General features: G+C 41.0%; 1 protein-coding gene and 1 non-coding gene across 2 annotated transcripts; both read left to right on the forward strand.

The window, feature by feature from the left end:
* The first annotated feature begins 654 nt into the window (after positions 1–654).
* Positions 655–31673, forward strand: GRPR (gastrin releasing peptide receptor). Its single transcript, XM_053581073.1, has 3 exons — positions 655–1423; positions 29334–29685; positions 31240–31673. The coding sequence occupies exons 1-3, from the start codon at positions 1011–1013 to the stop codon at positions 31627–31629; spliced, it is 1155 nt and encodes a 384-aa protein (XP_053437048.1). The 5' UTR covers positions 655–1010; the 3' UTR covers positions 31630–31673.
* A 23882-nt stretch (positions 31674–55555) lies between these two features.
* LOC128578882 (U6atac minor spliceosomal RNA) lies at positions 55556–55681 on the forward strand. The gene has a single exon (XR_008377976.1). It is a non-coding gene; the product is annotated as a U6atac minor spliceosomal RNA (small nuclear RNA).
* Positions 55682–72089: the final 16408 nt, after the last annotated feature.

Below are 72089 nucleotides of genomic sequence, written 5' to 3' on the forward strand. Positions count from 1 at the left end.
CAAATGTACAGGAAAGAGCATGTGCGTTTGGTGCTTCTGGTTTTCCAGACGTCAGTTGCTGGAGGTTTAAGGTGTGGGTACTTCGTGTGCATTTCTCAGGAGCAGTTCCCATTTAAAGAGGCAGTGGCAAGGCTGAACCAGACAGCTCACGCGCAGACACACTGGGCATCTGTTGCCATTGAATTCCAAGACACACCTCATTTTATAGCAACCTTTATGTGGCACTCTGATCTATTAGAAAAGCTGAGAAAATGGGATAAGAGTTCCATCTGAATGCGTGGAGACAGAATCAGAAAGATTTCCGGTGCCTTTGCAGAGTGCTAGCAACATCTATTAAATAGCCATCCTCCTTGCTGCGTGCTTACACGAGAGGTCAAAGGCATCCAGCCATGTAGGAACTGCGGCTGGTTGATTGTCCCTTGGAGAAAGCAAGCGACTGGGCAGTAACTGAAGTGTCCAGCAGGGGGCTGGCATTCTCTGTCTACAAGTAACCTTAGTTCCTCTTCAGAGCCTCAGCTCAGCAGAGCTGAGGTTTGCTGGTGAAGCTGGTGACGTGCAAAGCTTCCTGCCTATAGGGTTGGAGGATTTCTCAGTGCAGTTTTTTTCTACCCACTTTAAACCTTCAGGTTCTAAATATCAGGGAAGGCAGGAAATGCTGTGTGAAAATAGCAAGCCAAAAGTTCTTAGGAAACTGCAGTCAAGGAGACTCAGACTGGGATGGAGGTAGGAAGAGCTGATACAGAGGGAGTTTAATTCTAAGCCTTTTGTGGCTGAGTTTTTGTTAACTTATTGAATTTAGAGTTGTATTGCACTGGTCATGGGAAGGACCAGCATCAAAAACAGTGGCAGACAGTTTTGAATTCTATAGGATATATGTACTCAGAGTACTTTTATTAAAGAAGATAAAGAGCCCAGCAGAGATCTCGTCTTCAACTTCACCCAATTACAAAATCATAAGTTAAGAAACAGCCTCTAAAGACACTTTTAGGTGGGAAAAGAACCCTCCAGAGATGGCTGTAAATGACTGTTTCCTTCTGAACTTGGAAGTGGACCGTTTTGTGCACTGCAACGCCTCCGATCACAGTGTGGATCTCCCCACGAACGATGACTGGTTCCACCCGGGAATCTTCTATATCATCCCTGCAATTTATGGGGCTATCATTTTGATAGGCCTCATTGGCAACATCACTTTGATCAAGATCTTCTGTACAGTCAAATCCATGCGAAATGTTCCGAACCTGTTCATTTCCAGTCTGGCTTTGGGAGACCTGCTCCTTCTGGTAACATGTGCTCCTGTGGATGCCAGCAGGTATCTGGCCAACAGATGGCTGTTTGGCAGGATTGGCTGCAAACTGATTCCCTTTATACAGCTTACCTCGGTGGGGGTGTCTGTCTTCACACTCACAGCGCTCTCGGCGGACAGGTAAGTGCTGGCTGAAAGTTACATGTGCTCTGGAGGTGGCAGATGCCTTGGTAAATGAGCTGCCATGGCAGGACAGGGACAGATGGAGCTGCTTGCACAAGGGGAACTTTTACTCAAACTCAGATTCCCTTCGAGGTGTGTTTTTGTTCTGGGGATTACTTGAGTTTGACATATTGGTGTAAGAAAAAAAAGTGAGTGACTGGTGGGGACAGTGGGAAATAAATGAGACCAAAAATTCTCTAAGCAAAAGAGTGAGTGAGGTGTGTTTTTTGGAGACAATCGATTTAACATTGCCTTTCCTAACTTCTCCCTCCCTGAGAAATTAATTGACCAGTGAGAAAGACTATCACACCCAATAGAGTTTAATCCTTAGATAAATGCTTTTTGTTTTAGGAGCAATTCAAAACTGTTAGAGAACAGAACAGCCACAATGAATTTCTTCTTCAAAATATTCTTTCAGAAGTAACCAGGAGGAGAAAATAAGCCCCATTACTCCGAAATTTATTTTCCTCAGTTTAACTTTTTTCACAGCTGATTTTGTATTTGACTCTCTGTGACTGAACATTTGTGTGATGGTTTTTCTAAGTCTTTTTAAAAGGAAATCAAGCATTGTTTATATTTTTTTTTCCTGGAGAAAGCTCCATTTATGGTTCTAATTTTAATATCTTTACGGATGTGCTTCTGTACGCCGTGCCTTTGGGGCATTTTGGGGGGTGAGAGGGAGGGATTTCAGCATAGTGATTTATTTTGAGAAATACACACATTTATGAACTGCCTAAATATACAGAATATACATATTCTGTGAGCACGATGCATAAAAGTTTACAATTACTCATTCTTAAAAATTCATCTTCATTCTTTGAACATTTATCAAGCATCTGTCATGTAAAAAGCACTTGCTTGACTTAACAAGTCAGGAAATATCTGCCCGTTGTTCATACAAATTATTGAATATATCTTAAGTTCTTCTGTGCTCTGGAAATGGGACCCCATAATGAATAGACTTTCAGACACAGCACAGACCATATGGCCAAATTAAGAAAAATCGGTGCAATGAACCAGAGACTATAAATTTTTATCTTAAAAGTAACTGTATGTCATGTGTTAAAGATATCTTAGGATGAGAGAGTGTTCCGGAAAAGACAGAGAAGCAGTTCTTGAAAGTTTGTACTCTGGAGAAAATGGCCCACATTTTAACACACATGGTGCTGGATTCTTATTTTCTGAGGAACAAACAGTCCTCAGGTGATCTGGCTTTGTTGAGTTATGGACAAATAAAGATAGTGTTATCAGTATTTGTGGACATATGTTTATGTGTAGCTGCCCAAAGTACACTCCTCAGCACATGCGACATTTTCAAAGATTGAAAGGTAATAGCCCAGAAACAAGGCTTACACACTGCACCAACTGGACAGGGTTCTTCCAGCCCCCCCACAAACCTGCAGCCTGTTCCCACCCTGCACATTTGCCCACCAGATACTAACTGACCACAGACAGTTGTAGGTGTTGATTCAGGGCTGGCCAGCTTTGGAGCTGGCAGAAGGTTTATGGCTCGTTACCAATGGCTCAGGGCACTTCAGGATGAGGATAATTTTCTTGATGGGAAGGAGAGGTTTGGGTTTCCGGATTGGTGAGTGCAGTGGTACAGATGGTGTTTACCGTCTTCTTGGGGAGGCAAAGAGATAGGAAAGTGAGGGCATAGAATATAAAGAGGCAGCTGCAGGGAACTGTTCTCTGGAGTTTCAAAGCCAGACCAAGTTCACCAGCAGCAGAAAGGGAATAGTCTTTTAAAAGCCCAACCGCACCCTTTGGCAGCTCCGGTGTGTTCTCAGTAAGTGCATAGTTACTGCTTGTCCTCCCCAAGTCCAGAAATTACTAATTCAGAATAACTAACTTTTGTGATTTGCTGAGCCTTAAAAAAGCATGGATCACCTGAATGATAGGTAGTGCATCTAACCAATTTTCAACAGGAAGAATAGGTACTGAGCCAGTTAAATAATATAAGACTGTATTTTCCTATTTATCTCATTTTGGAAAGCTATGGGATTCCTATAACAGCTTCATGAGGCTGCCAGAGCAAATATATATTCAATATTTTTTCTTCTTTACAAGGCATGACCCATAAACACAGTAAACTCAATAGCAATGGCTCAATATGTTTTTGCACGTTTATGTAACTGCATGACCACTGTCTAGATGAAAATATGGGACAGTTCCAGCATTACCCAGAGTTTCTCTTATATCCTTTCTTGGTTAATATCCCCCATATAGAGGCAATCACTATTCTGATTTCATTCACCATAGATTATTTCTGCCCAGTTTTTTAAATCTCATATAAAAGGTAGTAAGGACTCCTTTGTGTCTGCCTTCTTATGCTTGTCATTATTTCTGTGATAGGCATCCACGCTGGTGCACAGAACAGTGGTTTATTCTTTTTCGTTGTGTGTAGTGTTCCATTGTCCAGTTTGTTTATCCATTCTAATACTGATGGCCATTAGGTTGTTTCCAGTGTGGGATTGATAATAACATTCTCATTTATGTCTTTTGGGGAACAGAAGTGTTTATTTCTCCTGAGTATGTGTCTAGGAATGAAATTGCTGGGTCGCAGGGGGCATATATTTAATAAATATTGTCCAACAGTTTTCCAAGGTGGTAGGCAGTCTGTGTTAGATAGATTGGTAAAAGGGTGAACCAGAAGAGAACTGGATGATCATGAGAATTACAGGGGAGCTTTAAAAACATCTAAAGCCCTACGCCCTTTCCTAAATCTACTGAGTCAGAGCTTCTGAGGTATGAGTGGGACACACAGTAATAAAAATCCATCCCTGTCCCCTGTAGGCTGGCCAGCAATGGCAGTCGTCATCCCAACCTCCCTTCTGTAGTCCTCCCCTTCCCCACATGAACTTGAGTCTTTGTCAGTATGAAAAGAATAATAATTTTCTAGAAAAGGTTATACAGTTATCACCATGCCAAGGGAGACTTTAAAGTGGTCCCAGAAACCAGAATTCTGGGGATTCACAGGACGGACAAATTGTGGGTTTGCATTCAAGCAAGTTCCTGTCTTCTCTCTCCTGCATGTTTTCTGCCCTTACACACACACTGATGTCCTCATACAGGGGGGTGGCACTGGTGCGTGGGTGGCTTTGCTTCCTTGCTTATGCTGTGCTCCACTCACTCTCCAGAATGCTTTCTCTTTTCCAAAATATAAGACTGTACTCATCCTGTGTGGTGTAGAGGCTTGGAATGGGCATTAATAAACCTGCAGTTTAGGCATTTTCCTGCCATTATTACTCATGTGAGGAAGTTGGACCATGTCACTTAACTCTTGGACCTTAGTTTAACCATTTAGATAATGATGGAGCAGAGTTAAGTAATTTCTACGATCCCTCCAAGGTGTAAAATCTTCAGATTTTTTTTTTTTGAGACAGAGTCTCACTATGTAACCCTTAGTAGAGTACTGTGGCATCACAGCTCACAGCAACCTCAAACTCTTGGGCTTAAGTGATTCTCTTGCCTCAGCCTTCCATTCTTTTTTACGGGCTCTCTTCTGTCTGCCAGTATATTTATATACTCCTATCCCAAGACTTGCCCAAACCCTTCTCATTGCCTCCACATGTTCCACCAGACTTCTCCCCTCTCTGACCTCATTTCCCCTTCTCTGATAGTTGGTCCCTATTTTCTCCATCTCCCCCAATCCTATCCATCCTCCAAAACATAGTTCAAGTTCCTTTCTTTCCTATGAAGCATTCCAGGATCTTTTGTTAATTTTTCCCCTTTTCCAAAATGTTTTTCCTATGTTGTTCATTACATGAGGAATCTCGCCTGCCTTGAACTGCTAGGTCCTTTTTGCACATGTGTTTTCTACCTGCATAATCATATGGGAAGGTCCACAGCATCTGTGTCTTCTACAATACCCAGCCCACCCTGCATCCAGTAAGAGGACAGTAACTGTGGGTTGTGACAAAATGGTAAAATCCAGCAGCTAGAAGTCATCTTGAAGTTCAAACCTTTCTTCAACACAGAGACCAAAAGAGGCGATGGAATTTAAGTTTGTCACAACAAATTCAGAGTGGAGTCAGACTTCTCTTATCATTCGAAGTCTTAGTTTCCTCAGGGAAACTGGAAATATTTCTTTAGAAAGCACCCAAACATAGAGTGTGGAGGATGATGGGAAGCTGGTTAATAGGTACAATATAGATTATTCAGGTGATACATTCCCTAAAAGCCCTGACTTGATCACTATGCAATCTATGCATCTAACAAATTTGCACATGTGCCCCACAAACTTGTACAAAAGCAAAAAAAGAAAGAAAGGAGACAGATGTTGCAGTTTTTCAACATTTGCTTTTTAATGCTGTTTTATTTAAACAATGTAGATTCATTGCTTTGATAAAAATGAAAATGAATTTTAAAGGATAATTCCTAATGTGTATAGGTACAGTGTTGCATTTCTTTACATACTGGAATTAATATGAAGTTTTCAATTTACAAAAAGAAAAAAACACACCCACAGAGTCTGATTCTCTGTCCCTTCCCTGGACAGTGGAAACTACTGACTCCAAACTCTGCCTTTCTGAAGGAAAGACATCCTGAGTGACTCCAGGATGGTCCCCTTCTAAGGAGGGGTCACCAGAGTGATTTCAAAGACTCCTCTGCTGTTCTAGAAACCCAGCTTCATTGATTCCAAGGAGATTGTTCCCCTTCTCATAAGAGAAACCTTAATTTAATTTCTTGTAAAGCATCCTTCGAGAAATGCTTTACAAGCAAGTCCCTCATGTTGGAACAGTTTACACAAGCTGCCAGCTCCTAACTTCTCTCTAGTTTGATTTTTTCGGAAACATATGGAAACTCAACTCATGTCGTACACAGTGCTGGGACTTCCACAGCTGGCAGCAGACTCTGGGGGTGGTGAGAGGGCAGGTGCTAGAGGAGCGAGGTTTCCCAGCAAGGCTGTCTCAACTTAGAGCTGTGCAAGAGAGGAAAGGGCAGCAAAGAACTTTGACCTTCTCTAGCACCTGTTATCTTTTAAAGTGTTAGGCTTTTACGTGATTAAGTATCACTTCTGGCAACTTAATAGGCAAAGAGGCCAAAAAAAAAGCACAAACTTGATCATGAAACATAGAACAAAGCCTGAAAGGGTTCCCCTGGGTGAGATTTTTTTTGAACTGTTCTTGTCAATAAAATCCTTTGAAAATAGGCTAAATTTGCATTTTTGCACTTGTAAATCTTCCTAGAGTGTGGGGTTTGCATAGATTCTCTCTTAATTAAAACACATGCTTTTTCAGAGTAAAGAAAAAAAAGTTTTTCTCCATTCCTCTCTCTTTTTTTTATAACCTCTTAGTAATAGAACAAGGGATTTAGAAGAGGTTCATTTTATGCATTGCACATCATTTCCTGTAGGATGTCTTTCTTGGTCACTCAGCCTAAGGAAATGACCAACACTACCCCCACCATCTAGGTCCCTTTTTCAAGTTTATCAAGGTGTAATTTAGGGACAGTGCATTTTTAGATATATGTTTATATCGATTTTGACAAATTCATACATCCACATCACCACAATAAAGACAGAGAACATTTCCATACCCCCCCCCAATTCTCTCATGTCCCCCCTCCAACCCCAGCTCCTGGAAACCACTGACCTTTTACAGAATGTCATATGAAAGATATACAGCTGTTTGAGTGTGGCTTCTTTTAACTGAGTAGTATTCCATTGCATTGGGTATACCCTTTGTGTTTATCCATTCTCTAGTTAGTGTGCATTAGGGTTGTTTTTGGTTTGGGATGACTAAGAATAAAGCTGCCATAAATATTCATGTACAGTTTTTATATGGATATATGTCTTCATTCTCTTGAGTAAATATCACTCAGTATTATTTTTTTCTTCCTTCCTTCCTTCCTTCATTCTTTCTTTCAACAGAGTCTAACTCTGTCACCTCAGGTAGAGTGCAGTGGCATCAGCTTAGCTGGTTGCAACCTCAAACTCAAGCAATCCTCCTCATCAGCCTTCTGAGCAGCTGGGACTGTAGGGACTCACCATGACGCCCAGATAATTTTTTCTATTTTTACTAGAGACAGAGTCTCACTTTTGCTCAGGCTGGTCTTAAACTCTTGAGCTCAAGCAATCCTCCCACCTTGGCCTCTCAGAGTGCTAGGATTACATGCATGAGCCATTTGTACTTGACCCATTTGTTTCTTTACTGTCTATCTGCAAACACTAGAATGTAAGCTCAAAAAAAGTGGGAAGCTGTCTCCTTCATTGGTATATTCTCCGACACTAGAATAGTCCCTAACCTGTAGTAGGTTCTTGATAAATGTTTATTGAATTGATGAATGGATGGATGCATGAAGGAAAGAATAAAGGAATGAGTGAATTCTGATAGGTCTCACTGGGTGAACCTAGAGTATCAAATTATCATCTGTGAATCAGGTCACTTGTTTTCTTTGATGATCAACAGAGTGACTGCTGTAGACAGAACACTGGTTCCAACCTTAGATGACAAGAGCTTATCCAGGTTTTGTGAGGACACTTTGGAGTGTGCTTTATAAGAAACACCAAATAAAATTTGAATACAAAATTCAGCAGAGAATGAATATATATATATATATATGTATATATATATATATTTTTTTTTTTTTTGAAACAGACTCTCACTATGTCACCCTGGGTAGAGTGCTGTGGCGTCACAGCTCACAGCAACTTCAAACTCTTGGGCTTAAGGGATTCTTTTGCCTCAACCTTCCAAGTAGCTGGGACTACAGGTACCTGCCACAATGCCTGGCTATTTCTAGAGATGTGGTCTCTTTCTGGCTCAAGCTGGTCTTGAACCTGTGAGCTCAGGCAATCCACCTGCCGCAGCCTCCCAGAGTGCTAGGATTACAAGCATGAGCCACCACGCCCGGCCTGAGAATGGATATTTTAAAACCTTATAAATCATACATTAAATGTAGAAATCACAATAAATTACAAATTTAAATAAGCTGATAAATTCCACAAACATAAAATTCAGAAAAAGAACATAATTTATTAAATAACTGCTTGTGATATCTCTATAATAATTGTTATCTTAAATATTTTGGCTTCTTCCCCATTTGTGTCCTTTTAAAATGACCAATGATTTGGTAATATCCATTTCTATAGATAAAATACAAGGCTAATTCAGTCTTAGAACATAGTTGATCAAAATTGGCTTTTTATTAATGAGAAATCAGAAAAGTTTCAGCTTCATAACTTATTATTGGTAATGTCATGCATGTAAAGTTATTACCAAATTTGAGGAAACGACTATCTCTTTCCTATCTGACCTCCTATCTCACTGCTCTTCAGTCTGGCCATTTTCAGTTCACTAATCCCTTCTTCATTTGTGTCTAGTTTGCTTCTGAAGTGTCCATTTAGTTATTAATTTCAGTCATTATATTTTATAATTCTAGAATTTCCATTTGGTACCATAGTCCCAATATATTTTAAAATGCCTTTCTGGTATAGGTAGTCCTCGGGTTATGAATAAGAGAGAGAGAAGAAACAGAAAGAAATAAAAGAAAGGAAGAGAAAGAAAGGAAGAATATTGGATGATATTTACTCAAGAGAAAATCCATAAAATCTATAACATTCCAAATTTTCTTGTGCCTTGAGTAGCATTAAGTAGTCCTTCAATCCATGTCATCTATTGACCTAATCACCATGGATGTCTTCACAATTTGAGTTTTGTGTTATCTTCATCACTATTTTGTGGGTATGTGAACATGAGTGACTTTACACAAATATATTTGCTTTTTGTAAGTTGGCTACAGGTTTCTGCCCTACAAACAAAGCCACTGATAAATTTGATTCTACTCATATATTTAGATTTAAACCTACCATCTTAATATTTGATTTTGTATTGGTCTCACCTGTTTTGTAATCTTTTTTCCCCTCCCTTCATGCCCTCTTTTAAATCAATTGAATTTTTTTCCAATTGAATATTTTAATTATTCTATTTTCCCCCTATGAATTTGTTAATTACACAAGTTCTTATTAGTATTTTTTTTTTTTTTTTTGCAGTTTTTGGCTGAGGCTGGGTTTGAACCCACCACCTCCGGCATCTGGGGCAGGGCCCTACTCCTTTGAGCCACCGGCACCGCCTGTTCTTATTAGTATTTTTAAAGCTGTTACTTAACAAGAGGTAAAAATGTTAAGTACTTAAATGTTACTTAAAGATGTTACCCTAGAGTTCACGTGTATCCTTGACTTATAAGTATCTACAATAAATTAGATCCATTTCCTGGACAACACAGGGATAATAGGACACTTTAGTTTCATTTTAGATTTCCTTTTGTCTTTTTTTTATTATTGTGATTCTATATTTTAATTCTATCTATATTTAAAAACCATCAAGCCATTATTTTTATTGTCTATACATACTTTACATTCACTCACAAATTCATCTGTAAATTTAGATTTAGATTTACCCGCTTATTTACCTTTTCTGTTCATCGTTCCTCCCTACATTTCTGTGGCTTCATCTGAGAACCTTTTACTTCTCCTCAAAGAACTCCCTTGAATGTTTCATTTAGTGTAAGTTTAATGGGGATACATTTTCTCAGTTTTTGTCTGATGTGTGTTTATTTCATGTACTTTGGGGAGAACATTTTTAATGGACTTAGAATTCTATGCTGACAATTTTTATCTTTTACCACTTTGAAGTTGCCATTTATTGTCCTCTAACTTCTGGTATGAAGTCTGTCAGTTTGATTGTTGCTCCTTTAACAGTATTAATTTTTTTCTCTTGTCCTGACTCAAAAATTTTTTTCTCTTTATCTTTGAATTTTAGGAGTATTACTATGACGCACTTAGGTGTGATTTTCTTTGTATTTTCTTTGCTTGGGTTGCATAGTGTTTCTTACACCTATGATCTAAAGATTTCAGTCAGTTTTAGAAAATTCTCGACCATTATGCCGTGAATATTGCTTCTGAAGTGTCCATTTAATTCTTTTTTTTTTCATTTGGAATTATCTTTTCTTTTTTATTAAATCATAGCTGTGTACATTAATGCAATCATGGGGTACAATGTGCTGGTTTTATATACAATTTGAAATATTTTCATCAAACTGGTTAACATAGCCTTCATGACATTTTCTTAGTTATTAAGACATTTATATTCTACACCTAGTAAATTTCACATGTACCCTTGTAAGATGCATGGTAGGTGTGCTCACCAATTACTCTTCCTCCACCCATCCTCCCCCTTCCCCTCCCCTCTTTCCCCTTCTTCTTGGGCTATAATTGGGTTATAGCTTTCATTTCATATAGGTTTCATAGTAGGGCCAAGTACATTGGATACTTTTTCTTCCATTCTTGAGATACTTTACTAAGAAGAATATGTTCCAGCTCCATCCATGTAAACATGAAAGAGGTAAAGTCTCCATCTTTCTTTAAGGCTGCATAATATTCCATGGTGTACATATCCACAGTTTATTAATCCATTCGTGGGTCGATGGGCACTTGGGCTTCTTCCATGACTTAGCAATTATGAATTGGGCTACAGTAAACATTCTGGTACAAATACCTTTGTTTTAATGTGATTTTTGGTCTTCTGGGTATATACCTAGTAGAGGAATTGTAGGATAGAATGGCAGGTCTATTTTTAGATCTCTAAGTGTTCTCCAAACATCTTTCCAAAAGGAACGTATTAGTTTGCATTTCCACCAGCAGTGCAAAAGTGTTCCCTTTTCTCCACATCCACACCAACATCTCTGGTCTTGGGATTTTGTGATATGGGCTAATCTTACTGGAGTTAGATGATATCTCAAAGTAGTTTTGATTTGCATTTCTCTGATGATTAAAGATGATGAGCATTTTTTCACATGTCTGTAGGCCGTGCGCCTGTCTTCTTCAGAGAAGTTTCTCTTCAAGTCCTTTGCCCACCCTGAGATGGGATCACTTGTTCTTTTCTTGCTAATACATTTGAGTTCTCTGTGGATGCTGGTTATTAAACCTTTGTTGGAGACATAACCTGCAAATATCTTCTCCCATTCTGAGGGCTGTCTGCTTGCTTTACTTACAGTGTTCTTGGCTGTGCAAAAGTTTTTTAGTTTGATCAGATCCAAGTAGTATATTTTTGATGCTGCTTCAATTGCCCGGGGGGTCCTCTTCATAAAATATTCTCCCAGACCGATTTCTTCAAGAGTTTTCCCTGCACTTTCTTCTAGTATTTTTATAATTTCATGTATTAAGTTTACCATTTAATTCTTAATTTCAGTCATTATACATTGCAATTCCGGAATTTCCATTTGGTATCATCTTATAATCTAATTTCTCAATTTAGTCCCAGTATATTTTAAAATACCTTTCTGGTATAGGAAGTCCTTGAACTACAAACAAGATAGGTTCTATAGGTTTGTTTTTAAGTTGAATTTGTATGTAAGTTGGAACAGGTACATTTACCTACTACCTGTAATACCCTCTGTTTGTAAGTGCGAGTCGACATCATTTGGATGTTCATAACTTGGAGACTGTAATTCCAACATGTGATTCTCTATAAATCTGTTTCTGTTATATCTTTTTTATTCTCTCATTTTTTTTTCTGGCTATTTTGTTTTGTCTCCAGGTATGCCAAGTACTTTTGTTCGAACGTCTGATTTTGTATATGAATAATTGTGGATAATCTGAGGCTCTGGGTAGAGTTACTTTCCAAAAAAGATCATCTTTTGCTTTTTCAGGCAGTTAGGAAGTGGCATTGTATCTGACCTGATCGAGGATTGAGCTTTGGTCTTGTAAATGTGGGTCTACATGTAGTTCTCCTTTATATGTAGGGTTACCCTTTTGGGCACCTCAACTAAAAGCCTGTGCTATTAAGCTGGACTTCTCTCCTTAGTGATCTCCAGGCTCCATTTATTATCCTCTTTCATCTTCAAACTGCTGGAAGCTCTGCTCAGCTCTCAGTTTCTTGGCTGCTCCTTGAAATTTAGTAAATGCATTAAGGGGAAAATGACCTGAATCACAGCTTTATCTCTCTGTACATCTTTTCTCTCTAGGATTTTGGTTTCTCAAATCGTTATTACCTTGTTACTTCTCTGGTGTTTTCAAAGAGATTTGTCAAACTTTTCATTTCAGGATTGTTGGTCAGTAACAAGCTAGTTTGCCATAATCAAAAGGGGAACACATCCTATACTACTTTTCTTAAAGACCTAATCTACTGCCCTGAAAACTACACACATTTCAGTTTCTTAAAAGAGGAGTCCCATGCTACCTATTCAGGCCTGTGGGATCAGTATTTGGAGCCTGAAATTATCTCTACAATTTTGAGAAGTGAGCTCTGGCTAACCTCAAAGTGAGTAAGTCAGGAATCTCAGCTGATGCCTGCAGCCATGGACACTGCCCAGCACATAGGTACATCAAAGCCTCTGGGATCTTTAAACTAAGCCAGAACTCTTAGCCCCAATAAGCAGGAGCTACAGAGGACATTTCGTTACACAGTGATTGATAACAGCTGAAATTTCAGGGGAAAGGAAGAACCAGAATGTTCCTAAGGTGCATGTCTTTAAACTTCACTTCTTTATTACTTCTTCTTCCTTTCTTTTTATTTTCTCCTTTATCCTTTCATTTTTTTTGTATTGTAATTGGGTCAATTGGCCAGTGGTGATAGCTTAAAGTTATGTAGGAAAGAAATCGCAACATTTGGCACATCAAGAAATTTATTTTCCATTATGAGAAGAATTTACTGTGATAGCCATGTGTCTGTGACTCACTTCTTTCTTTGTGCTGTCTGTATATAAATAGAATAACAACAGGTCAACTTTAAGCTTTTCAAGGCTTCCTTTTTGTTTCCTTTGGTGGTGGTTGTTTTTTAATTGAGTTAGACAATTTCATACCAACAGCTGGCCTCTTTTATGAGTAATACTTTAAATACTATTTTAAAACAATGGAAAATGATGTAAAAGCAAAATCATAGTAGTTACCTCATAAGAATGTATGAAAATGCCCACGTCTTTTCAAACAAATAGTGATCAGAAAATATTTTTAAGAATTCTGTTACTTTTTTTCTTCTCCCCTTTCACTTTAAAGAATTGGAAAGATCACAGAAGAGCAGAAAGATGAGAATTCAGCATCATTTTCTTTCTTAGATTGTCAATAGAGGTAAAACTGAAGGCTAAAATGAGGACATAAGGACACATGTACTACTGGATGAAGACTAGAACAGTCAATATTTAATCTTAAGTATTGTTTATTTGTGTTTTAAAAAGATCTTAGAATTTAAAGTGGTACACTCAAATATAAAAATCTCCCCTGACTTGGGGATCAAGTGACTCAGGTCTGGCCTTGGTTCTCAGGTAACTCGTTGTGGAACCTCTCTGGGATCCAGTCCCTTTTCTGTAAGTAAATGACACTTGATGAATTCTACGTTGTCCATTCCACAGTTACCTATAAAAGAGGTTTGTGACTGGCATAATGGCTCACACCTGTAATCCCAGCACTTTGGGCGGTCAAGGCAAGAGGATCTCTTGAACTCAGGAGTTCAAGACCAGCCTGAGCAACAGCGAGACTCTGTCTCTACTAAAAATAGAAAAACTAGCTGGGCATTGTGGTGGGCACCTGTAGTCCCAGCTACTGGGGAGGCTCAGGCAGGAGGATCATTTGAGCCCAGGAGTTTGAGGTGGCTGTGAGCTAGGCTAATGCCTGGGTACTCTAGCCTCAGGCAACAGAGGGAGACTCTGTCTCAAGAAAAAAAAAAAAAAAGGAGGCTTGTAATTAGACATGTAGTCATTTTTACTAGGATAATAGCACTTCATATGCTGACTTGGCATCGCCTCTTCTAAAAATTCTTCATAAGAACCTATGTAAGTATCCTTTTATGGTTTGTTAAGGGCTTTTCTTGGGCATATCTTGCTTCTCCAACCATATGAAATTCTCAGCGGCCAGAGACTTTTATAGTCCTAGTGCCAAGCAGAGTCTGAGATGCCAAATGAGTACTTGCAAGTGCTGACAGATTGACTAAGCACCCTGAGCAACACGCACTTCACACTGGAGGACCAATGACAAGGCTCAGGAGCTTGTTATCTTCATTATCACTAATTCGTAAGTTTAGCAGGTGGTCCTGACTGAGAAGGAAGATGGGCTTACCTCCATGTAAAGAAGGAACCAACAGAAACATTAGCCGTGTTCACACGTTCAGTGCACGTTGGACAGGAGTTGGCAAATGTTTTCTATAAAGGGTCAGATAGGAAACATTGCAGGCTTTGTGGGCCGTACAGTCTCTGTTGCAACCACTGAATTCCACCTTGGTAGGGTGAAATCTGCCATAGACAACGTATAAATGAATGGGCGTGGCTGTGGTCCAATAAAGTTTTATTTATGGACACTGAAATTTGAATTTCATGAAATTTTCACATCACAAAACATTATTCTTCTTTTGATTCTTTTCTCAACCATTTAAAATATAAAAACTATTCTTAGCTCATGGGTCGTAGAGAAACAGGCAAAAGACCAGATTTGGTCAGTTGAGTGTTAGTTGAGTCAGTTAACGGTCCCTGATGTGGAGTGTGCACTCCTTCCAAGGTTAAGGTTACCTAGCAGTGAGACTTTCCTATCACAATCGAGTGAAGTCTCAGGGAATCCATGACCCCTTTCCAGTCAGCCAGGGCAGACTTCCTGGAAGATATTCTGAATAAAAATCATACATTTGTGTGATGCTATAGGGCTATGAAGCACTGTCATATCATGAACATTAGCTTTTGGGTCATCAGGAATCCTTATCATTATCCCTGTTTTTAGACAGTAAAATGAGAGTTCAGCATCACATCCTTCAAATTGAGAGTCAAGCCAAAGTCTTTAAGCCTAGTGTTTTTTCCAGCATGCCCTGGGTCCTTTGTGACGCTAACAGTTGTTTAATGAAAGAAAATGAGTGGGTTTTAAATCAAGGTTTAGCTGGATTCCAGCTTCCATAGGTAGTGGACACGAGGGCAGGGCCTGTTCTATTCTTTACGGCCAGAAGCTGTAAATAGCGCTGCTGTCTCTAAGGTCTTTTCATCACAGGCTCATGAGAGCCAGTTGCTTTAAAATTGTTAAAAAGCAGAATTGGACTCTGGGAGAATTACTTCCTCAGTTATCCCCAACGATCCTTCTAGACTTGAACTGGTTAGAGAAATAGAAAGTACTCGGGAGGTCTCTTGGGAAAAGGCTGGTAGGATGGTGTCCAGAGTAATTTTGGGGAAGAGGGCTGAAGAGGAGTGTTTAGCCAGGAGCACAGCAGGGGAAGAATGGGTCCTCTGGGTCATCTCAAACCCATTTCCTTCTCTGAAAGTAAGGCATTATAGGCCAGACAAATTGAATGAATAGTTCTAGATTTTTGAGTTTTGGTCATTTACTTATTCAATCAATAAAGTAAGCAGGAAGTTTACAAAACATAGACCCTACTCTTAAGAGGTTGATATTCCTGTGACCCGGGCTCTATTGATCTTAATTTCAGGATGAAATGAGTGAAAATGTTACTGAGTGTTCAGGGCTTATCTGTACATAGTACACACAGGACCATGCAAAAGTAAGGGCTTAAGATATGCTTTGTATTGCCAGATGTGTTACTTTTGGGAGAATGGGGTGTGCTTTGCTTCATTTAAGCATGATATGTGTGCTGCACTGCAGCTGATGGTAGGCAGAACCTGTGAAAGCAGACGGGTTGCCCTCTAGTGACCATCAGGGCTCCTTGAAAGGTCATGGCAACCAGAGGTGCTCGCTGCCATCTGCAGAGCACCGCCTGCTGGCTAGAGAGATCATGGGCATCTGGGTGAGACGGAGATGCCTATGCTATAGAGCATACAAAAAAGACATAGAATTGTATGCTCTCAGTTCCGTACAAAAGACAAAGGGAAAATTTGAAGGAACTATATAAAAATATCACATACAAGACTTACAGATGAGCTTTTTCTTGTTTTTAGAATTCTCTATTGTCTAAATTTTTACAATGAGCTCTTTGTACCTTTATAATAACTTTTTTTAACTGGAAAAAAAGTCCTTCAAATTAGCTAACCACCTCTCATCTACCTTCCTTGTTGATATTTTTGCTGATTCAAAGCAACTATTTCAGTTGGTTCTTAAGATACCCCTAAAGTGGTATGACGACAAGCTTACAAACTATTTCCTCTTTTTTCCCTTCCTTCCTTGCTCTTTTTTATTTTTAAAATTTTATTGTGGTAAAATATACATAACAAAACTTACCATTTTAACCATTTTTAAGTGTACAGTTCAGTGGCATTTAAGTACATTCACAGTGCTGTGCAACTGTCAACCATCATCCATCTCCAGCACTTTCTTCATCTTCCCAAACTGAAGCTCTGCACCCATTAAACAGTAATTCCCCTCCTTTTTTTTTTTTATCATTTCATTTTTTTGTTTACTTTCTTTTGTTTTCTTTGGGGGTGGGCACATTTAATTGAACACTATTCATAGTGGGGCTAAATTCAAAAGCATTGAATTTGAAGAGATGCCTGAATTTGAGCCCTGGTTCTTCCAATTGCCAGCTATGTGACTTTAAGCAAATCACTCTGTAAGCCTCAGTTTCCTGATCTTTAAAATGGGGATAAAAGTATCTGCTTTTAATATATCAGAGGACTGCTATAATTTTTGTAATGATGAAATGAAATACTATGTGTGTGTCGACTGCTTTTTGAAATGTTAGAATTCCTGTTCAAAAGAGTGAGTGTACCATTAGTGTGACTGCTACTTACGTTCATAAAGGAGCAGAGAGGTTGTTGTGGAAATCTTGACCAGTTGAGATTCTAGGGGACTGTGTTTCCTTTTCAGGAAATGCAACAGTAACATTTTATTGAAATAGTGCTTTCTACTTTTCAAAATGTTTTTGAGGTATCTCACTTAGCTCCTTATCTTAGTAACTAAGATTGGGATCATAAGTTCCGTTTTACAGATGGATAAAACAGAGGCATTGAAATATCATGATTTAAAGCCTGGACTCAGGAGCCAGATGACCTCTGTTCAAACCCCAGCTTGGCCCCTTGCTGGCTGTGTGAGCTCAGGCAAGTTGTTTAACCTCTCTGTGCCTAGTGTCTTCACCTGTGGGGGAAACACGGGTGGCAAGAGTAATAATGACCTTCTAGTATTTTTATGTAGAGGTGGAGGGAAAGTTTCTTCTAATTCCTGAAAAGTGTTGAGAACTGTCCCGGGCACACAGTAAGTGCTAGGGAAGTTTTTGCCAAACGACAAAAAAGAAAAGAAACTGAGATAACTTGCTTTCACAGAAATAGCTAACTCTGGAAGTGCGGGTAGAGTGCAGGGCTCCCGGGCTTCTTCCAGGCCTTCTCTCTCTGTCTTTTGTCCTCTTCTCCACATGGCGATGCCTCCTCAACACCACCTGGATCAACCTCTGGCACCAGGGACCCCAAGAAGCCACAAAGTTGAGTCACCATTTCACCATTTATATAACCTCTCAGCACTTAAATATAGTGCTGTTTAAGTTTTAGAATTAGATACAATGACTCATAGGCCATGATGGTATTTTTTGAGCTTTCATGGTTCTTATTATGGAAAAAAAATGCATTTTATTGAGATAAGTTAGGAATTCTATTTTTATCCTCAATTTGAAATATAGTTAAAAACTGAAAACTGTCTCTGATATTTCATTTTATATATACAGAGGGTGTCAAAAAATGTATACCCATTTTAAGAAAAGAAAAAAAACTATTAAATTTGTAATACTCAAGTCACATTTGACTTCTGCAATTATAGGAGGTGCTCGATGTGACTTACATTCATCTTTTGTTATTGATATATATTGGGTATTACCATTTTAATACAGTCTTTTCCTTTCTTAAAATGTGTATACTTTGGGGGGCACTGTGTGTGTGTGTGTTTGATAAACTAACTGGATCAGAAGAATGTACACAGCAGTGGCGGCCATATCCCCTGGTACACCCTGGAGGTCACTTACCAACCTGGGCTTCCTGTGTTTCTCTGACCAAGGGAAGGTTTGAAGCAGGATAGAATGCCCCAGAATTTACGCCACAGAACAATTCTCAACCAAAGCAGGAAGAGAGTTGGTAGGGAAACACCCCAACCTTTTCGTCCTTTGGTAGGTGACACAGCTCTGGAGTGGACTCATTGTGGTGTCTCAGGGGGTCCCCAGCAAGAATGTGCTCCAGTTGCCTGCAGTGCTGTCCTTTATTGCCTTCTCTTCCTTCCCTGTCTCACTTCCCCACTTCCTCCCTGCGCTGCCCGGAATCACCTCTCAGATAAATTACTTGCACGTAAATCCTTGCCTCGGAGTCTGTTTGGGTGTGAATGATAATTTACGAAGCCACCGTATGACTGGAGTCAATGATCTCTTGCACTTGTCTTTGTCATTTTCTCCGATTCTCTGTGTATCTTCTATGCTACACAGTAGAATAATTGCTGGTCATGTCTAACTGTAGTTTGCAAATGGGATTTATAAATATTCTTCAAACTTTTTGACTCATAAACTGCTGGAAAAGTCTAACAAGTTATAAATATATGTTTCTACCTCCATAACATTTTTGGGGGAACAGCCTATGAACAACTTATGCCAGGACGTTTGTGCACCTAGTGAACTTTAACTGGGTTACTGCTTTCCTTTGTCGTTTTAAACATATCCGCTGGCACTGTAATGTCTCATCCTGTGTATTCCCCTTTACAGGTTCCCTTACAGGATTAGCACTGAGCTTGGAATTGCATCACCCTGCTGAAACTCATTTTAATTCCTTATGGGAAAGTGCCACAAGCTGTCCAGCAACTGATCGCATCTCTTTCCATTTTATTCCTAAGCTTCCACATCCTTCATATCCAGGATCAGGAATTTTACCTCTGAAATCTTCCCAATGTCAGTGGCTCTTTCCCTGGTTTCATTCCAGGCTGTGGTTTCTAGTCCTTCACTGATCCCATGTTTCACCTTGTCTCCCAAATCTCACTCAGATGGCCCCTTTAGGCACCGTGAGCCTTTTGAACATATAAAAGATCCCAAAGCACCAGGGAACTGCAGGGGTTGTATATATGGGTGAAAAGGGTAGGACATTCCGTACAGCAGACTCAGGGAAGAACAGGAATTTTACATCTGCCTAGGAACACACTGCATTCACCATAGCAGAGTGGATAGACAACAAAATTAACAATCTGATGATTTATTGGTTTTCTTCCTTAATTCCAATACCAGAAATCCCAGGTTACCTGGCTGACCACAGGACTATCAAAATACAAAACCATATGGCCTAGTGGTAGGCTTAGAAGACAGCCTACATGGGCTCAAATTCTGTCTTTGATGCAATAATATTAGTACCTGCCACATCAGATTGTTGTGAGAATACAAAGTGATAATTTAAGCAACCTCAGAGCCTAGTTACATGATCAATAGTAAGTGTGTTTTGTCTACTGTGGTGGTGGCTGTTCCTGTTAACAGGATCAATCTAATTGAAACCCAGGTACCAAATGGTCATATTCCTCTTTAATCCACATAGGAAAGAAATTCCCATATATTTGCAAGGCTAGACTTTGGGAAAATGTAAACATGTACAAGTCTGGCTGCCTACAGCCATTATCCCACAAGTATGTTCTCCACTTGGTGGAGGAACAAAAAAAATTCCTTTCTTTGGAAATAGAGGCTTCCTTCCATGATCAGAGGTAGGACTTTACATACAGAAAGGCGATCACATTGACTTCAATCCATACTAATGACCAAATGACAGATATTTGCTCTCTTCTGCAAAGCAGGCTTTGCTCCCGCAGGACAGTGGGTCCCTAGAAGGGGAGGACATGATGGACAGGAAATTCTCACTCCCTAAGAGATAACTTCCAAATTTTATTCAGAGGCAGTCCTGCCCAGATCCATGATCTGTTTCTTGATCTCTCTGAAGAAAAGGAGAAAAAGAAAAGTATGATTACACTTTGAAACATGGATCATGACCTAATTCCTTGGCCCGAGTTTAAAGCTTGCTTCCTTCTGAGACAGGAAGACCTCTGCTGCAAATCACTAGAAAGCTCCCTGAAACCTTAGTCAAATTTTCCAGAAAGTGTCCTCTGGGACAATGGACTCTAAAGTGACCTAATCTAACAAATGAAGGAGAAAAAGTACAAAACTTCTATTTATATTGATTTTTATTTAAATATAATGATCAATTAAACAATAGTAATATGTAGTATCCAAATTGAGGCTCACCCCTTCACTGACTCCACATCAGAGGATTCTTTATTACTTGTATCTCAGGCAGCAGGAGTGGTGAAGGACCTTTTGCAGTGTATTTCTCTGCAATTCTGTGAGCCCCTTGTATCTGGATGTCTACATCTCAAACAAGACTAGGGAATTGTTCCTCAATCATTTCCTCAAATAGGTTTTCCAAACTTTTTGCTTTTTCTTTTCCCTTGGGAATGCCTGTGATTTATAGATTCTGATGTCTTGTGTAGTCCCATACTGCTCCAGGGCTTTGTTCATTTTTAAAATTCTTTTCTTTTTAATTTTTGTATGACTGGATTAATTCAAAAGATCTATCTTTTGAGTTCTGAGATTTTTTTTTATGCTTGGTCTAGTCTATTGTTGCAGCTTTCAACTGTATAATTCCCTCAATGAACGTTTCATTTCGAAAATTTCTTTTTGTTAAAAAAAGAAAAATCATTAAACAAATTATACACCATGACCAAGTGGGTTTTATCCCAGAGTCTCAAGGCCGGTTCAATATATGTAAAACTATAAATATAATTCATCATATAAACAAATTAAAAAACAAGCACCATATGATTCTCTCAATTGATACAGAAAAAGCTTTTGATAATACACAACATCCCTTCATGATCAGAACACTTAAGAAAATGGTTTATGAAGTGAGTGTATGATGCCCCATAATCATATCATTGTATACAGTTATGATTTAATAAAAAAAAATAAATAATAAAAAAAAAAGAAAATTGGTATAGAAGGGACATTTCTTAAACTGATAGAGGCCATATACAGCAAACCCACAGCCAACATCGCATTGAATGGAGTTAAATTGAAATCATTTCCACTCATATCAGGAACCAGGCAAGGCTGCCCTTTGTCTCCACTGCTTTTTAACATTGTAATGGAAGTCTTAGCCATCACAATTAGGGAAGAAAAGGTGATCAAGGGTATCCATACAGGGTCAGAAGAGATCAAACTTTCACTCTTTGCAGATGATATGATTGTATACCTGAAGAACACCAGGGATTCTACTACAAAACTCTTAGAAGTGATCAAGGAATACAGCAGCATCTCACGTTACAAAATCAACACTCATAAGTCTGTATCCTTTATATATACCAACAATAGTCAAGCTGAAAAAACAGTCAAGGACTCTATTCCATTCACAGTAGTGCCAAAGATGAAATATTTGGGAGTTTACCTAACAAAGGATGTGAAAGATCTCTATAAAGAGAACTATAAAACTCTAAGAAAATAAATAGCTAAAGATGTTAACGAATGAAAAAACATACCACGCTCATGGCTGGGAAGAATCAACATTTTTAAAATGTTCATACTACCCAAAACAATATACAATTTTAATGCAATCCCTATTAAAGCTCCACTGTCATACTTTAAAAATCTTGACAAAATAATACTTCATTTTATATGGAATCAGAAAAAACCTCAAATAGCCAAGACATTACTCAGAAATAAAAACAAAGCAGGGGGAATCACGCTACCAGACCTCAGACTATACTATAAATCAATAGTGATCAAAACAGCATGGTACTGGCACAAAAATAGAGAGGTAGATGTATGGAACAGAATAGAGAACCAAGAGATGAACCCAGCTACTTAACATTATATGATCTTTGACAAGCCAATTAAAAACACTCAGTGGGAAAAAGATTCCCTATTTAACAAATGGTGCTGGGTGAACTGGCTCATGATCTGTAAAAGACTGAAACTTGACCCACACTTTTCGCCATTAACTAAGATAGACTCTCACTGGATTAAAGATTTAAACTTAAGACACGAAACTAAATACTAGAAGAGAGTGCAGGGAAAACCCTTGAAGAAATCGGTCTGGGTGAGTACTTTATGAGGAGGACCCCCCCCCCCCCGGGGAATTGAAGCAGCATCAAAAATATACTACTGGGACCCGATCAAACTAAAAAGCTTCTGCACAGCCAAGAACACAGTAAGTAAAGCAAGCAGACAGCCCTCAGAATGGGAGAAGATATTTGCAGGTCATGTCTCCGACAAAGGTTTAATAACTAGCATCCACAGAGAACTCAAACGTATTAGCAAGAAAAGAACAAGTGATCCCATCTCAGGGTGGGCAAAGGACTTGAAGAGAAACTTCTCTGAAGAAGACAGGTGCACGGCCTACAGACATATGAAAAAATGCTCATCATCTTTAATCATCAGAGAAATGCAAATCAAAACTACTTTGAGATATCATCTAACTCCAGTAAGATTAGCCCATATCACAAAATCCCAAGACCAGAGATGTTGGCATGGATGTGGAGAAAAGGGAACACTTTTGCACTGCTGGTGGGAATGCAAACTAATACGTTCCTTTTGGAAAGATGTTTGGAGAACACTTAGAGATCTAAAAATAGACCTGCCTTCAATCCTACAATTCCTGTACTAGGTATATATCCAGAAGACCAAAAATCATATTATAACAAAGATATTTGCACCAGAATGTTTATGGCAGCCCAATTCATAATTGCTAAATCATGGAAAAAGCCCAAGTGCCCATTGACCCACAAATGGATTAATAAATTGTGGTATATGTACGCCATAGAACATTATGCAGCTTTAAAGAAAGATGGAGACTTTACCTCTTTCATGTTTACATGGATGGAGCTGGAACATATTCTTAGTAAAGTATCTCAAGAATGGAAGAAAAAGTATCCAATGTACTCAGCCCTACTATGAAACCAATTTATAGCTTTCATTTGAAAGCTATAACCCAATTATAGCCCAAGAAGAAGAAGAAAGGGGAGTGGGTGGGGAGGGGAGGGGGGAGGATGGGCCGAGGGAGGGTAATTGGTGGGACCACACCTATGGTGCATCTTACAAGGATACATGTGAAATTTACTAAGTGTAGAATATAAATGTCTTAACACAATAACTAAGAAAATGCTGTGAAGGCTATGTTGACCAGTTTTATGAAAATATTTCAAATTGTATATAAAACCAGCACACTGTACCCCAAGATTGCATTAATGTACACAGCTATAATTTAATTAAAAAAGAAAAGAAAAGAAAAAGAAAATCTGTCTCTTTGGTAATTTTCTCATTCATATTTTGAATTAATTTTATGATTTCTTTGTATTGGTTTTAGATTTCTCTGGATCTCATTGACTTCTTCTTTTGCAGTTTTTGGCTGGTGCCAGGTTTGAACCTGCCACCGCTGGTATATGGAGCCGGCACCCTACTCCTTGAACCACAGGCACTGCCCCGACTTCTTTGAAATCAATATTTGGAATTCTTTATCTGGTATTTCAGAAAAAGCTTACGCACACACATGCATATGCACCCAACACACTCCTCTCTTTACAGAGTCCCCAAAAGCTTGAGGTTAGGAGTTACAAGTGTGGACAATGGAATAGTGAAGTGGGATGTGACTTCTGTGTGTTCGCAGTCTTAAAGTCAGGGAAAATGTAATACCTAATACCTCCTTGTGAAGAAGGAATTGTCTTCTCTTCAAGAATGAGAATACTGAAGTGCAGGGTCCATGATTCACATGCATCCAAGACCATAAAACTAGTTGATAGAATCACCATTAGGAACCAGATCTTTCTGATCCCAGATACGATGTTGGAGCCTGGAAGAAACTAGGGATATATAAGAAGGGATGAAAGGAGTTATTTAGCCAAAAGAAAACAAAAAAGTAGGACTGTGATCAGTTACATACTTAAAGATAACCATTGGATGGGCACAAAGGACCAGTAAGTTCCCCATTTGCAGGGTAATATAGCTCAAAGAGAGATACGATTCCATCACTGTGGGTTATGTCATTTTATAAGCCAGCTAATAATTGCCTCACACTTCTTTAGAAAAATTCTTGGTGCTATACTCAGGAGATAAATAAAGCTGATGTTTAGTAGTTTTGTCAAATCTTATTAGGTGGGATTCTAATTATATCAGGCAATGTGTCAGAAACCATTCAGTTCACTCAGTTTTCTTTACCTCAGTCTTCCCCACATAAGCCGTGTATACATTTGGATTATAATAGAGTTTTTAAAAATATTGTAGTTCAACAATTCCTACAGACTTCAGGAGGTAATTATGAACAAATAAGGGCTGAAATACTGGATCCTTAAAAATAAACAAACTTCCCATGTTTGAATAAGACATACCTTTCTGTGGGCAAAGGTTTCTAACCCTGGTGTGGGTGCCAGCTACTTCTACCTGCCAAGAATCTCTTTAACACATTAATCTTATTACGGAGAACATTTTTTGACCTTTCCAATGTTTGCATAAGACAAATGAAGCACAGCTGTTTTCAGAAGTGAGCAACAATTGTCTTGACCCCATATTATCAGAGGAGTGAATTTTTCAGTCTATAGCAAAATGATTCTTTCTGATCCAGTGTGTAAAAATGAACCTTCTCTCATTTGTGAGAAGTCGGAAATAAGAGACATATCGGCAAGTCACATATTAATCACCAATTAATTAGCAAGTATTTGCCGAGTTCTACTTTAAAATAAGTGATTTGTAGAGCCAAGGACCTGGGGCATTCTTAGTGATAAGAAGACAAGCAGAGAAGACGTAAGCTTCTGACCTCAGGAAACTTAAGAAAAAGTCAGGTAGAAAATACATACTCACAGAAAGCTAGCTAACATCCAACAGTAAGCAGAAAACAAGAGGAGTTGAGAATTCCATCATAAAAATCAGACAGGTAGGGAGAAAGAATGGGAAGTATTAAGTCCTAGACTGGTCAGCAAAGCTTCAAGATGAAATGTATAAGGATTGAATTCAGGCAAATGTAGACTCTGGAATCAGGTATGGAAAAAGGAGGGAAGCAGGGAAGTAGTAGAGAATTTAGGAATGGCGTATAGACAACTCTATCTCTTGAGTACGATTAAAGTTGACAGCTCATTCTTTCAGAAGGCAGCAAGTGGGAGATGATCTATGTAAAAAGATCCTGGAAATAAATTTGGTGATGATTTAAAATGATCACCATATCTTAATTGTTCTAGATAAGGCTCTTGTGTTGGCAAAGAACAGGAGCCACTCTAACTCAAGGGAAAAGAGAAGGGAAGTGGAGCGACACCTGTGGCTCAAAGGAGTAGGGCGCCAGCCCCATATTCAGATTTGTGGGTTCAAACCTGGCCCCCCGCAAAAAAAGGGGGGGGGAGAGAGAAGGGGAGTGTTGCAAGATTATAATGGGCAATGTCTTGTACATTCAAAAGTAACTCATGGCCCAGAAATCATACCCTCTATATGATGTAGGGCCACATCATCTCAACTCCTCCTCTTATGTCTGTCTCATTCTTTCTTTTTTTGTAATGATTCTCCTTGCTTTTTTATTTTATTATTGTTGTTGTTAGAGACAGAGTATTGTACTATTGCCAGGCTAGAGTGCAGTGGCAGGGCACAATCATAGATCACTACAGCCTTGAACTCCCTGGCTCAATGATCCTCCTGCTTCAGCCTCCTGAGTAGCTGGGACTACAGGAATGCACCACCAGGCCTGGCTAAGTTTTAGTTGTTTTTTTTTTTTTTTTTTTAGAAATGGGGTCTTGTTATGTTGTCCAGGCTGATCTTGAACTCCTGGCCTCAAGTGATCCTCCCAAAGTTCTGGGATCTACCATGCCCAACCCCTCCCTGCTTTTCTATGCCGTGTGTTTGTTGAAAAATGGAGTCATCATTCTTGTAGAATTTTCCAATTCCTAATTTGATTGTATCCTTTAAAAGCAGGTTCTTCTAGCCCCATTTTTCCTGATAACTGGTACATAAATCTAAAGGCTTCATTAGATTTAATTTCATATTACTTTTTCTGGCAAAATTATAAACAAAATGTTTTATACTATATTTTATGTTTCAAAAGTTGCAAATTTGAAATAGCAGCTCAGCTCAGTGCCGGTAGCTCAGCTGCTAGGGCGCTAGCTACATACGCCAGAGGTGGTGGATTCGAATCCAGCCCAGGCCTGCCAAACAACAATGACAACTACAACCAAAAAATAGCCAGAATTTGTGGCAGGCACCTGTATTCCCAGCTACTTAGGAGGCTGAGGCAAGAGAATTGCTTAAGCCTAGGAGTTTGAGGTTGCTGTGAGCTGTGATGTCACGACACTCTACCTGGGGCAACAGCTTGAGACTCTGTCTCAAAGAAAAAAAAGAAGAAAGAAAGAAAAAGAAAAAGAAATAACAGCTCAATAGTTCCCACAGTATTTTGCACCTAGGAACACAAGATTTCCAGGAGAGAAGGAGGTAAGCCATTCACTCTGGTTTCTAACTGAGTGTAATCACCATTATTCGGAGACTTACTGGTAATTCTCTGCCAGAAAATGTAGGCTACAGTCATAGTTACCATTTCATCTTTACCAAATTTATTAGAGGTATCTTTATTTATATATTTCTTTGACTAAAGATGCTCACGTGCTTTTAATTAAAGATATGAATTTCTCGCCTACATTCCATGCTAGGAATAGAAACGTTTGAAGTGGCTACTGAATAAATATGATACCAGAGAAAAATATGTACAACTTTCTTTCAAATTTTTGCATGCTTTTTGTAATTGTTTAAAATGAAAGCAAACCCAGGTCCACTGAAGCAGGACTATAGTGTTGATGTGAAGTGTTGGGGTGTGAGAGTGTCCAATAAATAATAGCCCCCCTCCCTATCTGAGCAGGGAACAGAGAGCTAGATAAAGACATCAGACAGACAACGATAAAAACGCTTGCTTCTATGTCTGATAAAGCTAGTTGGAGGATGTAACTTAGGTCTACAGCAATAATGAACTTGCAGACACTCTCTCATCTCCCGTATTAGACATGCCATCCTCCAGACAGGGACAGTTAGACCACCATAGGCTTCCCAAAGCCTAAGGCATAAGCCAGGTTCTTTTCCCCAAACTCGCCACTTAATAACTCACTCCCCTTTCCCTGGTGGGAGGAGGAAAGTGAGTGAGGAGTCAGGGTGCAGCCAAGAGCAGTAACTCAATGGAGGTCTAATCAACATGGAAATAAGTGCTCCCCCTCACGGAAGTCATGATATAAAACAGTATTATAGGCAGAAGCCAGTTTAAACATGATATTTTTAGCAATGAACACTTACATTTAGTCAGTCCCAATGCATATCAATTTCCACACCAATCGCATCTCATATTCAATTGAACAAACCTTTGTGGAATGTGAGCAAATCAGAGTGCTGGCAGATGCCAAGGTGGAAAAAGGCAGTCTTTGCCCTCTGGAGACTTACACTGTAGTTTGGTTCTCAGACGAGTGTACACAAGATGGTCTCGCCCTTGTCTTCTGGCCCACTGTGCCAGACGCTACCCAGGGAGCACGGAAGACACGGAGAAGGCTGCTCACACCCCCGTTGCGGGACAGACTGCCCTACTTGCAGAGTGTTGTTAGCGTCCAGCTCCCTCAGGGTCCACTTCAGCTTTCTTGAGTGTTTCCTGCCCAGTGGCTGGGTCGAGTAGTGACTGAGATCACACTGCTCTTGGGGCAGCCCCAGCCAATGACTAAGTAAGGTGATTACACAAGTACAAAGGCCTGGCCATTTCCACCCAAGGCAAAATTCCTCCCCTGGATAATTTCTGCTCCTGAGCCTCCCACTGGGCTGGTGTAGCTGTCCCTGTTTACTGGGACTGAGAGTTTTCCCAGGATGTAGAACTTGCAGTGCTAAAACTGGAAAAGTTCCAGACGCAGAGGGATGGTTAGTCATCCTTGCTGGTGTAGACTTGGTTTGGTCTACATTAAGATCTGACAGCTTCCTCTGCCCAATGTCACTTCCTCCATTTTTTCCTCACACAGGGACTATGCCCCAGTGAAACTTTCTGTACCTTACTTTGTCGCCTCAGGCTCTGCCTCCCAGAGCCCTCAACCCAAGACGGGCACAATAGCTCCCAAACCAGGAAGGACCTAAATACTTCAAGAGGCAACAAGGCTAACAGACAGTAGGAGGGCAAGGGAGAAGATCAATTTGACAATCGCAGGGAGCCTTCCTGGCGTAACTTTCTCCATGGGCCATTCTTTCTGCATCCTTTAAAAGGGAGACCAGGTATATGAAAAACACTCAATGACTTAAGTTCCCTGAACTGTACTTGAATACTCAAAACGAAGGGTTTGCCAAAAAAAGGTTAACCTCCAAGTCCCTGTGTCCTGCCTTAAACAGAAACATGCTTTGCTTTTAATTTCTATGATTCAAGAAGAGACAAAAGAAGCTTCAGATTTTTTGAGAGGTATTTTTAAAATCAAGAGAGAATGTGAATTGTATAACATGGTGACTATAGTTAATAACAGCAGATTGTATTCTTGAAAATCACTAGGAGAGTTAATTTTAAGTGTTCTTCCCCCAAGAAAATGTTAAGATGTGAGGTAATGCATATGCTAATTAGCTTGATCTAGCCATTCCATGATGTATACATATTTTGAAACATCATGTTGTACACAATAAATATATACAATTGTTGTTTGTTAATTAAAAAACAAAGAATTTTTTAAAAATCAGCTCTAAATTAAGAGAAAATAAAAAGAACATAGGCAGAATGATATTTCTGGAGAAAGGGGAAGGTGTCCTTTGGGGCTAGGTTAGGATGAGGGAAACCAGGTGGCCTGGGGTGTAAAGTTAAGGGGTCACTCACTCTCAGGATTGTTTGAGCTCACAGTTGGCACTGCCATAAGCCTTAGATTAAGTAGCTCCTTAAATATTGCACCTCAGGTACCTTAATTGACTTACCTACTCCTGGCCCTGGCATTCAAAATAATATTAAGAAACTGATGGGGTTCTCTCTTTCCTCCTTTGTTCCTTTCCAGGTACAAAGCCATTGTCCGGCCAATGGATATCCAGGCCTCTCATGCCCTGATGAAGATCTGCCTCAAAGCCGCCTTGATCTGGGTCATCTCCATGCTACTGGCTATCCCAGAGGCCGTGTTTTCTGACCTCCATCCCTTTCACGAGGAAAGCACCAACAAGACCTTCATTAGCTGTGCTCCATACCCACACTCTAATGAGCTGCACCCCAAAATCCACTCCATGGCTTCCTTTCTGGTCTTCTACATCATCCCACTGTCAATCATTTCCATCTACTACTACTTCATTGCCAGAAATCTGATCCAGAGTGCTTACAATCTTCCTGTGGAAGGGAATATACATGTCAAGAAGCAGGTGGGTGCTTACAGTTGATTCACCTTCCGACTTGGGAATTTGGTCCCTTGCATTTCTTTGGGACTCCACTGACAAGTACAGTATTTATGTGGCCATGTCACTTGATACTATAATTAGAGAAGACAGGTGATCTACAGCCAGATGGGGGAAATTCCTAGCCACAGATGCCCAGGAATTCAGGCGTTCTTTATAATCTTGCTCTCTTGTTAAGGACCTAAGTTAGGGAAGTGTTGAGAACCAGAAAGATCTGAAGTGTATTTCTTTTTGAGAAATATCTGAAAAAGATCTTTTTAAAATAATTAAGCATTGAGGCTCATAGGTGTAACTTCTTTAAACTCCAATCACATTGTTTGGCTAGGGTTACTGCATGGAGACAAAGATAGAAGGTAGCAAAATGAGGTTGATGGAAGAAAAAGTAGTAGTTTTATTAGCATAGGCTCACACTGATTTGGGCTCAATTCCAGGCTTCATGACTTACTCACTTACCATGAGTCTCAGTTTTATTATCTATGATGTAGGCTAATAATCCCTCCATTAGAAGATTACAAGAAAGAGTGCATATGTAAGGTCTGTAGTGCCCAGCTTGCAGGATGCCATCCACATGTTCAGACTCCCCTCCCCTTCCCCCATAATCCTCTATAATTTCATCCTTGAGATACAAATGGTAGAAACCAAGGGCTCTGGCTCATTCCTATTTTTCAGTCCTTCTGGTCTTCTAGCCCAAATGTAGATTATGTGGCATTTATGACAGAAAAGCAGAAAAATTCTCCATCCCATTGAAATGTTTAGCTGACTCACTCAGTGGCTTCACCCTTTCTGGGGAAGAGTGGCAGTTCTCAGTTGAAACTGTCGCCCTATTGGAAAGACTTCTCACCAGCAAACATCTATCCTACAGTTAGTCTTTAATGAGAAACATGTTTCCTTTTGAGGTAATAGAGGGAGTTGGAAGCAAGAGGAGATGCTCAGACCTTTTTGTTTAAGACCTTTCCTGTATTAGTATAGTACGGAAATAACGAGATTAAAAATAATCATCATCATGGAGTTATCTTGGTTTGGCCAATGGGGAAGAACAAAGCTGGCTGCTTTTTCTGAGCATCAGAGGGAATAGGAAATTATTAACTGTGGAGCAAAGAAAGATATAAAGTCGTATGGCTGAAAGACTGCACCACTGCTCTCCTGAGGAAAAAGAGGGCACTTACTAGAATATCATTATGCAATCCATTCAAACATGTAATCAACTTGGCATAAAGATCTGTTCTCAGCAGCGTGTTCTAACTCCATCCTACTCTTGGGTTTCTGCTTCTTGGCTTGTCCATCTCTGTGTTTCTGACTCTTGTGTTTTTCTTTTTCTGTCTGTTTTTTGTTGCTTTTCTCTCATTTTATTTGATCCCCCCTTGTCCTCTTCCACTGAACTCTTTTTCTGTGGCTTTGTGAGCTCATCTATTCCCCTGATTGTTTTCTCCTGTCTCTTTCTGTCTGAATCTTTGTCTTTTTGCATTCCTCTGACACTGTCCTTTGGTTCCTCTGCCTCTATCCATGTGACTCTCTCCTCAGATTGAATCCCGGAAGCGCCTTGCCAAGACAGTGCTGGTGTTTGTGGGCCTCTTTGCCTTCTGTTGGCTCCCCAACCACGTCATCTACCTGTACCGCTCCTACCACTACTCCGAGGTAGACACCTCCATGCTCCACTTTGTCACCACCATCTGTGCCCGCCTCCTGGCCTTCACCAACTCCTGCGTGAACCCCTTTGCCCTCTACCTGCTGAGCAAGAGTTTCAGGAAGCAGTTCAACACCCAGCTCCTCTGTTGCCGACCTGGCCTGATAACCCGGTCACATAGCACTGGCAGAAGCACCACCTGCATGACCTCCCTTAAGAGTACCAACCCCTCAGTGGCCACTTTTAGCCTCATTAATGGGAACATCTGTCATGAGGGGTATGTCTAGACTGACCCTTGACTTTGCCCCTGCAGGAACTCTTGGTTTTGCTTTATGACTAATTGGGAACCCTCACATCTGTTGTGATCTCCATGCCCTCCAAAGACCCTCCAGAATGTGTATCAGTGGCATAGGCAGTGGGGGAGAGACCCAAAGGGATCACTACCATGTTTAAAGTCAGCCGCTCAAGGCTAATGTTTTCCATTTCACAAGTGTGAATGCTTTTTCTGATGTACAGCTTTTAGAAAAGGGAACAAGTAGGAAATTATTATTTTAAGCATCAAGCTCTAATATACATTTGTCGTCAATTATATCAGAGGAACTATATGAACAATCAGCTTTATATAACAGAAAAATCATATATTGGATGTTGACTTTATGATAGACTTTGCCTTTTCATTTCTTTAAGCAGATGCTAGTGCTTTAAAAATATGACCTGACCCCCTTTTTTCAGGTATATCTGTAATGGACAAACCAAGAGACAACCTTTTTTACACTCCTAACATGAAAAGCTAGCCCTTTGAAAGAGCCCCAGTCTCCAAATTAATAATACTGGAAGCCAGTTTATTATAAAAAACAATTCCCTAAGCATTGATTTAAAAAAAAAAAAATGTTACTGAGGATGTAGGAGAAACACGCAGTACATTATTTTAAAGCAAAAAAAAAAAAAAAAAAAGAACCTAACCAAACACATATATAAAGACCCATGTGTGGCTGTGTAGTGATATCTTATACTCTGAATTCTCGCTCAATGAAAGTCGTGTTTGCTGTTAGACAATTTTAAATATCCTGGGTGCTGTTCCATCACAGAAGAGAAATCTGTTGGGAGAAAAAATGGATCATGCTATCAAGTTTATCAGATATTTATAAATGCATAAAGTACAATATTTACTCTTGGTATGCAGGTTTTGGGCCAAGTGTATTTATTCTGATTTAATTGTCTTTGTCTGCTATGTTGAAATAGTAGTTTTAATATAAAAAAGAAGAAATCATATCTGAATGGAAATATAAGTATGTTTATATTTAATATGTGTTTCTCCTAAAGTTTGTGGGAGGAAATGAACAAAATTTTAGCAGTGTGTATTTATGTCTGACTATGTATAAGAAAGTTGCAGAGGTCTTAACTTGAAGAACTGGTGGAAAGTGTTGGTGGTTTAGTTGTAAGCATAGCTGCCTTCCAAGAACTGATGGGAAAACAGGTATAGATTTATTTCTCCGTAAGAAGAGTATTTTTGAAAGAACACAGATACAGAAAAAGATGGGATAAAATCTTTTTCTTTTCCTAAGTGGCTCCCAAAAGATTTGACTACCTTCCTTTAGAAACCCTGAATTGAGTTGTTGCTGACTCAAGACAGGCCAGTTGCAAACATGTTAACTCACTTTCAGATCAGTCCAAATTCCGTACATATGCCCTAATGTGCATCTGTTACATCCTAAGACAACCTTAGCTCAGGTTTTCTCCAGCCAGATGAGATGGAAACAGTTGGCTCTTTTTTCTGCATGGCATATATGAAATGATTTTTGTCTCTTGATACGAGGACATGCTAACTGTGCAGAGCTTTAGGAGTTGGAAGCAAGATAGTTACAAAGATCTGTGTTTACAATTGTGTTAGCTAGAGCGAACTCTCTTCCCTTCTGGTTCCTTCATGACACACCTGCTTTTCTGGGAGTCTGTAATTACATTGCACAGTTCACTTTATTTTTTATTTGATTTTTATTTTTTGAGACAGAGTCTCACTCTGTCACCCAAGCTGGAGTGCAGTGGTGTCATAGCTCACAGCAACCTCAAACTCCTGGGATCAAACAATTCTCCTGCCTCAGCCTCCTGAGTAGCTGGGACTACAGGTGTGAGCCACCATGCTTGACCAACATTGCACAGTTTAAAAAGCAAGACACATAGTGTAATGGAAAGAACCTAGATTTCTAGCTTGACAACCCAAATCTGCCTACAGCTAATGACTTTGGCAATCAATTTCCCTTCTCTAGACTCATTTTTTTCATCTCTAAACTGAGAAGATGATGCTAAGGGCCCATCTATCACTAGAATTCCCTGGATCTCTTCATCATTTGTCATTCTATCTCTATAGCATTTCTACAGACCACTTGCTCACAGCTATCCCACTTTTGCTACCCTTGTGACAACAACCCTTTGGAAATCTTTCATCAACTATTCTATACTGATGTTCACATTTGTAGGTGAGAAAGGAGACAGAGCACTCTATTGTTTCCAGGGACTTCTTGGAATAATTTTCATGAATGATGTTCCACAAGCTTGCTGTGTTTTGGAGTTAGAGCTGAAAGAGACAATTATACTTTTCCTATTTACCCTTCTTCAACCTCTATGCACCTGTTTCACAATTTTGCCCATGGCTTTCTTCAAAACCCTTAAATATAAATGGCACCATGCCAGTTGCTAATATGTATAGCATTCTGGGTACACAGCATGACTTGTTCAAGCACCTCTGGTCCACTTCCTTCCAAAGACATTTTGGGAGTAGGACTTATCTTCTTGTTTCCTTCAATTAACATCATAGCACAGATTGTGTGTGGTTGCCTTTGTGTGTGGTCTCCTTCTTAGCTTCTGGACAGAGCAAGGAGATGGAAGTCTAGGCCTAGCTCTGTGTCCTTAAGCAAATTTTATTACTTCTTTGAAATTCTTTGAGTGAAATAGGGAGAGGCGGCCTTTGCCAGCCACTCATCAAAGACTGGTTAAACTACTTGGTCAATCAACTAATGGGTTGACTCCGACCTTCTTGCTGGAAAAGACTTCGCTGGACCCTTTTCTAGGGGATTAAAATTTTTGCCCATCTTGAGGACCTAAAATCACATAGGAGAGACCCAAGACCCCATGTGGTACCCTCTCACTGCCAGGGTAGTGTGGCAGGGGCTAGAGCTGAGACATTTCACGCCTGGCTTCCAAAGATAATCATGTTTAGCGCTTATGTCTTTGGTGAGGAAAAAAATCAATTTTTGCTCTGGAAAACCATCTGTGTTTATTCAATTGACAGACACTACCTTTCAATCTATCTTAAAGTGAGCCTCCCTGAGGCAGGCAGCTCAACAGTGATAGATTAAGCAATAAACAAAGCAGTCTTCCCACCAAAAGCTGCTGCTGGCGGGGAAGGTGCCGCCGCTATTGGGAACCATATTCTTAAGCGAGATGATCCTCCCTGCTTAGCGCAGACCAGGCCCCTTCCTGTTGTTGATTCAATGATTCCCCAGAAATGTGCATGGTTAAGCCCTGTTCTTTTGGTTGCTCTCGCTCCCCCACAGAACCTGCCTTCTCCATCGTTACCAAGCCCTAGGTTTTCCCCCTTACCTCGCAGACAATTTGGTTTCATCTTAGAGGAAGAAGAACCCTGAGGTAAATAAGCTCTTTAGAGGCTGCTGTAAATGAACTAAGCTCATCTTGTCATGAAAATGCACATTGAGCAGAAGTAAATGAACGCGACTGTAGTGCCCGAGCATACTTGGGTTATAAAGTCATTTATGCCAAAAGTAGCAGTTGGTTATTGGTTTCAGTCTCTTCACACATCAAATGATTTCTGGCAATAGAGATTAGCTTTGTTTGGGAAGTACACGTTGAATGGCATCCTGGTCTGTGGACTAAAAGGTGGCTAAGTCACTTTCCCCAGAAACCAGCCAGAAACCGCGGCCCCAGAAAGCTGACTATATGCCACTGGTGCACTTCACATCCACTCCAGGAGGGAGCTGTGGTCAAAGAGTAACTTGGAGTTAGCCCTGGGTTTCCGGGAGGAACGGAGCCCATTTTGCATGTTTGTCTAATTTTTGGCCACATTTTCATGAAATAGATTGACAGATGAAAAAAAATGGATTTTTCACTCTCACAGGGTCAGCCTTTGTGTGTGCTGTCCTATGAAACCAAGCCTCAACAAGCTGTACTTTATTCTGTAACTGGATAGTCCTTCCTCCCAGCCCCCACCCAGACACTGCACCACAAACGCACACAGAGCAACTTTAATATCTCTCAGTCTCTTACTATAACTTTGACTGTCAAAGGCACACTTTGTTAGGTGGAGGGCAGGGAGGACAAGCATTAACTCCAGCTGAATACATCCAGAGCAATCAACAAATAGCACATCGAGAGTAGACTTTCATCTTGTGAAACCTCATGTTACAAAAGCATCCCAGGGAATTAATCTAAATTTTTAAATAAGTTTCAGTGTTGCATTTATATTAAATTTAAGAGCCTTTGAGTTAGAATATTACCATGGAATCATGTCCATGGTTAATTTTAAAAATACTTTGCATTTACTAGTGTTCATGGTCTATAAAGCACTTTTATATTTGTTGCCTCATCTAATCCAGGCCTTCCCTGCTGGCCCAAGAGCTACTTTACATTCTTTACTGTGGAAATGTTTAAATATTAAATTCACTTTTCAGTGACCATCTGCCTTTAGATTAAAAGGCCCAAGGAATTATGAGGCTAGAGCATGAAACTGTTGATATTGTATAATTTTTGACCTACAAAAAGGCAATTTCATTTGGGCCAACTTAATCTGATTTCATTTTGGTTTTACATGAGCTAACCATTCTTCATTCTCATGGCTGGTTCGGATATTGACCAACTGTGCTAATCATCACTTCCCCAGTTTCTAGGCCATTCTGTCACTCCCAAAGTGACTCTGCTTAACTTGGCACAAGGAAGTGAACAGGGTCATTATTGGCTGCCCCAGGAAAGGCATATTAGTGGGAACCACATTCCATGTCACAATGAAGTAGAAGGCTATGACAAGGCAGGATCTTTGGGAGCAAAATCTCAGGCCACAAAATACATCATCTTTGTCCCCAACCTGAAAGGATTCCTGGGGCTCTGGAAGTGCTGGAAAAGAAGGAACTCAGCTTCACCAAGCACCGAAGTAGTGTAGAGGTGGTCACATGGCTCTGGGAGATTACTGAACCATCCTAAGGTCACAGCTGAATGGCATGTGGACCTGATCTCTCTTAAGTCCCTCTCCATTCTAATGCAACCTGTGCGAAAAGTAGCCATTGTCTACTTTTGATTTTGTCCAAAGACCTAAACTAATGATAGAGTCAAAAAACATATGCAAAGACCATGGAAGCACATATGTTAAGGACTCACTGAGGGCAGAGGCTGAAATGCAACCCGAAGTGGGTGAGCAGGAAAGTTCCTTAGTTCAGTTGCTTGCACACACACACACACCCCCACAGAGATAGGATTCAGCTACAACTAGAAGCACTGGGAAGAACTTCTCACCTGGTTCTGTGACTGAGAAGGGGGAAAAGTTGGTGAAAGATCATGTTAGAGAGTGGACCCAAGTGAGAGTAGTCAATGCAGGCATCCTTCTTTGAATTAGAATTAGTTAGAGAAAAAATGTCAGGAAGAGGTGGAACCACCCACTGTCCCCACTGACCCCCCAAATAGAGTAAGATATGGCAGTGGGTGGCCTCCTGGAACCTGGGTCCCCAGGCTCTATCAATACCCTCTAATAGAAAAGAATCTCCTGGACTAAGGGGCCAGGTAAGGAACTCAGGTGTAGACTTAGGTATCTGAGTGCCTAACCCTAGGTACCTTGTAATAAACCCAGACAATACTGTCTCTCTGCCCTGAGCTCATGTTTCTAGAAGATAAGATTGTTTTTCTTTTTCCCCCACTTTAAATTCACTCCCAGAACCACATAATGATATGAAAAAACTCACATCGTTTTATGGTAAACTTAGAACTATTAATATAACTCAGAACTTCAATGTGTTGTAAGGTACATTATGTAATTAGGCCTGTTATGGATTCAATTTTTTCACTATTTTGCTTCAATTTTAGCTATTGATATTAATAACACATGTCCAACATTAAGAAAATAGAACTGATTTTCTTAAAGAAAATTTTTTTTCTGTACTCTGGGCTTTACTGTTTCAAACATAACTTTTCATGCATTCAAGTCAGCAGAGTTTGGGGTAATAAAATTTGTTCAAACAGTCAATTCAGTGAGTTGTAAAAATACATGGCCCAAAATTCTTTAATGTCATTTTATGGTTTGTTTTAAATATTGGACTAATATTTTGTAAATTACAATTGTACTTGTTATTATTAACTGTAAATATTTATTGCATTGAAAAATGTACTCTGTGTTAAATAATTCAGAACAAGTTCCAGGTGTGGTACTCAGTGTAAACAATGTCATGGCTTGGCTTTGCCTACACTCCTTGGACTAATGAATTATTTATAAGAAATTCACAATATTAATATGAATGATTTGGAGCCTTTTAAATGTGCAAACTTAACTGTGTGACCATGTAAAACCCTATAAAATATACTCTTTGAATTGTTATTTTTCAAGCAATGCTTCTAGTGCTTCTATCACATCAAGTAAAATCCAGTGTAGTAAGCTGAATATTCAAGTTGTAGAAAATAAGAAATGGGGTTTATTCATTCATTTAACAAAGCATAATTTATGAAATGGACACATGCATGTATTAAATGTTCAATAAAAACTAGTTGTTGCATGAATGCAGTCTATGCCTGTGTGCCCCACAGTTCCTTGGTTCCTTGGATCATCTACATCAGAATCGGCCAGCCTGCTTATTGCAAAATGCAGATTTCCCATTTCTCTATTGACTTGGAATATCTGGGGTGTGGCCTAAAAATGTGCACTTCAAAATAAGCACTCCGGGTGATTCTTCAGAATGAGAGCTTTGGTTTGTTTTATTAAATTTTAAAAACACGTATCTATCTTTTGAATAAGTAAGCCACTCTCATGGTTTAAAATCAAAAACATAGAAAGGTATCCAGTGAAAAGTTACTCAGCTACTACTGTTCCCTGTCCTCTTAGTCCATTTGTGTTGCAATAAAGGAATACCTGAGTCTGGATAATTTATAAAGAAAAGAGGCTTATATGGGTCATGGTTCTTCAGGTCATACAAGAAATATGGTGCCAGCATCTGCTTCTGGTGAAGGCCTCAGGCTGCTTCCATTCATGGCAGAGGATGAAGGGGAGCCAGTATGTACAGAGATCACATTGAGAGAGAGGAAGCAAGAGAGAGAGAGGGAAGGGGGAAGTGCCAGGATCCCTTTAACAACCAGCTCTCATAGGAACTAGTAGAGCAGAGAACTTACCCTCCCCCCAAAGAAGGCATTAATCTAAATTCATGAGGAATCTGCCCCCCATGACCTAACACCTCTCAGGGAGTGTACCTCCAGCACTGGAGATCAAATTTCAACATAACATTTGAAGGAGATAAATATCCAAAGCCACCACCCCCTCCAATGCATAACCACTGTTCTATGGTTAGTTTCTTACATGTGTATGCTACTAGACATTTTTACACATATGCAAATAAGTAAAAATCTGTGTTTTCCTGCATCTCATAACCATGTTACAGAAATGGTAGCTTAAACATTGTTTTGCTCCTTGTTTACTGCATACCATATCTTGGAGATCTTTCCATACCACTATATGGTATCTGAAATTTTACTTTCTGCTGTGTCAGTCACCCAAGGACAACCATGATTCAAAAATAAGGAAGTACAGTACAATAAGATATTTTGTGAGAGAGAGAGAGAGATCACATTCACATAATTTTTATTCCAGTATATTGTTATAAGTGTTCTACTTTATTATTAGTTTTTCTTGTTAATCTCTTATTGTGCCTAATTTATAAATTAAACTTTATCACAGGTGTATAGATATTGGGAAAAAACATAATATCTATAGGGCTCAGTACTATCCATGGTTTCAGGCATTGACTGTGATTTTTGGAACTTATCATCCACAAATAAGAGGGGACCACTGTATGAAGTCCTTCTGCATTCTTTTCTATACCTGCACAGTATTTATTTATTCAGTCCCTCACTGATGAAAATTTAGGGTTTTTCTAATATTTTGCTATTATCAACCACGTTGCAATAAATAACATATATAATCTCATGCATGAGTAAGTGTTGTTCTAGGAAAAATTCCTAAATGTGGAATTGCAGAAACAAAGATTACATACTTTTATAAATTTGACAGTTATTTTAAATTGCTCTCTTGAAGACTTATATACTAGAATTTAAGAGTCTCTGCTTTCTGGCACAATCCTAGGCACCAGACAGCAGGAAAACTCTTAAAAATTATTAATCAAAGTGAGAAAATCTAGCTGAAAGTTCTAGATGTTTAGCCTACTGCCTACCTGAAGTCTAACTTATCTTTCTTTCTGTCTAAGAGACTCCTTATTGTAAGGAAAGAGTAATTGATTTTAAGGTTGGATTTCCAAACACAGTGAAGACAGTTGGCATTTAGTTTATGAATTATCTTATCCACTCCTGCAAGGTCAATTGTCAGGAAGCAAATTCTTTCACCATGTGTCACAAATCCCACTTACATGAAGTCTGCACAATGACTTAGCCAGTGAACGAGTCTTTGGGAATATCTGAAATGTTCAACAGCAAACACAAGCAGCACAAGAAGTACTGCAATCACAAAGGTCTGAATAAAGGAGGCTGACAACAAAGAAATGACACAGCTAAAGTGGGTGGCAATAGAAGCTATTCAAGCTTCCGGAACCCCAGGTAACACAGGGATGCCTATCAGATGCAGTCAACAAATTCCTTGAGGGGCATTCTGACCACCACACCAGGGAGCCTCTGAATGCAGGGCTGTGTGCAGCCACCACCATGAAGTCATCTTAGGAGGAGCACCTCCATTCTTGCCATTTCCCCTGCCATACACTCTACCCTATGTGTGGCATATACAGTCCATGATTAAATTGTAAATGTTTTCTAAAAGTGTTAACACTTTAAATACCTAAATGTTATCATTCATAATTGTGCCTGAAGCAGATCCCATACCTCTAGTTTTCCTAGATTACATGGGAAAATAGGCAGACTAACATCTTTCAACCATTCAAGCCATAAAAGACCAAACTGACATCTAAGGTTGGTCCATGTTAATTGCTCAGAGCTCCACCCAAAGCCCAAGTGATTTTTCCTATTACCAAACCAGGATTCTCTTTTTGTGAGCATGCTGCCTACTGTGTCAGAAAAGAAAGCTTTATTAATGCACAGATTGTCATATAGAGAATTTAATATTCTCTTAGAAGTATGGATTATTAGAGATGGAAGACACCCCAGGGAATGCCCAGATACACCCCCCTCATTTCACAAATGATGAAGTTAAAGGAAAGCATCATTACCACAAATCATTACCACAAGCATCATTACCACCATCATTACCACAAATAATGATGCTTTCCTTTAACTTCATCATTTGTAGTTATACACAGTTATCAGACTTTGGGAAAATGAAAACTAAGTGACCTGGAGAAGATGTGAATGAATTAAACAGAGATTCATCAGTCTTTTCTGCCAGAGGGAAGGCAAACCCATGCAGGAAGATGATGGAACACACCCAGGCAAAAACCTTTCCTATTCACTGGGCTCAACATTGATAAGCAACAGCTTCTAATACAACAGAGACAGGGTAATATCTTGTCAATAAAATGACCCAGGCCAGGCATAGTGGCTCACACCTGCAATACTAGCTCTCTGGGAGGCCGAGGTAGGTGGATCACTTGAGCTCAGGAGTTCATGACCAGCCCGAGCAAGAGCGAGATCCTGTTTCTAAAAACAGCCAGGCATTGTGGTGGGAACCAGAGGCTGAGGCAAGAGGATCTCTTGAGCCCAGGAGTTTGAGGTTGCTGTGAGCTATGATACCACAGCACTATACCCAGGATGACAAAAGGAGATTCTGTTTCAAAAAAAAAAAAGAGGAAGAAAGAAAGAAAGAAAAGAAAAAAAATGACACGAAAGCAGGAACTTCTATCTTTTGAATATGGACTGAATAGTGTTCAATATTTTTTTTTCCTTGTTTTGTTTTTTTTTTTTAAATTTATTGTTGGGGATTCATTGAGAGTACAAGAAATCAGGTTACACTGATTGCATTTGTTAGGTAAAGTCCCTCTTACAATCGTGTCTTGCCCCCCAAAAGGTGTGGCGCACACCAAGACCCAACCCCCTCCCTCAGTGTTCAATATTTTTAAAAATAAATTTCTAAAAACACACCCCTCGGGTGGTGCCTGTGGCTCAGTGGGTAGGGTGCCGATCCCATATGCCAAGGGTGGCAGGTTCAAACCCAGCCCTGGCCAAACTGCAACAACAACAAAATAGCTGGATATTGTGGTGAGCGCCTGTAGTCACCTCCCTACTCAGGAGGCTGAGGCAAGAGAATCTCCTAAGCCCAGGAGTTGGAGGTTGCTGTGAGCTATGTAACACCATCGCACTCTACAGAGGGTGATAAAGTGAGACTCTGTCTCCATAAAAGAAAAACACCCCTCTTCCCAGAGCTGAAGTCATTTCCTGCAGGGGGACTGGTGTCTCAGAGAGCTGGATTCCTTTCACTAGTGTGCAAGGCCCCATTCATCAGGAGGAAACCACATCTCTCTCAAGATCTTTTTCCCTCTTTTTGTGCCCCCCTAGCCTTCTAATGGCTGTCCAAGGTTCCCCAACCATCTAAACTCAAAACCTGACTATAATCTCTGGCTCTTTCCACTCAGATCATTCACGCCAAACTCTTCCCCATGGTCTGTAAAAGTCCCTCCAAAATGTCCCGGCTTTAAGAGTACACCACCCAAGGGCTATATTCAGCAAACATCATTGGCCCAAGTGCTTTGCTGTAGCCCCAACTTTCTTCTAGGACCTGCATTTCTCCATGACTCAGAAACTAAAGGATCACCAAAGCAGGAGCCCCTGGACTGAACAGTGGAGGCCATTCTGATGAACAGGTACCCATGCCATGCCATAGTAGAGTGGGGACTGAAGACCCCATTCTTGGCAAGGGAAAACACCCCCAGAAAAAAAGGGAAAAACAGAGAAATAAGTTGAGCAAGGTGGAATAAAAACAGTTTAGCTAGCTTACTTTTAAACCAGCAACTAAATTACTTATCTAAACGGTTCCTGCTTTTGCTAGAAGCCTGGCCTGTAAGGCATACAGCCTGCCAACACCCCTGCTGGGTCTGTAAACACTCTGAAGAAGAGAATGGCCATAGAGGAGGCTACGTGCAAGACCTGGGGAGGAACATTAACCAGGATGTCCCCTGCCCAGTCAACAAAGCAAATACACATTGTGGAGATTTGTATTATGGCCAGGTCAGAGATCAAGGGAACAGCTAGAGCCCTGAAATAAGGACAGGAGGGCTTATACCCCTAATAGCAGAGGAAAACACCTCTGGGTGGAGATCAGAGGAAAATTCTTCTGTTCCACCAGTTCTTCAGAGGAGACTGATGCTGTGGTGTCTACTCCACAGGGAACTAAAGGGGATTAACCTCCCCCAAGGAAGCTGTGTGTGTGTCCACAGACAGGAGGCTGCCCCCACACAAGGCTCAGGTTTCGGATTTCTCAAGGCTGCTCAGACCCTTAAAGTTAATGACTAGACGTTAACATAGACAGAGTAACAACTAACATGCTTAATCAAAGAGGCTGCTGATGTTTTTGTTCTCTTCCTCAGCTTACCCTCTGGGCTAAATGAGAAAATAGCCTCCAATAAAAGCTGAATGGAACACTCAGGGCCACTCACTGGCACCCCACAAGGTAGCGGTGGTCCCCTGTGCTTCCCACCTTTGAAAATTCTATTCTGTGTGTCCTGTCTTTTTATCTCATGCACCTTTTAACTTTTCTTTTCTTTTTTTTTTTTTTTTTTTTTGTAGAGACAGAGTCTCACTTTATGGCCCTTGGTAGAGTGCCGTGGCCTCACACAGGTCACAGCAACCTCCAACTCCAGGGCTTAAGCGATTCTCTTGCCTCAGCCTCCCGAGTAGCTGGGACTACAGGCGCCCGCCACAACACCCGGCTATTTTTTGGTTGCAGTTTGGCCGGGGCCGGGTCCGAACCTGCCACCCTCGGTATGTGGGGCCGGCGCTCTACCAACTAAGCCACAGGCGCCGCCCTAACTTTACTTTTCTTTAGTAGATTGCAGCCAGTTCCACGGTCTTAAAGGACTCTGCCCCCAGGGTGGGACCCCGGCAAGTAGTTGTCATTTTAACCCTCTCCTCCTTACTGAATCTGCCTAACCACATTTCATCACCCTAGATCTAGATACGCTTCTTGTTTTGCTTAAAGTCTTGCAAATAACCCCTAACAAGCTTTTGTTTTCATTTTGTACATTTTTTTTCTAGATTCTGCTTCCTTATATGCACCTCTGATCATGTTGCTTTCATGTTCACATTCTGTTATTAGTACCATTTTCTCAAACTCCAAATCTCTGGATTGGATGCAGACTCCCTACTTCACAAGCTCATCTCCCACTGCCTGTCTCTTCACCCCTGCCATTCACCCCTTGTTCCTAATTATTCCCTGACATTTCCTTGGCCCAGTCAGTGTTTCTCAGCTTGGGCTTCCCTGAGAATCACCTGTGAAGCCGAAAAAAAATTCTGAGTGGTGCCCATAGCTCAGTGGTTAGTGTGCCAGCCAAATACACTGAGGCTGGTGGGTTCAAACCCAGCTCCAGTCAGCTAAAACAAAAGTGACAACCGCAACAACAACAAAAAACATACCTAGGCATTGTGGCGGGAGCCTATAGTCCCAGCTACTTGGGAGGCTGAGACAAGAGAATCGCTTAAGCTCAAGAGTTTGAAGTTGCTGTGAGCTGTGACCCGACAGCACTCTACCAAGGGCAACATAGTGAGACTCTGTCTCAAAAAAAAAAAAAAAAATCCTGGTGCCCAGGTACTGCCCATGAATGGTCAGAATCTCTAGGAGGCAGAGCTCAGGTGATTGAAAGCTCCCCATGTGATTTTAAGGAGACAGGACCTTGAAATGTCCAGGCCTCTCAGCTAGCCTGAATCCAACCCATTCCTCAAAGCCCAGCTCTAATGTTCTCTCTCCATGAAGCCCTCCCATACTCCTATGCTCACACAGCACTTTCTACATGGGTCCTGTCTTTCACCCTATCCTACTTTGAATTATATTTACTTGTGTAAATGCTGATCTGTCCCACTACATCAGGGACTGGGAAATGTGTTTTTTCCTAATATAAAGAACAGAGAGTATATATTTTAGGTACCACAGGACATAGGGTCTCTATCACACTACTTGACTCTGCTGTTGTAGCATGAAAGCAGTCACAGAGAATTTGTAAATCAGTGATTGTGGCTGTGTTATAATAAATTTGTATTTGCATAAACAAGTGGGAGTCTAGATTTGGCCTAAAAACCATTGTTTGCTGTCCCCTGCATGAAACTAATAGAGCTTCTTAGTGCCAGGGACCTGTTCTTATTTAAAACGCTTCTTTTCTTCTGTCTTTTTCTTTTTCTCTTCCCTTCCCTTCCTTGTGTTTATTACAGTGCCCTAATCAAAGGGAGAAAAACAAAATTCCCCATTCCCTTTTTGGAATGTCCATTTCTCGCAACCACAGCTTAGAACTTGGGTAGCCAAAGTGACGCAGCAGAGTCAGAATTCATCAATTCTGCCTTTTAGGCAAATATTAACATTTACATTGCTTATCATGCCCAATAGAACTGTCAACCAAACAACCATCATTTGTGGTACACAGATTGGCAGCATCAACCTTAGTTGACATAATTCACCACTATTAAAAACGTATCCCGGGCGGCGCCTATGACTCAAAGGAGTAGGGCGCTGGCCCCATATGCCAGAGGTGGTGGGTTCAAACCCAGCCCCAGCCAAAAACTGGAAAAAAAAAAAAAAAAAAACTTATCCCCACTCTAGACAAGAAACCCACGGCTCTCTGGCCTATAACCAAACACAGAACCTTCTGAGCATCCTCAATGTAAGTCACTGTGGGCCATCCAAACTGTCACAGGTCTCATTTCAATTAGGAAATACACTGGAGAAAGCCAAGGAAAAACAAAACAAAAATTCTCACCAACAGTCCCAAGTATAAGTATTTCTTATTTAAAAGAAAACTACTGGCTCGGAGCTTGTAACTCAGTAAGTAAGGGCGCTGGCCACATACACCGGGCGTGGCGGGTTAGAGCCCAGGCCTGCTAAACAACGACAACTACAACAAGAAAACAGCCGGGCATTGTGGCGGGCACCTGTAGTCCCAGCTACTTGGGAGGCTGAGGCAAGAGAATTGCTTAAGTCCAGGAGCTTGAGGTTGCTGTGAGCTGTGATGCCACGGCACTCTACCAAAGGTGACACAGTGAGACTCTGTCTCTAAAAAAAAAAAATTAAAATTAAACTACTTCCACACTGTCTTACTCACCCCAGCCTGAGACAGACCTTGTATCCCTTAAATGACTTTTCTTCTCCTTACTCCAAATTGTATCTCAGGTGATAAGAAAAAAGACACTGTACAAACTACTGGTTTAGAATACATAGCCAGAGCAATTAGAATGCCCCAATAAATGAGAGATGTGAAAAAGGGAAAGAAACAAACAAAACTTGGTAACCACATCTTCATATAAGATGATAGATCACCTGAAAAGGTCAGGGGCACAAAATCATGTGGCTCCAGCCCTTCCCTTTAGAAAGCCAATCTGTTAGAACCCGTGGTCCCTAAGAGGCAAAATCTGGTAAAGAGAAAGAACAGACCAGCTGGCTTTGTCTTTGACAGCTCACCACCTGCCCTGGGCCCCTGCCCTGGGCTATAGCTTCTTCCTCTATTCCATGCTCCCCAGTCAAGGAACCATTCTCTGCAAGCTTTGCAGGAAGGAAATTGCTCAAGGGATGGCAAGCATGTGGTGCTTCCCAGGAAACCTGGGAGGAGGAGGAAGAAGCAAGCTGTGGAGGCCCACGTAAGAGGGCCAAGGGGACCAACGTTCCAGGATATAGGGAGTCCTACTGAGATAGCCTGTGGCTGCTCTCAGACTTAGACGACCACAGGCTGGGTAGTGAGGCAAGCATCTTCACAATTATCCTTCGGGGTTCTCACAAGCATCAGAGTAAGGAGGGCAAGTTCAGGTCAGCAGAGGATGGACTGTGGACCTCTGATAGGTATTAAGGTGAAGACCCTAAAGGAAAAATGAAAGAAGGACATAACTAGAACAATGGGGTCCCACAGAGTCCTACCCTGAAGGATAGTCCTTGGAGATCTGGAACAGTCATGGTTGGATGTAGCTCACCCTAAATCCAATTCTGTGGTCCTAGGAAGGTGAGGACCTCAGTCTGAGGGAAGCAGCCTCAGGTCTGCCAAGGATAGAGTCCCAGCGTTAGTCAGTGTCAAGGCGAGGAATTTTAGGGAGTAACAAGAGAACCACCCAGAGAAGAAGGGAGAAAGCACAACAAAGCCCCAAACACCCCATCCTATGAGCTGGGAGGCCCAGGCTGAGAAGCCTCATTTACGCCTGGAGGGTCTCAAAGGGAGAAGCGGCTTGAAAGAGCTATGTGGTCCCAGTTCTGTAAGACTGGAGACCCAAGAACCCACAGGAGTCAAGGTGAGGACCCTGAGCACCCCAAGGGAACCACCAGCAGCAGAATCACCCATTTCCAGTGCTCAGTGTAAGGATCCCCTGTGAGACCGAACAGAGCCCTCCGCTGGGATCCCCTATTTCCTCCTGGAAGGTCTAAGGACGGGAGCCGAAAGGGTCCAAAAAATGGGTTTCCCAGTTCTGCTGCTGGGGGGTGGGGGTAGAGGGGCAGCTGGGCCCCAGGAGTTCCCAGGAGGACCGTGAGTACCAGTAAGAGGATCTCATCCCAAAAGACTGGGCGACCAGGGCCCTGGGCTTGCTGTCAGCCCTAGGAGGCCCCTTCCTGCTCCCCAACCCTCACTCCCTGCACCCCTCCTCCATCGGCCGGATGTGCTTTACGTGACTTCCGCCTTGGAAATTTCTCGAAGGCACCATCTTTGAGAAGCGTGTAAGCTCAGACTCCCCGAATACCGGGACTGATCAGATATCACGGTAAGAACCCTAAATGTGAGCTTAAGTGCCCACCTTCAGATAACCATCCAGACCCTCTCGCCTCTGCCCCTAACCCCGGGAGCTGTGCCGCTTTTGGCCTGAGGGTTCCGGGTATGGCTGGGCTTGGAATAAAGGGGCGGCTCCATTTCTTCAGAGGGAAAGGGAGGGAGACCTAACAGAAACACGGAGTGTGGATGCTAAGGAGGTCACCCCTCCCCCACAAAAAAAGCCCCCCACACACACAGCAGAGCCGGACCTCTGCTATTAGGACTGGGAGGTTTCCGAGGTAGCGTAGCAACACTTGACGAGCCCCGACTTTCCCTCTAGCAATCTGGAGAAGTGACGGCCTGACTCAGGTCATTGTAGTGAGGAATTGAAAGTTGTATTCCGAGCCAAGTTCAGAACTCTGGTGGAGAACAGTGGAGACCCGCAGAGTCCTGGCCCTTTTTTCAGGCATTGTAGACCCTAAACAGTCGTGGTGGGATGTGGCTTACCCTGAGCCAGGGGTCCTCAAACTTTTTAAACGGGGCCAGTTTACGGTCCCTCAGACCATTGGAGGGCCGGACTATAGTTTAGAAAAAAAAACTATGAACAAATTCCTATGCACACTGCACATTATCATATTTTGAAGTAAAAAAAAAAAAAAATGGGAACAAATACAATCACACCGCCGCATGTGGCCCGCAGGCCGTAGTTTGAAGACCCCTGACAACTCTTAAGGCCCCATTTAAATAAGGACCTTGTTGTGAAGGACATAGGCTCAGGTCAGTTAAGGATAGAGTACCAGGACTGGTCCGGTATCGAAATAATGATCCCGAGTTAGGAAGTGGGGGCCTCTCAGCCCCCAGTGGAGAGGGTTGCACCAAGCCTCACCCTGGGAGGCCCAGGCCAGCGCTGACAGACTCAGGTGCCCCCTGACTTCAGGCTGCAGGGTTTCACTAGATAAGGGCCTTGGTTTAAGGACTGGTTGTCCCAGATCAACAGAGAGAGGAGTCCCAGGCGCTGTTGGGAAAAAGTATGAGGAATGAGAAAAACAACCACTCCAGATCAGAGGAGGTTGTACAAAGTCTCATCTCTGTTCTCAGCCCTGGGAAGTCATGTGCAGAGCTGAGGTAACCCCCCTCACTTCCTGATGGGACAGTGGTGTTTCAGAGAGTTGGATCCTTTGCACCGAGGGGTGAGGCCCCATTCATCAGAGGGAGGATGATTAGTTCCTAATAGGGATTGAGGTGAGAAAACTGAGTGAGATGTCTATGAGCCACATGGACACCCCCACCCACCCACCCCCGCTGTCACACCTGGAGATCCAGGCATGTTGACGGGATGAAGAGCATCATTTCCTCCCAGGGCATCTCAGGGAGATGATGAACCAACCTTTTTTTATTTTTATTTTTTTTTTGTAGAGACAGAGTCTCACTGTACCACCCTCAGTAGAGTGCTGTGGCATCACACGGCTCACAGCAACCTCTAACTCTTGGGCTTAGAGCGATTCTCTTGCCTCAGCCTCCCGAGCAGCTGGGACTACAGGCGCCTGCCACAACGCCCGGCTATTTTTTTGTTGCAGTTTGGCCGGGGCTGGGTTTGAACCCGCCACCCTCGGCATATGGGGCTGGCACCCTACTCACTGAGCCACAGGCGCCGCCCAATGAACCAGCCTTAAATCAGCTGATGGAGGTTTTTAAGCTCTTGCCAGGAGTCACAGGATCCTATTCACCCCATAACCGAACTGTGGGGGCCAACCCAGTAAGGCCATGAACAGGGGTGGCTGGAGGTGACTCATGCTTTCTTTTGCTTTAAAGGGGGGGGGGTCTCAGGAGGGTGAGAACCCTGACCTGATGAGAGGTGCCTTAGAGACCAGAGGGTAATTTATAGGTTGGGCCAGGAGTCACAGTGAGGACCCTGAAGAGTGCAGGGGCCATCTGCCCCATATTAGGGGCACCTCAGAATCCCTTCCAATTTCAGTCCTGAGGGGCCTCAGACATAGATGCCAGGCAGAGGCTCCCTCAATCCCTTCTTGGAGGAAACAGAGAAATGAGGGTCTTGGTAGGAAAAAAGCAGTGTCCGCTGGGGCTGGCAGGCTGCAGCTAAAGGTGCACTCCAACTTCCTGCACAGGGTCTCCAAAGCACAAGCTGACCAGGAGAAGGGGAGGACGTTGGGGTCCTGAGGTAGTGTCCTCAAAGACACTTGCACAGGACCTTTTAAAGCCAAGGTGATACTTTCTTGTTGAAGGGGGTCACACTCTCTCATCCTCCTCTTCCAGGTACCTGCATCCCGTGAACTCTTGCCTGCTGTTCCTAAGCATAGTCATCATGCCTCGTGGTCAGAAGAGTAAGCTCCGTGCTCGTGAGAAACGCCGCCAGGCTCGAAGTGAGCACCAAGATGTCAGTGGTGCTCAGGCCGTTGCAGCAGAGGGAGAAGAGGCACCATCCACCTCCTCTGCTATTACTAAGGGTGCTTCCCAAAGCGCCCCTGCTGCAAGTGGTCCTCAGAAGTCTGGGAGAGGCCGATCCACCCGCTCAGGTGCCAAGAACCAAGATGAAGAGCGTCCAAGCACCTCCAGTGCTCCACCTCCGAGCTCAGGGAAAGATCCTCTGGCTAGGAAGACGGGCATGTTGGTGCAATTTCTGCTAGAAAAGTACAAGATGAAAGAGCCCATCAGGAGGTCAGATATGCTGAAGCTTATGAACAAACAGTTCAGAGAGCACTTCCCTGAAATCCTGCAGAGAACCACTGAGCGCATGGAGCTGGTGTTTGGCCTTGAGCTGAAAGAAGTTGATCCTAAAGGTCGCTACTTTGAGCTCTCTGGCAAGCTCAACCTTCCCAGTGAAGTGGGCCAGAGCGATGGCGGGGGCTTCCCCAAGAATGGGCTCCTGATGCCTCTTCTAAGTGTGATCTTCATGAATGGCAACCGCGCCTCTGAGGAAGAGATGTGGGAATTCCTGAATGTGTTGGGGCTATATGATGGCATTAAGCACTTCATCTTTGGGGAGCCCAGGCAGCTCATCACCAAATATTTAGTGCAGGAAAAGTACCTGGAGTACCGACAGGTGCCCGGCAGTGATCCTCCACGCTATGAATTCCTATGGGGTACAAAAGCTCATGCTGAGACAAGCAAGATGAAAGTCCTAGAGTTTTTGGCCAGGGTCAATGATACGGTTCCCAGTTCCTTCCATTCCCGGTATGAGGAGGCTTTGAGAGATGAGGAAGAGCGAGCCCAAGCAAGTATTGCAACCAGGGCTTGTGCCATTGCCAGGGCTCATGCCACTGCCCAGGCCAGCACCAGCGCCACTGCCCAGGCCAGCACCAGTGCCTCTACCCAGGCCAGCACCAGCGCCTCTGCCCAGGCCAGCACCAGCGCCTCTGCCCAGGCCAGCATCAGCGCTACCGCCCGGGCCAGCACCAGCGCTACCGCCCGGGCCAGCACCAGCGCTACCGCCCAGGCCAGCACCAGCACTACCGCCCAAGCCAGCACCAGCACTACTGCCCAGGCCAGTACCAGTGCCACTGCCCGAGCCAGCACCCGCTCCAAGGCCACATCTAAATCCTCCCAGCCCTAGGGAAGCCTGAAGCAGCCTTCACTTTGAAGTTGAAAAGGGCTGTCAACTTTCTAGGTAGTAGTATGTGAGTTGAGGCTGGAGAGAGCACAATATATGTCTTTTTTTCATTCCTGTTATTCATATGTAACTTGTAGATTTATCTTTTTTCTTTTCTTACAATGTGTTCCTTTTAAAGAGGCTTACTTAGATTCACAGTTGAAGTTTAAGAATAGCATAGATCACACAGTTACTGCTGTTTATCAAGTTTGAGTAATAGTTCGGTGTTTTGTAAAACAAATTGAAAATGCTTGCTTCCTTTATTGAGATCGAGTACAAGAAAAATAACATTGGAATAGGGGTTTGTTTTACCACCTGAACCCCAGACTGAAACAGCTGGAGTTATAAGCTAGTGGGGGGGAAAAGTAGCCAATTCTTGTTTTTTCTTATTCCCTCTATTCTTTTCTTTCGTTAAAATTAGAAGCTGTATGCTTTACTTTGCTTAGCTTATTCAAGAATGCTGGAGAAATTAAATCATCATACATTGAGAGCTCTTGTTTACTGGTTCTTTTGTCCCCAAACATGAATTGAGCATCTCCTCTTTGAAAGGCTTCTTGCTTATTCCGGGAATGTGTGGACAAAGAAGGCCCAGCCCCTGCATTTTTAAGTCCAAGAGTAACTATCATGTCTAAAACAGGGGGAGATGCACTATAAGACCTGAAGAACAATAAAGAAAGGGGTGAGGAGGGAGGAGATTCCAGATAGGGGCAGCCCAGAGTAGATGCCCTAGGACAAGGCAGGCTGGAACTAGGGGAGCTGCTGGGAAGTCCCTCGGTGGGAGGGAATTTTCAATTAGCCTACATCAGAGCTAGATGAGGCTGTTGAAATGACAAGTGGGATCCAGGCTGTGAGATGGTGACTCTCGAGAGTGGAGAGACTCCACCTGCAACAGCAAACTGCTCCTTAGGGATGTGGAGGGCCAGGGAGGAATCCCCCGGGACCGTGTTGGAAGAACTACTGTGTCCAGTCCCTGTGCAGGTGAACATGGTGCACTAAATAAGTGGTGCGCACGCTTGGTGGGAAGAAGTTTCTGAGGGTAAGAAATTTCCTGACACAGGTAACAGGAAAACCCTACCTTAAGGCAGGATTCTTGAGCAGCTGGGCTGGCCCTCTTCAACCTGGCCTGAGGGAGCCAGAGTGCTTCATTAAAAGGAAATCCAAATTAGGTATTTGGCATTATATGGCAAACTCAAAACAAGGTCCAGATTTGGGGTGGTGGCAAAGTGAATGAAGACAGAGATGGGTTAAATGGAAGCATAACTGGGGTCGGGGGAGGTGTTGGTCCTCTGCACAACATCTGGGTGCTTCATGGTGCCCTAATGGGATTCTACTTCACACCCACACAAAGTGACTGATCATACAGTGGGAATTTAATTATTAGTTTTATTTGCTAAACACTTTTTCTGATGTGGTTTTCTTTGTCCTAGGACATTGCATATTCTCTAACATCTGGATTTAAAAAAAATTCCCAGTGTGGTACATGGGGAATTAATACTACTAAGATAATACTATGATTATCCAAATAATCCAAATCATAGTAAATAACTGTCACTAAAAAAAAAATCTATGCTTGCCAGGCACTGTACTGTGTTCACAACAGACATTGCATACACCCATCAGTCCTAGAAGGCAGGGCTTATCTGCTTCACCAGATGAAAAACCTGAGGCTCCCAGAATTTACCAATGTGTGTGAGTCCATACTACCGGTTTGTGGCAGGGCTGGTGTTAGCCCTGGGGTCTAAGTTTGTCTAAAGCCAAGACTACCCCGTTTCTGCCAGCCTGAGGCAGATCTGGTGTGTTATAATTCATTTTTTGCTACTCCAAGAGTTATCTCAGGTAATAAAAAAGAAGGACTGTATGCACAAACTATTGGTTTGGAATACATAGCCAAAGCAATAAGAATATCAAAATAAATAGATGGTATGAAAAAGGAGACTTCTTTTTTTCAGGCATTGTCTTGCTCTGTTGCCCTGTCTGGCTACAATGCAGTGGCATCATCACAGCTCACAGCAACCTCAAACTCCTGGGCTCAAGTGATTCTCTTGGCTCAGCCTCCTGACTAGCTGGGTCTACATGCCACCACACCCCGCTAACTTTTCTATTTTTAGTAGAAATGGGGTCTCACTCTTGCTCAGGCTGGTCTCAAAACTCCTGACCTTGAGCAATCCTCCTACCTTGGCCTCTCAGAGTGCTAGGGTTAGAGGCATGAGCCTCCATGCCAGGCCAAAAGAGCATATGATAATCTGCATATGTATACAATGTCTGTTTGCCTCAAATGTTGCCTCAGACATTGCCTCAATGTCTGTTTGCCATATGATAATCTGCATATGTATACAATGTCTGTTTGCCTCAAAAGATCAGGGACTCACAAAATGATCCTATTCCCCCACCCTCGCCTATAATATGTCAGTCTTCTAGAACTGAAGTGACATCAGAAGCTAAGTCTGGCTGGGATGGGAAGGAAATAATAGATCAGCTGACAGCTCACCTTCTGCCCTGGGCCCCCTGCCCAGGTCACATGTAGTCCTGCCCTTGCAAGGCCCTATACAGCCTTGCCCAGATATGGCTCACCCCAACTTTCCCTCAGAGGTTTCAGGAAGGTAACGACCTTGATCTGCGGGCTGTGGACTGAGGAAAGTGGAGGAAAGAATTCCAGGACTGGTCAGCTATCTAGGTGAGGACCCTGCATGTGGACTGAAGGGACCACTTTTCCTATAATCAAGGAGACTGCCCAGTGCTCCAGACCTGCTCTCAGCCCTGGGAAGGTGGACAGAGCTGTGGGCTGACTTCTGCCTGGGAGGTCTCGGAGAGGTGAGGGATTTGGAGTATAGGGTTCTACAAAGGGAGGAGAGCTAGGCCCTGATTGGAGTCCAGTGAGGAAGCCAAGTGCTGTCTAGGTAACCACTCTCCTAAAGGGAGGGAGACAGCCCCACTCCTTGCTGGTGCTGGGTGATTCACTCAGGGGTATTCAGGTGCAGCAGGCCCCAAATTCCTCTTCTAAGGGAACAAGGAAGCGACAGCTTTGTTCAGAGGCTTTTAGACTAAGGACAGGAGAGAGACCTCTAACAAGCTAGGAGAGAGCGTATGCCCACCAAGTTGTCAGTATAGGATGCCTGCTGGCGGTGGGTGGGTTGGCTGAAGAGCCCTTTCCTTTCCTGCTAGGGCATCCCAAGGAAGTGAGGGCCAAGTTCAAGGTGTCAACTTGAGCACAGCAGAGAGAACTGACCCAGGCCCTATCAATAGTTACAATGGTGCTTAATGTTAACTAAAAGCCCCCCCGCCAGAATAGAGGTCCCCACTACCAGCTCTTGCTGTCACCCCAGGCAAGCCTAGTGGGACTGGTAGGCCTCAGTATAAGGTACACTCTAACTTCCTCTACAGAGGACGGGCTGACCAGGAAAAGAGCCTTCTGGGATCTTAGTGTCTTCAAGGACACCTTCACAGAGGCCTTAAATCCAAAGCTGTATGTCCCTGCTGAAGGGGTTCATGCCTTCTCACCCTCCTCTGCCAGATGCCTGCATCCTGTGCCCTGCTGCCACACTCCTGCCTGCTGTCCCTGAGCATAGTCTTATGCTCCATGGTCAGAAGAGTGGGCTCCATGCCTTTGAGAAAGGCTGCCAGGCCTAAGATGAGTCTCAGGGCCTTGAAGGTGCTCAGGCCACTGTAGCAGTGGAAGAAGAGTCCTCTCTCCTGATCTGATTTGGGGGGTGCTTCCCAGAGCAAGGGCAGTGCCAGGTCACATAGCGCCCTCCATGGGCCTCAGAGAACTCCATCTTTCACCACAACTTCCTTAGATGTTTCACATTCAGGATATTATGATGGTGACAAGAGCAAAGACAAGAAAAAACAAATTCATGGCAAGCAGTATAAGTATGTTTACATCAGTAGTCACTAGACTGTAGTCCCTTTAAGAGGCCAGGAAATGCAGATACTTTATGGAATGAATGTCCTTTCCAATGAGCGAGAACTTGTCACATCACTCTTTAAATCAACACACCAAGTACAGAAAAAGGAAAAATAAGTGGACTTGATCAACATACCCACAAATACTTGAGAATGGGAGGAAAATAAGGGAGGAGAAAGTTTCTTCAGAGGCCCTGAGATGCGTAGTGAGGTCTAATTGGGGTTTCAGTTTGCATTTCCCTATTCACTAATGAGGTTGACAGCCTTTCTTTTTTTTTTTTTTTTTTTTTTGTAGAGACAGAGTCTTACTTTATGGCCCTCTGTAGAGTACCGTGGCCTCATACAGCTCACAGCAACCTCCAATTCTTGGGCTAAAGCGATTCTCTTGCCTCAGCCTCCCGAGCAGCTGGGACTACAGGCGCCTGCCATAACACCCGGCTATTTTTTGATTGCAGTTTGGCCGGGGCCGGGTTTGAACCCGCCACCCTCGGTATATGGGGCCGGCGCCTTACCGACTGAGCCACAGGCGCCGCCCGGTTGACAGCCTTTCTATCTAAAACCAGCCTAACTCTGGTTTTGGATATCCTCTTTCATGTGATGTCTGTTTGAAGTTGGTATTCGGTATTGTATGAAAGCAGAGAAGGTTAGCATTCCCCTTGACAAGGATGGAAGAGGCCCTTGGGCCTAACAACACACATACACCTAAGGCACTGCCACCTACTTTGTGGCATCTAACCATCGTTTTTTGCACAAGAAAAAAACACTAAACACCATTAAAGTCAAGTGGGGGAAGAGGGGAGGAGGTGGGGGGAGAGGGGAGGAGGTAGGAGGGATGGGGAGGAGGGAGGGGTTTTGGTGTGCTCTCACCTAACAGGCACAATATATGGCACACTTCCTGGGAAGGGCCACAACTACAACTTGGACTCTACCTAACAGATGCAAACATCATAACGTAATCGTCTGTGCCTTCATATTAATCTGAAATTAAAAAATATAATTGGTATTCATTGTTCTATTAGGTTGTTCACTTTTTTCCTTGTTTGTTTTTCTGTAAATTATTTATATACTCTGGATATAATCCTTACAGAGTTAATATGGTCTATAAATATCATCTCATACATAGAGCTTGTCTTTTCATAATTTTTATGGTGCACATTAAAGAAATCTTTAGTTTTCAAGATTTTGCTCAAGTTTATCAGTGCCTTAAAATTTCAATTTTTATTTCTTAAGAAATCTGCTCTATTTTGAGACATAATTTTCAACCTGTTTTCTCCTACAGCATTACACTTCCCATTGGTTCTTGGATTCAATTGGAATGGACCTTCAGGTAAGTTACAAAATACGTAGAACATTTCTCTTTTACCCATATTCAATGCCAATTGCTGAAAAATCTACCCTCTTCCCAGTGATCTGACGAGTTTCCAATTTTGTACTGAGAATCCCATACGTGAATGTGTTTCTGGGCTCGCTATGATTCCATTGGTTTGTCTTGCCTTGAACCAACACTGCACTGTCATAATCACTACAGTTTATAGTAAGCCCTGCTATCTGAGAGGATGAGTCCACCATCTTGCTCTTCAGCAAAAGTTTTTCTTTTTATTAATTCTTTATTAAATCATAACTGTGTACATTATTTATGGGGTACGATGTGCTGATTTGATATACAATGTGGAATGCTTACATCTAACTGATTAACATAACCATCTCCTTGCTTTAAAAGTTTCTTTTCTTGGGCAGTGCCTGTGGCTCAAAGGAGTAGGGCACCAGCCCCATATGCCAGAGGTGGTGGGTTCAAGCCCAGCCCTGGCCAAAAACTGCAAAGAAAGAAAAGAAAAAATAAAAATAAAAAGTTTCTTTTCTTTTCTTAGTCCTTTCTACTCTTTGCCAAAAATTTTAGAATTAGCTTGTCAATTTTCAAAACCATTAGTGCTTTGATGGCTATGAATTAAAGTGCTGATCAATTTGAGAAGACTTTACACCTTGACAATACTGAGTCTCTCAGTCCATGAACGTGGCACATCTTTCTAATGATTTGTCTCCTTTAATAATTTTCACTAAAGTTTTATAATTTACACCACATCATTTGTTAGATTTAATCTGAGGTACATATAGTTTTGCTGCTACTATATGTAAGAATCCCATCCCTTCCCCCATTTTGTAATTAATTAAATAATGTATCAAATATATGTACGCGTGTGTGTATATATGTATGCATACATACACATGTGGGTCCTTGTACAATGACAGCTCTGATGGCCAGTCCAGAAAAAGAGTTCCAAAATTGCTTTGAAGGGTGAACTAGGGGCTGGCTTTGGTGCATAGCTTACCAAGTGGAGTAAGTACTTTGAAGGTGACTATAATGATATTCAGCAATGAGGTACGTGGCACTTTTTCTACAGTGAATTTATGAATTTAATTGTCCGGCCTCATATGCATAAAATCAAGTAACCTTATTAAACTCTCTTACTGAGTTTCATTCTTATGCACATGGTTACGGTTCTCTATAAATGTAATCACACCCCCTGCAAATACTGATATTTTGTCTTCTTTTCCAATTCTTTTTCCTTATGTTTCTTTTCCTTGCCTTACTACATGACCAGGACACCAGCACAATGTCGAATAGAAGTGATGAGTGAGCCCCTCACCTTGTATCTGAACTCAAAGGGAAACAGGGTAGGTAATTAGTTTCTCCTCACTGACTATAATGTTCACTGTAGCTTTTTGTATTGCATTGAAAGATATAAAATAGGTGATATTTGACCATTTTTTACTTACAAAGATAGTGATTTCATGGTTTAACCTAATAGGTGCTCTTATCATGTTAAGGCGATTCCTTCCCATTCTAATTTTTTTAAAGGTTGAGGGCAATTTCTAAAATTGTGAATGATGCTTATTTTTCAAAAAATGCTTTTCCTGCATCTAGTAAGTAACATATAATATGTTATTGTCTTCTTGTTAATGTAGTAGATTACAATTTAGATTGATTTCTAAGTACTAAGACAATCTTGTGTTTCTGGATGAAATCCACCATTTTATTTAAATATTTTGTATCTCTGTTGTGTAATGAGGTAATCCTGTCATTTTATTTTCTTAGACTGTGTGTTCAAATATTACCTGTGTCCATTTGCTCTCTCTTTGCCACCTGCAATTTTGATTAGACTTAAATTAGTCTTCTCGTGCTGTTCTCTGCGTCTTTTAACGTTTCTTTCATGTTTTCTTTGTATTTGTCCTTTCACTGATACATTCTGATTAATTTCTTCGGTTAAATCTTCCAGTTTATTAGGATTTTTTAAGATAGCTCTAATTTCTATTAAACATCTCTTTTGAGCTATTTAATATTTTAAATTTTAGAAGGTCTATTTCAAACCTGCTTGGCAATTTTCTACAGCTTTTGTTTTTTTGTATGTATTTTTGAAACTAATCATTATTTTTAAAAATATAGTAATCATTGGCTATTTTATATTCTGTGACTAATACATGAAATCTTTGTAGGTCTGTTTCTTCTTGCTCTTCTTTTTTTTTCTGATAATTCTCACTCATGGTACCACAATATCTAGCATTTTTCATTATTTCTTTTACTCATTGTCTGTATACCTTAAAATTTTTATTTGTTGGAATCCTTAGAGATTTAGAATATATTTCCTAGTATAGAAAGAATTGGCATTTGCTTCTGTCTGTCATCTGTGGGCACTTACCAAACATCTAAAATTATTAGATTATTCGGGGCGGTTCCTGTGGCTCAGTGAGTAGGGCGCCAGCCTCATACACCGAGGGTGGCAGGTTCAAACCAGGTCCCGGCCAAAATGCAACAAAAAAAATTGCTGGGTGTTGTGGCAGGCACCTGTAGCCTCAGCTACTTGGGAGGCTGAGGCAAGAGAATGGCCTAAGTCCCAGGAGTTGGAGGTTGCTGTGAGCTATGATGCCATAGCACTCTACCGAGGGTGATAAAATGAGACTGTCTCTACAAAAAAAAAAATAATTATTATTATTAGATTATTGGTTTCAGATTTTGTCAACTACTCAAGAACTATGAATTTGGGCTGCCAGTGATCTAAAGAGTTTGTGGTCACAACTTCCTGCAGGCTTCCCTCTTCTTAGTGCAAAGGTTCAGAGAGTAATTTTCCCTGTAGTCCCCTGATACTATAGCCCTTTGGGCTCCTAATGTTATGATGGAGGCCTTCCTTTAGATTCTTCCCCTTAGGCAGGCCCTGACTTCTTCTCAGGAATCCATGTCATAAGACAATATGACTCTGAAATTTAATTTCACAGCAGTTTGACCAGAATTCTCAATGTCAAAATCTACTTTTGGTGCTCTACTTAACTTTCTAGGTTTCCATCTTCACTCAGTCTATCAATTACATGTTCCATTCTTTCCTGCCAGATATCTGTACTTTTAATAATTTTTTTTTTCAGAGAGAGGGTCGCCCTCGGTAGAGTGCTATGGCATCACAGTTCACAGCAACCTCCAACTCTTGGGCTTAGGTGATTCTCTTGCCTCAGCCTCCCGAGTAGCTGGGACTACAGGCACCTGCCACAATGCCAGGCTATTTTTTGGTTGCAATTTGGCCGGGGCCAGGTTTGAACCCGCCACTCTCAGTATATGGGGCTGGTGCCCTACCCACTGAGCCACAGGTGCCGCCCCACTTTTAATAATTTTTTAATATAGTATTTTAAATTGTTTTCAACAGGAGGGTCAATGTAGAAACTTCTCCTGCCCTACTACTAGAAACTAAAGTCTAAAGGCAATATTTTTATATAATTGTTTTTATAACTGTTTTACTTTTCTATTTTAACTCCTATCATGTAGTCAATGCATGTTATTAGCTCAGGCTCAAACTTATTTATTTCCCTGGAGAAGCTGAGACAGAAACAGAGAATCATATGTTTTCTTTTTTTTTTTTTTTTTAAAGAGACAGACTCTTACTTTGTCGCCCTTGGTAGATTGCTGTGCCGTCACAGCTCACAGCAACCTCCAACTCCTGGGCTTAGACAATTCTCTTGCCTCAGCTCCCGAGTAGCTGGGACTACAGGCATCCACCACAGCATCCGGCTATTCTTTGTTGCAGTTTGGCCAGGCCGTGTTCAAACCCACCACCCTTGGTATATGGGGCCGGCACCCTACCCACTGAGCCACAGGCTCCACCTGAATCATATGTTTTCTAATACTTAAAAAAAATGGCATCTTGGCCCATCTCACAAGACAAAAATGAAGATCACAAGATTGATTTGGTCCTTAAAGAGCCTCTATGGCCCCTTTACCTTTTTCCCCAAACAACATTCAGTGGTATTCAGTTTGTGCCCACTGACTTAAGCTCTCTTCTTGTGAGATTTCTTCTTCCCTCAACCTAAATGTGCCTGAATCTTTCATTTTCTTCACCAGCAGAAAGAAAATGCTCAATGGTTCTCAATGGGGGACAATTTTGTTTCCCCCTCCCCCAAGTCACATTTGGCAATGTCAGGAGACATTTGTGTCACACTAAGGGTAGGGGTGCTACTGGGATCTAGTGGCTAGATGCCTGGAATGCTGCTAATCAGTGCCCCATGACAAAGAATTCTTCAGCCCCAAATGTCTAGGGTGTGGAGACTGAGACATGCAGGGAAACAATGGCTCCAGAGAGTTTTGCCCATGACAGAATGACTTCCTCAAAGAGTGTAGGTGGCAGAAAACATGGTGGCCAAATGCAATTCTGTTACCTCACAGAAGGAAGGTCTAATTGTTAGGGCCCTCTCTAACATAAGAACAACAGCAGTACATCGAACTGGCACCATCTCAGGGCTGAGAGAAACCTCCCACAGGCAAATTTCAGCAGAACATGTTTCATTCACTGCAGTACATATAAACTGTCTTTAGGGACATGTACACAGTGTGACTTAGTTAGGTACAAGAGAAAACAGTCCTGCTTTCCAGTCCCATTTGTTTCCTACAAGAATGGAAAAGTCCTAATTGTATATTGAGTGTTAAGACAAATAGTGGCAATTCAGAACAATTTAAACTCCCACAAGAGGGAATTTGACCAAGGGTCTCCCTGGACATCCATTTAGCAATTTAACTGAAATCTGATTGTTAGAGGTACAGAATCAATATACATTACCAATAACTTTAGTGGCTTACATTCAGGGGACCACTTTTCCTCAGAAAGAAATAATTTACTAGCACCTGAGAAACAAAGAGATTGTCCTCAAGGTGATTCAGTCACATTTTTAATTCTTATGTTTAACTTATGACACAAAATACATATAATTTTGATGATTCTGTACAAATAATATTGTACCAGCAGACATCCCAAGGTCATTAATGAGGAGGAATGAACTAATCTTTAGGAGAGAATCTAAACCAGTCAGAGTTCATTACTGCCTATGTCATCAACCTAAAGAAAATCTTTATTCTTTATTTAAGGACATAATACTAAGGCTATTTTCTGTTAACTGTAGTGAAAAATCACTTCCAGAATGGTGGCATAACAGCCTTTGAAAATTAACTTCTACATAAAAAGCTTGCTATAGGTGGCGGGTTCAAACCCAGCCCCAGCCAAAAACTGCAAAAAAAAAAAGCTTGAACATGCTATAAATCAACTAGGCCTAATATACATCTATAAAATGCCATGCTCAACAAGGAAGTGTACCTCACTAAGAAGGTACACAAGGAATGTTCTCAAAGATAGACCATGTATGTATTAGGTCACAAAAACACATCTCAATAAATTTTAAAAGTATAAATCATACTAAGTATATTCTTCAATCACAATGGAAAGAAATTAGAAATCAACAGGAAACCCAAATTTAGGAAATTCACAAATATATAGAAGTTAAACAACACTCTTCTAAATAACCAATAGGTTAAAGAAAAAGTCACAAGGGAAATTAGAAAATATTTTGAGATGAATGAGAATGAAAATACAAGACACCAAAACTTATGAGATATAGCTAAGGCAGTACTCAGAGGGAAATTCATAGTTGTAGATGTTTATATTTGGAAACAGAAAAGATCTCAAATTAATAACCTATTCTTCTACATTAAAAACCAGCAAAAGAACAGCAAAGCAAGCTGAAATAAGGAAATAATAAACATAGAGCAGAAATAGACAAAACAGAGAAAAAGAAACACAATAAAGAAAATCAATGAAACCCAAAGCGTGTTATTTAAAAAGATCGATAAAACTGACAAAACTTTAGCAATACTGACCAAGAGAGAAAAAGAGAACATCAAATAACTAAAATCAGGAATGAGCGACGTCATCACTGACATTACAGAAACAAAAAGAATTGGAAGGAGCAAGATGACAGATTAAAAACAGCTCCATACTAGCCCCTCACAGCAAGACAGGGGAACTAGAACTCCAGCCACCTCTAGCTGGAGGAACTTACACGGGGATGTTACTTCAAGGGCACAGTGAAGCAGTGATAGACTCCAGGAGTGGATAAGGGTCTGGAGCTGAGAAGAGCTGGTACAGAAGGCAAGTACTTGTGCACAAGCAGTGGCTGGCCACTGGATGCTGTCTGAGTCCTCTCACTAGTTTCAGCAGTTTAAACTGCTCACTGGAGCTGTTTAGTCCAAAATCAATAAGCTGCAGGACAGTCCCTTCCTATCCCCAGACTTCATGAAGAACGCAAACAGACAAATTATAGGTATCCCTGAAGGGGAAGAAGAACATCTAAAAGAAAGGAAGCCCTGCTGGAAGATATAATAAATGAAAATTTCTCAAGTTTCACTAAAGATTCTGAATCTTTCCTTTTAGAGGGATATCAAAACCTGGGTCATCTCAACACAAATAGAGCATCTCTACAACACATTGTAAAAAACCTGTCCAAAGTCAAGACAAAACAGAAAATTCTGCAAGCAGCCAAGACTAAGTGCCAATTGACTTACAGGGGCAGATCCACCATGGTGATAGTGGACTTTTCAGCTGAAACTTTCCAAGTCAGAGAAGAATGGTCGGCTACCTTTAACCTTCTTAAACAAAACAATTTTCTACTAAGTATATACCCAAAGAAAACTCTTGCACATGATTATCCAAGTAAATGTACAGAAAAGGTTTATAGAAGAACTTCTCGGGCGGCGCCTGTGGCTCAAGGAGTAGGGCGCCGGTCCCATATGCCGGAGGTGGCGGGTTCAAACCCAGCCCTGGCCAAAAAAAAAAAAGAAGAACTTCTCAAAATTTTGAAACAACCCAAGTGTTCATTGACAGGAGAATGGGTAAACCAATTATGATACATTCACACAATGGGATAATAACCAGCAATGACAATGATTGAACCACCGATGCTCACAATATGTTGGGTGAAGACCAAGTACAATATCCCTTTACAAAGTTCAATTCAAGCCAAAAACATGTGTGTGTGTGTTAAAGCGTATAACATGTATGTGTCAAATTAAAACAAAAGGCAAAAGAACAATAAACACAAAATTGACATAGTGGCTATCTGTGAGGGACAGGCAGAATGGGAGAGGGCAGAGCACAGAATTGAAGTAAATTGTCGGTCTGCTCAAATTCCTGGTTGATGAATGGTCATGGAACACTCAAACACTGACAGGTATTATTAACTTATAAATGAAGGTAGGGTGGATCCAAGCTTTGTAGGGGCTTCCTTAGGGAAAAATCATATGAATTACAAATATGCAATATCCTTAGCCACTCCAATACTCCCTAACATGAGGGGGAAATGTGATGGAGAGAAAGTCAGACCAGAAAGAGTGTTCTTAACTGATTCTGTTTAAAGTATCTTACTTTTACAGATTTTACAAAAACCTATGACCATGTCATAACATTGCTCAAGCACTGAGCAATGCGCAGAAGGATGTGGAAGAGGCCTCTGCAAACAAGAGGCCCTGAAGCTTATGCTCCAGTGACTTTATGGTATATGCACCTCTGTCTGTTCAAGGAGGATTGATGTAAAGAGTACGGGATGGCTCTAGTCCTGGCTGTACAACTATAGCTGTGTGTCATTGGGCAGATTGCTCACACTCTTTACACCTTAGCTTCCTTCTCTGAAAAGATGGATAAACTAGATCAAACAATATCTTCAAATTTAAATGTCTTGCAGCTCTATTAGTGAGCCTTTACAGACTCATTTAATGGACACACACAGTGTGAACTCTATATCATCAAAACACTATGCTTACAACTGGTTCTAATTTAAAACTTTTATAATTCTCTGAGTAGCCTGTGACAGTAGAATTTATCTTGAGAAGTTTAGTGGCAGTACAAAGATATTTCTTTAACACAGAACTTTTATTCTCTCAGAATTTAAATATTTTCAAACATATGAAAGTGTAAGACCATTTAATGAGACAGGAAAAGTAACCTATATATGAAAAGAAGGGACATTAAAATCAAGCCAAATTAACATGAATGTTTTCTTAAAAATCAAGATATTATAATAATGTATTAAATATATCAATTAATATATTAATTATATCAATGAATATAAATCTAATATAATTGATATACATTATATCATTAATATCAATAATAATTTATAATTTAAATTTATAAATTTAAATGAAGAATGAAGACTAACAACAAAAAATCAATCACTTTTCTTTTAATTCCAGATACAGAATTTAAGCTCTTGCATTCCCCAGACCAGGGAATACTATCACCATGAAGTGGTACATGGTCATTTTCTTATTTTATTTTATTTTTCCTCATTACCAATCAGCAGCCCTATGGCTCCATCTCTACTCCAACCAGAAACCCACCTGAATGTGTTTGCTATACCTCCTTTGACATATATGCATCTTTGCAAATGATAAAAAGTATTATTTAAACTTATACGATTATATTGTCTTATAGATCTCATCTGTTCCTTTTTCTATTAGCTTCAGAATGTATTTTTAAGATCTTTCTACAGTGAAATTGCTTCTAAATCCTGAATAGTATGCATTTTTAAAAATTTATTCATTCCCCCATTAATGGATAGCTAGGTTGCCTCCAACTCCTTGTTTTTCTAAGCAATGCTCCAATAAATAAGTTTATTTATATACCAGCATGGATGTAGATGAGGGTGTACCTACATTCTGCATAGAGGAGTGGGATTGCTACTTCATTGAGAGTACTTGTAACCTTTCTTCAAATACCAATACTTTTTTTTTTTTTTTTTGCAGTTTTTCGCCAGAGCCGGGTTTGAACCCACCAACCCACCACCTCTGGTATATGGGGCCAGTGCCCCAGAACACCAATAGTTTTTAAAATTTTCAGATTAATACAAGGGAACATACAATTAGTTTGCATTGTCTGTATTTGTTAGGTAAAGTCCAAGTTGCAGTTGGGCCCTTTACCCAGGAGATGTACTATATACCCCTGCATTGTACTGCTTAGGTGGGAACTTTCCACACCCCCTACCCACTTCTTGAATTTAAATGTGTTTTTCTCTTGTGTGGCATATGGTTGTTCATCTACCAGTTTCATATTGATATTGAGTACATTGGATACTTGCTTTTCCATTCTTGTGATACTTTACTTAGAAGGATGTTCTCCAAATCCGTCCAGGTAAATATAAAAGATGTAAAGTCTCCACCTTCTTAAGGCTGAATAGTATTTCATGGTATACATATACCACAGTTTATTCATTCAGGGGGTGATGGGCACTTGGATTGTTTCCATATCTTTGAGAATACCAATACTTTTGTACACAATATCTGCGCCACTGTAAACTCCTACCAGCACTGCATGGGTGTTTCTATTACAAACACTCAGTATTTTCTGACTTCCTATATTTTTGACAGTAAAATGAGAATAAGGCGTATTGCTGGAGGTTTTTTGCATCTTCAGAGGTAGAGCCTCTTTTCTTATTCTTATCTGCCCATTCAGAATTTCTTTCTGTGACTTGCCTTTTCATATAAATTCTCCATTTTTGTATTTCCCCTCTTGTTGATTTGCATGATTTTCTTGTATATTATACATGTTAATCCCTTAACTCTAGTTTTTGATGTTACAAAAATCTCCCATTAAGATTATATATGTGATGTTTTCATTTTAAAAATGTCTTTTTTTTAAATGTCTTTAGTGTTCATGCAAACAGATAATAATCTGCCTGTCAACTAAACACTAATTAATTTTTTTCTTTTTTTTTTTTATTGTTGGGGATTCATTGAGGGTACAATAAGCCAGGTTACACTGATTGCAATTGCTAGGTAAAGTCCCTCTTGCAATCATGTCTTGCTCCCATAAAGTGTGACACACACCAAGGCCCCACCCCCCTCCCAACACTAATTAATTTTTTAATCACTGGAAAAATATGTTTGCCAGTAGAAAATCTCATGGAAAGAGTATGATGTTGAGATTTGCAAAGTGAAAAAGTTTAGCCACATTTCCTTTTTTTTTTTTTTTTTTGTGGTTTTTGGCCGGGGCTGCGTTTGAACCCACCACCTCTGGCATATAGGACCGGCGCCCTACTCACTGAGCCACAAGCACCACCCCTAGCCACATTTCCCTAAACTACTTTAGAGCTACCCTTTAGGTTTTTGTGAAAATCAAATACCTTATCTGTATGCAAATACCTCTCTATAGCACAATGAGTCAAATAACCATATATGGAAGTTATATGACTTTGATAAATAGTAGGATTTTTTTAAGAATGATGTTAAGTTCTCTTTTTTTTTTTTTTGTAGAGACAGAGTCTCACTTTATGGCCCTCGGTAGAGTGCCGTGGCCTCACACAGCTCACAGCAACCTCCAACTCCTGGGCTTAAGCGATTCTCTTGCCTCAGCCTCCCGAGTAGCTGGGACTACAGGCGCCCGCCACAACGCCCAGCTATTTTTTGGTTGCAGTTTGGCCGGGGCCGGGTTTGAACACGCCACCCTCGGTATATGGGGCCGGTGCCTTACCGACTGAGCCACAGGCACCGCCCATTAAGTTCTCTTTTTAACATATGCTTTTTAATTCGTATGTTTTATACATATTTAATTCATATGTATGTTTGACATAATTTTTATATACCATATTACATAATAATAAAAATTAATAAATGCAATATTTGTTGTAGTTTTTAACAGAGCTTTTATCAGATTAAAGAGTTACTTTTTGGTCCTTTCTATTATTACTGGTGGATTTTTATTTTCATTAATATAATGTTTCTTTGGATTTCTACTAATAATTTGTAATTAAATTCCATTTATATATTATTATCATCCAAGTTTTAATTTCATTAATATTGATCTGATGTACTTTCTTCCAGACCTTTATTTTAACCCGTTAAGTAGGGTTTTGTTTTAGGAGTTTTTCTTATAAATTAAGGTAGCAGACTTGACTTTTATTTTGTTTTTAATTTAATCTGGTAGTCCACATCTATTACTGGGTAAATTTAACTAATTTATATTTATTATTTTACATTTGGACTTACATTTTTCCATTTTTAGAGGATACCCATCAACTTTTGAAAACATATTTCAAACATATTTGAAAACATTTTAAAAACTTTTAAAACATATTTAAATATAAAACATTTTATATATTACATATAAAACATATGTAAAATTTTCTAATCCATACAAAGTTATTCACTTTTACTTATTCTTCTTCCAAATATGAAGATTTTAGCATGCTCTATGAATTGAACAGCCCCATCATTTTATTGTTGATTGAAACCTAGTTCAACTCTTGTTTACACAAAAAATTGCTTTTTTAATCATTGAGTTTTTAGTCATTAAACTTACTAGCATACTTTATCAATTTATTTGTACATTGCTATTTCACACATCTTAAGCATTCACATCTAGATTTCAGTTTATTTTACCTGATTCTTTAGCTTCAGTAACTACATTTTTCATTCTGTTTTGTTTGGGGTTCTTTTATATCTACCCACCCTTATTCTTTTAAGTCTAATTTGTTTTATAATTTCTTGTTTTTTTTAATGAAAACTTAGTTGTTCAACCTAACAACTTAAGCATACTCATGACCCACTCTTTTGAAAATTTTTACTAATTATTTTAATTTCATCCCAAGTGAAATTGTATGTTTGACTGGTGATTTTGTCAACTGTCGGCACCACGATTTCTTCCCTGTCCTTGGAATTTTAGTTTGCAAGATCATTTTGAGTCCTTGAGAAAGAGTTCTTTCTCTGTCCTGCTGCTACTGCTTTCCAGTAGGTTTTTAGTACTTCGGCCTCTGGGTCGATTATACAGGATCAGGAGTTCTTTGTAAGTTCTGGGCATCAGCCCTGTGAGGATATCAGGGATATCTCAGATCCAGTCTGACAGGAGAACAAGAGGCAGGAGAACTTTGTGCTACCCCACTGCCTAGGTAATGTTTAAAGACAGAGAAGCAGACAGTCTCTTTAGCTGGGGAAATTTAGGAGTCAGGTTTTTAATGCCCCAAAGGGAATTTTACTTGAAATTAATCTAGCTGATTTTATGTGGAGTTATTTGGCCATAAATGACATAGAAAGACTTTTTAACTATAACTGCTTTTCTTTGGGGGATATAGCAAGGATTCAATAAATGAGCCTACTTTAAAGAATGTCATGACATGAGAAAATATTCCAAGGACCAAAAGAAGGACCAGAGCAGAGGAAGATGGGCAGGGAAAGAGAGAAACAAGACGGGGGCAGCACCTGTGTCTCAAAGGGGTAGGGCTCCGGCCCCATATGCCCGAGGTGGTGGGTTCAAACCCAGCCCCGGCCAAAAACTGCAAAAAAAAAAAAAAAAAAAAAAAAGAGAGAGAGAGAGAAACAAGACGGAAAAAGAGGAGCAGGAAGAAAAACAGGGTAGGAGAGATAGGGGCCCAAAGGGAAGAGACACAGAGGCAGAGATAAAGAGATCAGGTAGGGTGGGGGAGAAAGACAGTATGCAAGACAGTTGAAGGTAGGGATAAAAGGAAAAAGCTTGCAAGAAAGATTGTGACTAAGTTGAAGGGATTCTATTTTCTTGCTTTTATAACGGAAAACATGGCCGCAACCATGTGGGTAGGCACACCCTATTTGCTGAGTCTGGTGAGAGGATAAGCCTGAAGGGAGGAAATGGTAAAAATGACTAATCTTCCTATCAGTGGAATGACCGCTTCCAAGCCTGAGAAAGAAGACTGTTCTTTGCTAGCCGTTGCCTAGCACAGACAAGGAGCACTCCCACTGCCTCTGGTCACTTCTAACAGCCAGGCTGATTTGATAGTCTCTTCAATAACCCATTCATCCACAGCCTTATATTAGTTTTCATCCTGAGTAACACTAATTGCCCTTAGGCTGAGAGCATGTGGAAGAAGTTGATTGATGACATTGTAGTATTTTCCACTTCAGCAACAGCAGCTATGTGCGTCTTGGCTGATGCACACTTCCCTGCCCAGATGGTAGGTGAGCTTATTCCAGGGCCAGGATTGCAGGAAAAGTGAGCCCTAATCAACAAACTAGTAGTTGGGTTAATAGAATGAAACACACATGCTTAACCCCATCCTCATGACTGCTTCTTCCCTTTCAAACAGCACACTGAGCTACCAGCATATGGCCTAATATTGGGCTTCTCTGAGTGGGCTTTCATTTATCCAAACCTGTCTTCGTTTAGGTTTCCTCAGATGCAGAACCTGAGAGAACAGTGCAAGTAGTTTATTTGGGAGGTACAGATAAAACTGGTAGGAGAGTGGGTAAATGTGAAAAGGAAGAAAAGGCAGCCAAAAAAGATGATCAAGCTAGCTTCCACTGTGGGCAACTAGAGCTTAATTCTATAGGAAAGCCTGGAGAAATGGTGTAAAACCCATGCCTTGAGGTTTTTTAAGCTATGGAACAAGGTGGCTGTGAGATATTTATACATCAAATTCTACCAGGCATTAGCCTCTCCTGGGACATAGTGTATCCTGGAAATTCCAGCCTGCCCTATGTTTGAGTACACTGGCCTTCCACTTAAAAAAATGTAGACATTGGCAGTTTTTTAGAATAGGCTAAAACTGTAAGTCTTGAGGGATACATGGGTTTCTACAACATTTTCCCAAAAGGCTCAGTAGAGACACCGAGGCTTGCTTCATTTACTGATCTCCTCTGAGAATAGCTTTCCATTTCTTTTTTTTTTTTTTTTTTTTTTTTTTTGTAGAGACAGAGTCTCACATACCGCCCTCAGGTAGAGTGCGTGGCATCACACAGCTTACAGCAACCTCTAACTCTTGGGCTTACATGATTCTCTTGCCTCAGCCTCCCGAGCAGCTGGGACTACAGGCGCCTGCCACAACGCCCGGCTATTTTTTTGTTGCAATTTGGCCGGGGCTGGGTTTGAACCCGCCACCCTCGGCATATGGGGCCGGCGCCCTACTCACTGAGCCACAGGCGCCGCCCTAGCTTTCCATTTCTAAAGGTTCACAGCATGAAATGAGGCTCAAAATCAAAATGCAGTAATACACATTGAGTAAACAAACTTTTCCCATAAAGGGCGAGAGAATAAACATCTTAGGCCCTGTGGGCCATGGGGTTCCTGTCACAGCTACTCATCTCAGCTGTTGTAGCAAGAAAACAATAGATAAACTGGTGAGCATGGCTATATTCCAATAAAATTTTATTTTACAAGATGAGACAGCAGGCTAGACTTGACCTACCAATCCGTGAACTGTGGTTTACTAACCTCTTAAATACATGAAAGATCTTTGTGAACTTTAGTGCTATGCACATTCTCAATATCATTTATCCCTTACTCGATAAGCCATTGGAATTTACTATCCCTGTCATGCTAGGGGTGGAATTCATAGTTTCTTCCTTCATACAGCACATGTTTACTGAGCACCTCCTCTGTAGAAAGCATTATTCAGGCCCTGGGGATTCAGTAATAAGACAGACAGACAAAATCCATGCCCAAGACCTGGAAAGTGATTCCTAAACCTGTTCTCCCACCAATCTGTATCACTAGAGAGCCATTCCTGTGGATCAAAAAGTGACAAGTACAACTAAAACTCTCAGTACCTGGGAGAGTTGGGGTATAGGCCGCATTACTAATGAAGTTTAAGTAAGCTGCAGGGACCTATCCTTGCATTGGCTCTATCCAAGGCCCTGGAAGGGGCCCTCGCGATGATTCATATACGCATATGTATTTGTCAAATTCACAAATACAAATACAAGCTATTTTAAAATCATGATTGATGAAGGCCATTGTCTGTTTTCACTCTGACTTATCCTCCATCATGTTTCCCCTTGTGTTAGGTGGTTTCCTGATTTTCTCCTTTGAAACAGCACTGTAAACTATCAGCAGTCATTACAAACTATTTCTTATGAAAAAAAAAAAAAGATGGCGACTTTACCTCTTTCATGTTTACATGGATGGAGCTGGAACATATTCTTCTTAGTAAAGTGTCTCAAGAATGGAAGAAAAAGTACCCAATGTACTCACCCTTATTATGAAACTAATGTAGGACCTCCACATGAAAGCTATAACCCAGTTACAACCTAAGAATAGGGAGAAGGGGAAAGTGAGGGGAGAGAGGGGGGAGGGAGGTGGAGGGAGGAGGATTAATGGGATTACACCTGTGGTGCATCTTACAAGGGTATATGTGAATACTAGTAAATGTGGAATGTAAAGGTCTTAGCAAAATAACTAAGAAAATGCCACGAAAGCTATGTTAACTAGTGTGATGAAAATGTGTCAAACGGTCTATGAACCAAGTGTATGGAGCCCCATGATCATACTAATGTACACAGCTATGATTTAATAAAAAAAAGAAAAAAGAAAAACTTTATCACTATGTGGCCTTTGGAGTTACAGCCTATTGGAACTTCTTTCAACACAACTCCCCTTTTGAGAGGCATGAATTAACAATATTTAAATAATCATTCACACTGGCTCTCTGGTGCCCCTGTAGCCAAAGCACGGTGGGAGAGGGCTGATACTTGTAGTCACGATAACTTCTAGCTTAAGAACTCGTGGGAAAATATAAAATGACAAAAAGGTATGTCAAACAATTTAAGGAAGCAAACTACCTAAGCTTAGAGAAACGGCTCAGGAAAATCCAAGCAAAATGTATTAACACTAAGATTAGGAAATTTACAAAGTCACCTTCAGCCCATTCCAGACTTTCCAGACTTGTATTCTTCCCTGAGCTAAGCTGAGACCTATAATTTGATAACATTTAAGTGATGGAGCTAGGATCAGTATCCATGAAAAATCCACAAATACAATATCTGCATATGGACACATATACATATGTATTTAAGTGTACATGCACACATGCAACTACATATGTTTGACATTAA

This window comes from Nycticebus coucang, chromosome X (genome assembly GCF_027406575.1).
Source record: "Nycticebus coucang isolate mNycCou1 chromosome X, mNycCou1.pri, whole genome shotgun sequence".
NCBI lineage: Eukaryota > Metazoa > Chordata > Mammalia > Primates > Lorisidae > Nycticebus > Nycticebus coucang.

Bases quoted from the DNA above. Each gene is read 5' to 3' on its own strand.
- GRPR (XM_053581073.1), top strand. From the start codon at position 1,011: ATGGCTGTAAATGACTGTTTCCTTCTGAACTTGGAAGTGGACCGTTTT. The intron at 1,424-29,333 runs GTAAGTGCTGGC...GTTCCTTTCCAG, and splicing joins ACAGCGCTCTCGGCGGACAG to GTACAAAGCCATTGTCCGGC. The intron at 29,686-31,239 runs GTGGGTGCTTAC...CTCTCTCCTCAG, and splicing joins ATATACATGTCAAGAAGCAG to ATTGAATCCCGGAAGCGCCT.